Raw genomic sequence first — 72,089 nt, 5'->3', positions numbered from 1 at the left:
GACTAAACATCATCTGCGTGGGTTTTCTTGTGGTTCACCCGTTTCTTCCTGCTTTCTCTATTCCACAATTTGATTCATTCTTGTCATCACAGTCTCCCCTAACCTCGTTGCATGATCGTGGACATAAAATAAATATATCAGCTTTTATAGTCTCCCATTCTTCCTGTCCTGCCAAAGGGACTTCTATCTGAAACCTTTCAGAACGATATTTTACATGTCCCATGTACGTGTGTACCAATTTCCTAGACACAAGACGGGTTATGACTCAGCGTGCGCCATTGAGGTTTTATCTTATAACAACTCTATATGAGCAAAAGCATTCTCAACACATTACCTCAAACGAATGGCTACATTCGCTCCTGCTGCTTGCAGCAAGTTATCTGGAATGCGGTTGATCACGCAGGCTGTTATTGCTATCATTTCATCCAAATAGTTATGAAAGGAAACAATATTCAATTTCTCAAAAGACACAGATTTCCGTAACAGCTGACCAAGAATACTATTGCGGGATTTCGGGCTCTGAGGTCATTGTCCTCATCTGGTTTCATTTGAACATCAAAATCTTTTAACCTTGTTACAACTCTTTGTAATTACAATGAATCAAAATAATAATGAAGAAAGCTCGGAAACTGATAATACTTACTGTAAGTATAAATTAACCCAGATAAGGTATTACTCTAAACTTCCAAAACACAGTATCAGTTCTTATGTCACATTTAGTTCTGACGCTTACATTGTACAGGTGAAGAATTTAGTTCACTGGTGTCATTAATACCTTTTCATTTGTAATTATTGAATATTTCTCGTTCGTGTCATTGTGCTCACATTTTCACTGAGCTATTACCACACCCATAGCTTTCACACAAATCTCACATAAATTAATGTTCTAATTTACGTACTCCTTTAACACTCACTATTTCATGCACATAATGTCTTTAGAAGGCATTGGGAAACAAATGCTTTTGTTATTGTCACTTGGTACAATTTTTGCTGCTTCGTGGTTTCCAACGCACACTGTTGATGGTACTTCACTTTTGTACTGTTGCACTTGCGAGTATACACATAACGAATGGGACGTGCTGTGCCTGATTTTGATTTTAAAGCAAGTACTGCAAAGTTGAAGTTTCTACCGATTCTTTTCTTGGCAACGATCTTCAGATACACTCATCTAGAAAATCGTACGATAATGTGGTTTTCAGGAAGTGTCACACGAAGCAAACGGGAAATTAACCACACACAGGTGGCAGATAAACTCCTGATGGTAACGCACTGAAAATAATATGAGCAAAGGCATATAATGGGCGATAAGAACGAAAGTACATAGGCTCGTGATAATGTACTTGAATTGTTCCCCTAGGGACTAGACAGTTATTCGCTTTGTGCAGTATTAAAACTTAGTTTGGTACAGTCTTTTTTCGAGGATACCATTTGGGGTATTCCCATTTATAAGAAAACTGAGAATAGGGCTCAGTAAAAACTAGTCGCTACTGCAGCCACTACCACCAAAAAAAAAGCATCTAATCCAGGTTCGTCGTCATGAGGGTATATGCGAATGCAACCATAAGCATATCATATTGCACGGCAGTAAACCATAACTAACTATCATTTTATGTTAGTCATGGATAATGATGAATCCAGAATAAAATGCAATGATGAATCCAGACAACATACACTAGAATGACTAATATACATTTTTTTCTTGTTGGTACACAAATATATAAGGTAAACGCATCTGAATTCGACAGGTACCCGAATTCGACATACCTGTGCTTAAATGTTGTGAAATAAACGTGAAGGGGTCATCCCTGCAATCGTGCATAGAAGTGGGTTACAGTAGGTGGGAGCGTCATTTCTCGTGTCAAAAGCGCGGTTACAGTAGATGAGTAATACGCATGGAGAAAATAAGTACATTGTTGTGTGTGTGACACATTCTTTGAGAAAAAAACACATAATCTTAAGGAAATCATAAGACAGCAAGTTATTTTCGTAAGACTTTTATTAAAGTTAGGTTTGTTTCAAGCAAATAGTGGTACTTTAATGTTGTAAAGGAGTTTCAATCAATGCGTTTTGTTTTCTTCTGTGAGGACAAAAGTTGTGATGTAACATGGGGAGCCTTTATTTGTAACGACAACCGGATTTCGACAAGGTTGTCGAATTCATGCTCAGTAGTGCAAATATAATTTTAACTAAATATCTAAACGCACAAGTATGTTCAAAGTCTTTCATAAAGATATTTGTTGCATAATTCTCCGATACTTGTAATCTCAGTTCGAGATGGGATGTCGAAATCAGGTTCCAGCATTTCGAATTGAGGATCATCGAACCAACTACTGAGTTCAGAAAATTGAAGTTATGTTCTTTAGTCCGTCTGATAATTTCTGCATAATAATAAAACAGTATTTGAAGCTTAGAAGTGATTTCTATTACTAATAATGCCGACTTAATGTTTTACATAGATATAATTGAAGGTGTCGAATTCAGGTACCGCAACTGTCGAAACCAGGGGAAGTGTGTCAAATTCGGGTTCCATTGACGAGTTCCAGTTTCATAAAAGCTTTTAACATTAACATTCGAGCCTTGAAGTGACTTTTAGTATTAGTAGGGACTGTACAGTTCAAGGAAAAAAATGGTCGAACACCGACCAATATTATGGCCACAATAGGCGATTGATTTTTTTTTTAAAAAGTCCTTAACCTGTCGAAATCCGATGTATTTACCTAAATTGGGAACATTTCATCACAACTAAATAGGCCATTAAAATTATAAAATAATACTCCTTTGTTTATTTAAAATGTACAAAATTCTAAGCTAGTTAAAATTCCAATTTATAAATGTCGCACTCCAAACATTGAAAGTAGTTAATTTTTAAAAAGTGGCTTTTCTTTGTTCTTTTTAAATAATATAATCATTTCGAGGTACAAAAGGTAATTAAATTTTGAATTAAAAATTCGCACCCAAAAATTTTGAAATAACCTTTCTTTGTTTATTGGAATGGTATATTTTGAATGGTGCAAAAAGATACAAAATTCTAAGCTAGTCAAAATTTAAATTTTAAAAATGTCGCACTACAAAAATTGGTCTAAATATTTTTAAAAAGTCTCTCCTTCTTATTTAACTGGTACAAATGATACAAAAAGTACAAAATTTTGAGCTAATTAAATTTTGAGTTAGAAAATCGCACCAGAAAAATTGGTCTACAAATTTTAAAATGGTCCTTTGTTGTTTATTTAAATAATACGATTTTTATTGATTGGTACAAAAGTATACAAATTTGAAAATGTTGCACAACAACTAAATTTTTAAAAATAATTCTCCTCCGTTTATTTTAATTGTACAAATTTTCTTGATGGTACATAAAGGTATAAAATTTAATAGTGTCGTTCTACAGATAATTGAAGTGGCTTAAATTTTAAAATGACACTCCTTCGTTTATTAAATAGTAAAAATTTTTGGAAGTAAGAAAAGGTAAAAATAAAATTCCAAGCTAGTTAAATTCGCACCACAAAATTGATATTTTTCTGGTTGGTACAGAAACAGAAAATAGAACAAAGTTCTAAACTAGTTAAACTTTAAATTTGAAAATATTCACTAGAACTAAATGGGCCCATATTAAAACATCATCCAATTACAGGACGTTGGGGAACATAAGTCGCATTCGTTTCGCAGTCACTGCTTTTATAAAATGGCCTACTATGTGGGATCTTTGACCTCTGACCTGTATAAAGCGTATCCAAAAGAGGCATTTTAGAATAAATTGTGTAAGGATTAAAAAAGGAGCTATAGTCTTTTATAATGATTATATAATTTCTGGAGCGTTAAATAGTGGCCGTTAGAAGAGTCAGATTTCTTATGTAATTTTTGCTATAATGAAAAAGTGAGTTGCACAAACGCACTTTATGTGACCCCGCTCTACGGTTCTGCTATGTTAAATAGAATTAGACAAAAGTGCCGTTTTCTTATAAGGGTTGCGCTTGTTTCACATAAACTAATTGCTGTCTTTTTACTAAAAACTGGAACTATAATTTTAATATGTTGTACCGTTTACGAGTTACATATGAATAAAATATTACAATTTTTATAAAAGGGCGTGTCCCACATGAACTATAAGACCTAGATAAAAATAAAAATGTTATAAAATTGTTATTAAGTGCGTATTCTACACAAACTATAAGACCTAGGTAAAAACATATTATATTCGTAATCAGCATGTTCGAAAACCTCTGTATACCGAGTTTCATAAAAATCGGTTTAAAGGGCACATAGCCTAATAATCGTAATTAGCATGTTCAGAAAACCTGCGTAAAATAAGTGTTGTGAGAAAAACAGCGTCTCATAGCCGTCATATCATTTTCTCTCTTTTTTGCTATGTTAAATAGATGTTGCAGAAAATGCTATAAAAAAGAACGAGTCACAACCTTACTTGTGTAATCTCTGCTATATTATATAACAGTTAGAAAAAAGGAATTGTAGAGAAGAATAGGGTACGGTAAATACATCATCTCTACTATAATAAATATGGTTGAGAAAAGGTGTCATAGATTTTTATTCAGTTGTAAATTGTGTTCGCAATCTTTGCTATGTTAAAGAGGTTCAAAGATTGTCATAGTCTTTTATTAGGTTGCTGTGTAATTTCTGTTATATTAGATAGGGGTTAAAATATGTGTTCGTAGTCTACTGCTATACCATAGTCTAGACTCTATGTAATCTCTTGTGTTCAATAAGGATTGCTAAAATGTAGTCATGGCCTTTCGTGTGTAAGCTCTACTATGGAGTTGGAATATGTGTTTGTGCTCTTTTTAAAAGCCTAGATTAAGTATGTTTTCTGCTGTTGTCTTAAATAGTGGTTAAAAACAGTGCTTGTAGCATTTTGTAATAGAGGTTGAAAACAGGTCAGTCTTTTATAATCTCTGCTACGTTAAATAGGGGTTGAAAAAAGTTACACCTCCATAATTCTCTACTATGCGTTCGTAGTCTTATATATTCTCAGTTATATTACAACAATACTTGTAGCCTTTCTTGTGTAAGCTCTATTATGTGTAAATTTTGCTATGTTACATAAGGGTTAAAAAAGGTATCATACTCTTTTATCAGCTCTGTTATGTTACATAGGGGTTCAAAAATGGTACCATAAAAAAGTACACTCCCATTATTCTCTGCTGTGTTCATAGTCTCTACTATGTTAAATAGGGGTAAAAATCAAAGCTTTTAGCCTGTCTTGTTTAATCTTTGGTATGTGATATAATGGGCGAAAAAAGGACATTTGGCTACAGGCATATAATTTGAAGTACTCACCAACTACATCTATAAAATATCTTCTACCGCAGGATTCTGAAACATGTATTTTTTGATATAGCACACACTAGTTGCTAAGTGAAGTCTTGACCCGACTACGGTAGGTCCCATAGTTTTCAAAGTTCATTTTTCTATGATTTCGGCAGCCTGTAACTACGAAAGGAAGCATTTGTGCACCCAGGTTGGTTTATACTTTTTGTCTTATCTTGGTGTCAGGAATCACCTCCCAAACGTTGTCGGTGTTATTTTGAAAACCCTATATATATATACGTACGAAAATCATTAGTAATAAGTGAGAGCGTTCAGTGGATTAATATTTATATTATTGGAAACTATCCCAATAAACATTCATGTCACCAGGTACAAGGTATAGTTAATATTTTCTATCAAGGTTATTGACATTCTGAAACTTATCAATTACGTATACGTCATTTCATGTATGTTGCTTAAAACATTTACCAATGCACGAGAGAAATATGTCTTATCTTCTTTGTACCAAAATTGTATAAATTTATTTTTTATATTATACAGATGGAAAACTATTCAATGGTGAAATTCCGACTACTCAGGTTGATTCTGAATCGCTTGATATTCAATTGTATAGCTTTCTGAATGAAGAGAAAAAAGATTTTCTAAATTTTCTAATATAAAGGTAACCAAGAAAGTTCTGTCTCTTTATGTGGAAGCCTGTGTTCAATTACTACTCACACCGTGAGTTGAATGCAAATTGTGGAATAGTGAAGATCAGTTGTTGGTGTAGGTATATCTAACATACTGCCTGGTCAGGGATGCACACAGAGGGGGGCTATGACGCAAAGTGCGTCATTGAAATATTTGGGGGGGTTAAAAATCTATATAAATATGTTTGAGGGGGTGTAAAAATTAATCGAAAAGAAGATATTTTCATGGAAGAACACCTACGGATAGACAATTGGGGGGTACGTCATGGACATAAGGGGGTGGGCATCACTGTGTCGGGTTGTGGATTTTCGGTTACACCTTGAGCTTGCGTAATTACAGAGTAAACAACAACAGAGTCATAAGGGCTCGTATGTTGTATGAGTTCAAACTGGAATCCAACGCCGCTGCAGCGAGGCGGAAGATATGCTAGGCCTTTGGTGAGAGTGTCCTGACTACGCGGAGATAGAAGTGGTTATTTAACTAGTTTAAGGATGGTGACGAAGCACTCGAAGACGCACCACGTACCGAAAGACCAATACATGCACCAAATTAAAATCTTCAGGCAGTGGCCGAATATGTGAGGGACTGAAACCACAATTAAGTGTGAGTGGAGAAACCATTTGGCAGCGCCTCCATCAACTTGGGAAGCACTACAAGTTGGGTCGATGGGTCCCACATGATTTGCCTCCGGGCCAGAAGGCAACGCGAGCAGAACCTGTGTTTCTTTGCTCCTTCGTCTGAGGAAGGAGACATTTCTGGACAGGGTGTTGACATGTGATGAGAAATGGGTTCTGTACGAAGCTCCACGGCTCCGTTATCATTAGTTAGCATCCTATGAACCGTTTATAAAATAGCTGAAAACAGCGCTGCGCCAGAAGAAGATTCTGCTGTGTGTTTGGTGGACTGCTCACGGCATCGTGCATTGGGAACTGTTACCAGCTGGTCAGAACATCAATGCAACTGGGTACTGTCAACAGTTGAGCCGTGTTCAAGAAAAACTCAAAACTCTGCAGCCAGCACTTCTGAATCGCAAAGGTCCTCCTGTTACAGGACAACGCTAAGCCCCACGTGGTTAGGATGACCCAGAACACTATTGCATTCGCCATGCTCCCCAGTCATTGCGCCGTCCAATTATCACCTATTCCATTCCTTGGACAATCACCTTATAGGACACAGGTTCAAATCCCTAGTAGAGTTGCGAAAAGGACTTGATACTGAAACAAAGACGTCGTGATTGGGAAGAGACACTCTAGGTTTTCGCCATGTTGAAACACAAATATATCAGTTTGAGAAACAGAATAAGCCAATTTATAAATCTAATATTCTTCATGCACTTCTTTAATAGTTGTCAGTATCGGACTTCCGAAGAGAAAGTTAATTGAATTTATTGACCGCGCCTACAGCGACAACTTCCAGTCAACTTCCTTTCAGTTTTAATTTAAAATAGAAAGAAATTGAAAAGAGATATAGAAAGTCAAGAGAAAGGTAAACGAGGTGGAGGGAGAAGAAGAAGGAGAATAGAAAGGAGAAAGAGGAGTTAGAAAATTTTCTGATGGAAATATATTATGTTGAAGCTGGTGAAATACTAGAGGGAAAGGTTATGGGACAGGAATATTGGATAGTCTATGGTTGAAACAAAAGAAGGTAAAATAGGGGAAAAGAGAGAGAGAGAGGAAAATATAAACAAAGAAATAGATAATTATCGAATTATAGTAAGGGAGCTCAAATAGATACTAAAGTTACTTCATATCCTCATTTTATTACTCGAGAATCGATTCTAAACTGTTCGTGATGAGACACGTGTTCCTTCATCCAACTCTGACCTGAATCCAAGCAACTACTCAAATCGGAGTTACCTCAATCCAGCCCAGATGATAAGAGGTACTAATTTAATCATTTATTTGTTGTTTCTGAACATTAAACAACTTTCATCCAGTAACTGATTTTTACATGGTGAAGATCGAACACATGTTTGAGTTAGCCAAGAAAAAAAGTTAAATGATACACATATCTTCCATAAATCGGAGTTCTTGAAGTTTTCTTAAAAAAAAAAAAAAAAAAAAAAAAAGAAACTGTTATTATCTCCAGCTTATTCCGTTGTTTCAGCTTGCCTCTCCGAGTCGATTCGGATTATTTATTGACTAGTTACATTCATGACCTCGGTCATGACTCAGATATACACATATTCCATTAGTACACATACATAATAAAGATGATTACTTCATATTAAACCTTAGAATTCACCACTGAAACTAGCGTTATCATCCATTCGCACACACACGTATCGGACAATGTATTGGTACAGGTAAACAGATTAAAACTTACTTGAAAGAAAACTATCAGCTAGCTACAGTTTTGTAACATTTGTTACACATACTAAGGATAAAACACAAGGAAAAAACATTACATGCAAATACTTACACACACACACACACACACACACACACACACACACACACACACACACACACACACACACACACATACATACATATATATATATAAATTTTATTAGTCAACATTCCAAGGTAAAGAAAGAACAAAAATTAATTATAGATTGAACATTTGTAATGCTAAATCGTATCTCGTATGTTAAGAAGTTTAAAAGGGAAAAATGGGGAAATTGTTAAACGAATCCTTATCTCGTCGTTTTAGATAATGTTTTATCGAACGTGTCAATATTTCACCCATTTGGTGTCCATGCACGTAGTGTTCTTTATTCTAATATACACATATTGTGATGCTTATTTATTCTTAACTTCTTAACTAACACATATTTAGTTTATATATATACATATACATATATATATATATATATATATATATATATATATATATATATATATATATATATATATATATATATATATATATACTGTATATATGAAATGAAATGAAATGAAATCTTTGAGTTTTACGTCCCACGGTTATGCCGGTTAGGCTGAAGGAGAAGGTGATTATGAGAAATGAATGAAATGGTGGAATGAAGAAAGTGGGAAGAAACGGGAGAACTCCGAGAAAACCCGCGCACACGGTGTTTGTCCACCACAAAGTTCACTTGGCGAGAGCAGGGTTTGAACCCGGAACTCCATGCCCCAGAGCTGAACGCTTTACCACCGCGGCCCCATATATATAACTAACTCTATGGCCTATGTAACCCGGAGGTTCAATGCCGCGTTCACAAAAGCTCTCCACTGACTTCTATCCTTAGCTAACTGCATCCAGTTTCTACTTTGTATTCCAATCTTTGAGAGATCCATCCTAATATTGTCCTCCCTAGGTCTTCCTAATGGTCGTTTTCCGATTGTTCTTCCAGTCAAGACTTTGAAAGCGTTTCTACTTTCTTCCATCCTGGCTACATGACCCGCCCATCTTAGCCTCCTAGACTTGATGACCCTAACAATATTTGGTAAACCGTATAAATCATGTAGTTCGTCGTTATGAAGTTTCCGCCATTCCCTATTCCAGTTCTTCTTCGGTCCGAATATTCTTCTCATGATCTTGTTCTCAAATACTTTCAGTGTATGTTCTTCCCTCAGAGTAAGTGATCATGTTTCGCAACCATACAGAACAATGGGCATGATTATCCTTTTGTATATTTTAAGCTATCTATAGCTAAGCTATTCACCGAATTAGCCATATATCTATATCCGTCTATAACAGAAGAAAATACTTGAATTTCGATAATCCTAAAAAGGAGAAGGTGATAGTTAGGACCAGGTGGCCCTGTACCAAAACTAATCCGTTCTCTTAATTATATAACCATTATTGATGACCCCGAAGGGACATATTAAGGAATATTAAGGAAGATCAGATCACCTTCCTGAAGAGAAAGGAACCTTCACTAAATTAATCAGCCCATACTATATTCGGAAGCTAGGTAAAATTAGGATAATGGTAGGAGTCCTCACAAATGCTTACTCTGACATTTTAATGTTTAGTTTAACTAATGCAAAAATCACGTACACCGCCAAGTTTAAAAAAAAAATACTAATCACAAAAGTTATATATGGACAGGCTACCGCAAACTGAAATGTGGACAGAAAAGGAAAATTTTGAAATCATTTCATTTCTCCAAATATTGAGTTGCACTACTCACAAGACCAGAAAATCAAAATTCATTATCCCTGTTGACCTGTCTGGATATTATTTTACTGTCCAATGTGGCGATCATAGCAAGAAATTCCATATTTCTATTTTTTGACTAATTTCACTGGGAGATTCTTAAAATGTCAGGACGCCACAAGTTTCGAAATTGTTTCTGTAGTTTGCTGTTGAATTTATTGGATTTTGATGAGTTGTTGCAGACAGTGTTGATAACAGGACTACGAAAACCAGACAAAGAACAAGGTAGAGATGCGCCAGAAAACTGATGATTCAAAATCAGGAAATTCGCTTCAGAAAATACAAAACGAATGAAAAATATTAAAAACTGGATCAACCCGGATTTTAACAAGATATGGTATCTCATCGGGACGAAGGATGTTTAAAGTGTCCTACCAAATATTGGATTGGTGAAAAAATTCAGAAAATTGTACAAAGTTGCTAACCTATGAATTACATCGAAATAAGAATGTATTTTTATAATCATCCAAATTAGATGCCCATATACGAAAATTTACGAAGAAAAATAATATATAAATAAAAGAAATTATTTCTCGAAAATCTATTTTCCTTAATTACTCTGAAACTTCAGAATTAATTTTATTTGAGCGAAAAATAAAACGAATTTAGTATTTAAACTGAAAAAATATACAGTAAAACCTGATAACACACAACATTGTTACACAATTCGGGTGAAAATTATTCGGACCAAAAACATTTATACCACTCAGCTGTAACTGAAGGTTGCAATATCTTCTTCGCTTCATGGTCCACCAAGTTCTACCGCGATGAAATCCATGTCTTTCCGGAACTTGGAAGCATGTCGTTGATGCTGATGGATACTATTTTTGATCTTCCAGGTATGTCTTCCGTGACATATCGATGTTCGAAGGTGGTGGGTGAAAAAGCGACAGCACTTTCTTGGTTACATTCATAAATTGAGGCACCCAATCACACGAGCTTTAACCAACAGAGATACACAAGCAGACACTCAATTTCGTTGCACACAACACGGTCTATTAACTAGGAAACAACCGCAATATGCAGACACGACCAAATCGGAGTAATGAGGTCATCCTGTAAAGTGGATCTGAAAAGGTGTGGGGAGGGTAGGTAGCGGCATGACGCCAAGCCGTTTCCCCTGTCTGTCTTTGCTCATTGTATTTTTTTAAAACTGGGGGGACGCCGTACATATGTTTTCGGTGTGCGGGAAGGGCCTCCCCCCGCATTCCCTTGCACTTTTACCCCTGTCCTGTATGATTAAAAAATATGAACTAAAATTGGTGTTTAAGAGAAAGGATGAGCCAAAAGAAAAGGTTCGTGGACGGGTTCGAGACAGAGCAATGTCAGTTGATTTTAATCCGTGACAAAGACAAAATTGGAATAACCATCCTACATCCTAAGTCTGTGATGAGAACAAACTTCCTTTGACATGGTTATAGTGCATATATTCGGCAAGGTCTGACTCTCACCTTTGTTGTTGTTTCCTGCACAAACTTGCAATTTCTTTCATGCAAACATGTATCTACTGCATTACCTCAAATCCAGAGCAACAAGTTGGAATGCCAACTAATCTAATATTCAATTTATTACTCATCATAATCAAGAATTAATCTGCATGTCGTATACTCATTTATATTATTTCCTTTAGAAACCTGAGTTAGCTGACAGCTCTAAAAAAAAACTAGGAATAATTAACCAAAACTGAGCCAAGCACCAATACAAATCAGGATCTTAGGAAAACAGTGAAAAGAAATCCATGAGAAACTTGATAATCACATCCTTATAGTGAGACAGGATAGTCCTTTGCTTAGTAAAGCAGCTCATAGCTTGTTCAAATGCTGACAGTTAGCTTTGTCGTAATTTTCTTGCTCGGTGGAAGAAATTCAAAATGGTCTCAGAAGCAGATCTCACCAAATACTTTTTGTATGTGGAGTTCTTCTTGTTATACTGTTCCAACCGCAAGTCCATTACGCACCCAATGACGTTAACACCCAATGTTCCAGTAATTAATCCATTTTTCTTTTTTCGTTATCATTCTTTCCAAATTATTTTCTGACACAGGTCAATAAGAAAATGTTCACACGCTGTTTATTCTACTGTAGTGGCAACATACAGGCTTTCTCATTATTTCAATTTGATCATGTTCATATCCAAGTCCTTGGAGATAGTGTTAAATGGTTGAATATGTTAAATGAAATACACTGACTCATTGTTTCAATCTTTGCCATGCATTATTTTCAACAGTTGCTGGGAGAAGGTCTTGTTGAGTTCAACAAATGTGGTTTTGCCGTGGAAGTTGGTAGTATTTTGGCTTGGTTTTAGATGAAGTAACGGCCCTACATATGACATGTGCCGTTGTATTTGACATCAGTACAGTAATCGTAGATCCCCAGTCATCTTATTCCTGAAGTCATAGTGCTGTCTCAGATGGGCTTCACATCATGTATGTTCTGTCTTTTGTCTCTATTGACGTGATTCATTGGTTCTTATGTCTACAAAACTATCAGAGGGCTTATTTCGTACCTACTTCAGTAAGGAATAGAAGTTCTATGTCTTCATGGATTTGATATATTATTCTGTCGAGTGATCTCTCTGGATGGTTTGTTCCGTATCCCCGTAGATGGCATTAGTGAGCTTCGGTTGCGTGCTGCCAAGCTGGATGCACATAAAGTACAAGAAGCTGGATGCAGACTGATACACATTTATTATTGTTGGTGTTTGAACAGTCTCTCACAGTGCTAGTAGAATGGCAACTTTGGTGTAATTCGTTATTCTCCATCACGTTGCCCCGACCTTCCAAAACTACGTTATTTGAGGCGGTTAGTATCAATATCCACCAAATCCATTTTCCCCCGAAATTGAGTTATATATCGCTTATTATATGTTTGATCTAAAGGAATTCCATGGAAACAGAATTTTGTTTAAAAGCTTAATATTTCATACTAAAACACTAGTTGAAATATGGGACTTTCTACGCGTGTATGTGGAGCTTCACTTGACGTTTTGCGAGATTACTCGAAACTAAGCGAAATGGATGAGGCGAATTTTGATACTATGCACATCAATTATGGGATGGTATAGCACATTACAAAAGCAGGTATAAAAATGTTCATATTTACGCACACATCGAAGAAAGAAACAGGAGCATGAGGATTAGAAAACGAAACAGGAAAAGTTCAATACACAACTGCGAAAATTTGACATCTAATATTGAAGAGGGTTAATGCGAGAATAAAAATGGGCGTAAAACGACAATAAATACTAAAGTTTTCTTGGGATAACACAAGATTGCTTACTTAGGAATAACCAAAAGTCACTTCTTGTTTAGGAAGGAATATGGCTATCTTTAGTTAACTTTGGAAAGATCTTGTCAACAATATGCTTTAAGAAGTTGAATGTCTTTTTTTTTTCGGATGATTCCAACGCTCTCAAATGAGGCTTCTTTTATTCCACGTAAGGGAGGTTATAATTCTTTTCCTTGGCAATTGAATATATTGTGTCTCTAGTATTTTCGAAGGTTTTCTTGAAGTAAATCCCGCATTCGAACGTCAGTTAATTATAAACTCCACGAAAAAATTGACAAATTGTACGACTGAAGAACCATCACTAATACATTAATACACGATAGTATCTTTTGCCAGATGAAGTGATGGAAGATATGAGAAAATCAGTGGCTTAATGTAATTGACCTTAACAACTTTTAAAGCTGTGGAAGCTAGTAAAACAACAACATATATTACGTCTGCAAATGGAATTTACATAACACATAACAAGAATAGTGTGACAAGCAGGCAAAACAGAGGAACTGTTATACAGTAAGACGACAGAAACAAAAATTATAAGCTCAATATCTAAAGTATTTAGCAAGAAAACAAGCACGTGATTGGTGGTGTAATGTTTAAAGCTCTATCCTACCAATCAACTGATCCATCTTCGAATTTTCGTGAAGTGCCTTTTTTCTTTTCGTTGAAGGAACAGCCATTACTTGTAGTATTATAGTTTTATATATGGTGTCAGTCTGTTAGATATTTTAAATTCTTGTCTAAAGTAATAATATAAGGCTGCAAGTATGATTCTACCTACGTAGATCAAAAGTAACGATGTTCTAGATTTCTTTCCGTTAATAAAATATAAAAATAAGCTTAGATCCGAAACTAAATATACAAGTAATTGAAATGAATGTAGCAGATTGGTGCAATATAACCTGAGGGCAGAAGAGTAAACCACTAGCCAGAAGAGCAAAGCAATATAACCTGAGGCGCTTTCAAGTAACTGTTTTATCTCTATCTTAATTGTGAACTGAACACAAATTTTTAAAACACAATACTATCAATGAAATACGGGTCGTGTGAAAACATAAAGAGAAGAGGAACCAAACAATATTAGTATATTTTGTTATTATTATTAGATGCATTATTATTAGTATGTTGAAAAAAAGAAATCATGTCCACTATTAAATGAGAATATGATTTTTAATACTATATTTAGCATTTGGTCAAGTCGGGTTTCTATAATTCATTAACGCATATATCATAAGAGGCAGGGCCGCCCACAGGGGGATGTATGGCGCAAGCTGCGCCATTGAGAAAAATTTTGGGGATGATTTTACTCTACTTTCGAACTCGCAATTTTACTGTCGGAATAGCATTACAACACGATTTTGAGAAGCTAATTTTCAAAAATTTCCCGGGGTGAACCCCCGTACCCCCTGCTTCGATACCCGATGAATGAAGTACCGCGCAAGTAGCCGTATGAAAGAAAAAGTTGATTCGTTTTAAGAGAGAAGGGCCGCCCACAGGAGGGATGAATGGCGCAAGTTGTGTCATCGAGAAAAAAATTGGGGGGAATAAAAAATTGGGGAAGAATTTTACTCTTATGTCGAATAAGTAATTTTGCTGTCGTCAGAATAACATTGGAACACGATGCGATTTTTTTAAATCTCGTGAATGAATCCCCCTACCCCCTGCTTAGAAACTCTATGAATGAAGTACCGCGCAAGTTGCTATATGAAAGGATGGGCTGGTCGGTGTATCGCTTTGTGTAGATAATTTACCCATTTTCTGCTGGGAGCATTTATTTATTTCTTATTTATACCATGTACGACACTTAATAAGTAATGCTGTTCAATTGCTACATGCTATATAATAAATGAATTAATTATAATATTTTGTATAGTTTTCTGTTTGTGCGGCGGTAAACTGAAAACCAGTTCAAAAGTGGCATCACTGTATACAATATAGACTTCCGTGACAGGTCGTTCCAGTAGTACTCTATATATTCAGCTACATGTATTGTACTGAATGAAGCCAGTTAGGCAGTTTTTCGCAGATCCTGGAAAATGTAATCACACATTCACACACATAGAAAATTATAGAAAATATGATCATTCATCATACATCAAGTAGTAACAGAATATTGTTACGTATTATGTGTCGTCCATAATAAATAAATAAATAAATAAATAAATAAATATAAACGTAACCGAACAATATATCGGTTAAAATAGCCTGGCACTGCGGTTCTCTCATATAATTTTATACTGCGTGAAATGACATCAATAAAACGACCTGAGCACGCACTCTGTGTAGTATTTATGACTTAAAGTGGAGAGAGAATGTTTCAGCAGACGTGTTGTTTGCTTTGTTTGTTGTAATCTAGAATTTTGATTGATTTAATTATGCCTCGAAAACTAAAAAGATTGTTGAAATATAAATGTTTAGAGGTCATGTGTAATACGGTGCATCGACAGGACAAATGGGCAGAACATTGCAAAAAGAGACACGCTTACAAGTTTAAAAATAATATACACATAAAGTACAAAGTTATAGCAGTAAAAGAAGGTGATAAGCCATGGACACCCTACATGGAATCTAATGAAGTGACATCATCAAGTTCTACGAAATCAACTAAAGAAAGGTAAATAATTTTTAAAATATTTTCTCATATCCATTATGGGCTTGTGTATAGCCCGCTCCCCGCAGTTCATTTGGTATTTCACTGGTCGAAGCATGTATATCGTTGTGATTTTTGCTTAAAATAACTGTATTTCAATATTGCCAAAGCAAACAAACCTAACTTAAACTAACCTGAAGTCCGAAATAGCAAGTGACCTTTGCTTTCTCGTCTGCTAGGAGCAGGCTATCCTCAATCCCAATTAAGATTTAAAATGGCAGGCGTTACGAAAACTAGTTCCCCATATAGTAACCTAAAATTTCTCTAATTTTCAAGTACAAGGGCCAAATTGTTACTAAATACAAACCACTACATAGTAAATTTATTTAGTTTACTAATTACAGTATAAAGCAAACAAGCCTAATTTTACCTAACCTGAAGTCTGTAATATGTATGGGGGACCAGCTAACGTAAGGCTTCCCTTTAAAATTTGAAATTGTGATATCTTTTTGCTTTCAGTTACAATAGCAAATTCATCTTTTTCTTCCGATCTTTGTTAACAAATAGCTATAAAGAAGCTCACGGCGATGAGTGATGTATAGTTTTCACAACAGACACACGGTAAGATACCCACGTCATAAGTAAGGCTACGTAAGGTATGTAAAAGCTTTGGATGAATTGTTTTCACTCCGCTTTTCAAACGACAGTCCTGCTCCGAGCTGTAATGCACTCAATTCGTTGGATAAAGCGAAGTGACAAATCACTATAGACGTACCGCGAAGGGCATTTGTCTAAGTTCCATGGTTTATGTCTTGGTTTAGACCATTTTGACAATGAAGCTTGCTTGACAGTAATCGAAGGAGAATATAAAAACCCTTACCCCTCGAAGCAAGATTTTACTAAGTGCCGAACACTCGAAAAAATTACTGTAACTGTAACCCTGACTAAAATTCTTAAATACAAGGGCAAAAATGTTAGTATCATTTCTAGTTTGACTAACTTTAATAACATTTTTGCCCTTGTACGTAAGATTCTTTGTCAGAGTTACAGTCACTTTTTTGAGTGTTTGGCACTTAGTAAAATCTTTTCCCCCTCGGTACCAAATTCTCCTTTTCTTATTGGCAGGTAGGCTCCATAAAAGACAATTTCAAAACGACTTTGCAAAGATGGTGAAAATTCGTGTATAAACCGTACGAATTGGACAAGCTCCTGAATAAGTGCAGATGGGCAGACCTTAGCGATTGGAGAATTTAGCAAATCATCTGATGAGCAATCGCAACCCCTTGGTCGCAACACAAATGCACGTTAATCTATTAGCTTTACATTATGTGGATGTATTAGTGCTGCGACCGGGTGGTTATGATTATTCACCAGATGTTCTCCCGGTCCTAGCGGTTAGATTATCACCGTTCAAAGCTAGTAGTCCATGGCTCCGTTTTCTTGAGAATAGCGAAAACAGACCTTTCTCGACTTGAACATTCATAATGAGCACATTATGGGCGTATTCCGAGTTCTACTAGTAGCTCTACCGGTAGATGCAAGGGCCAAATGTTAGATGGTAATATGGTCTCTGCAGTAAGTATCACTTTTACACTGCAGTAAGTGTACTTTAATGCAATACTAAACGAAAATGAGAAAGCTTTGTTGAAATCAGCTTGTACAGCCTTTATAATTAAAGGAAGTGTACAGAATTTTAACGCATTTTTTTTTTAATGTTTGTGGAGAGGTTAAAAATAACGTACATATCTATTTTACTTACCATTTTTCATTTACAAAAGATGAATATTTACAGCTCAGGTGTTTATCTCTTTTCAGATTACCGGTTATTGAAGAAGAATACATTCGAGCTTCTACATCTGCGTCCAGTTCAAACACTAATGAAAACCGCAATGAAATTACGCACGGCGAAGAAGTCAGATTAAGTTATGAGCCTGACAATAAAACAACAAACGATGTTGAATTAACGTATGTATCATATTCTCCCGACGCAGGAATTGAATTTTCCGTCAACGACCCTGACCTGCCACCAGAAGAAGGCCCCATTCTTCAAAATGAACCGGAAAAAATAACCAAGCCTTCCCTCTCAACGCAAACTTCAACATGCTTGGATGATTCAAAAGATCCAGCTTTCTATGCAAATAAAAAGCTTTGACCAGAACTTATTAATCATGCTTTAAAATTAGAATTCCAAAATCTAAACTCTATGGATTTTCCAACTTCGTGTGGAAAGAAATTCAATCCAAAAGTTAAGATAGCTATTCTACCAAACGGAACCTCACAAGAACGGAAATGGCTTGTTTATAGTAAGCACTATGATGCTGTCTTTTGCTTGCAATGCCTGTTATTTTTTTTACCAACAGAAAGAAGTATATGGGACACTACAGGTTATAGGGGATGGACAGACCACAGAGGAGATAGAGATATAGAACTCCATGAAAAATCCAAAAACCACACATCTTCGCAAATTGCAAGGCTTCAGTGGATCTGTAAACAAAGGGTTGACCAAGGTCTGACTGAACAAGGTGACAAATTGGTAAATCACAATCGTAATGTTCTATCTGTCATTATAGATTACTGCCGTTACCTATTGGAGGAGATGTTGCCCTTTAGAAATAAAGATTCACTGAACGGAAAACTTGTAAATCTTTTCAAAGTGCTTGCCAAGTATAACCCGGACGCAAGAGTTTATTTGGATAAGCTTAAGAAATCAAAAGAAAGCAAAACAAAACTTGGATCTAATTTCCTTAGTTACAGAAACATATTTGATTTAATAAACATTATGAATGAAATGGTTGTTTCAAAAATCGTGAAGCGTGTTAATGAAACCAACACATACTGCGTAATTCTTGACTCTACACAAGATGTAAACAAAAAGGAATGTACCACCCTGTTAGTTCGAAATGTCGAACACAGAGATGGGCATGGAGAAATGAAAGAAAATGTGAAGCCAGAGGAGCGACTTGTTAAAGTGTTTACCAATGGAGACACAACTCGAACACTTGTCTCTGAGCTGTTTAATACTCTGCGAACAATTGGAATTGATACAAATGGTATGGTTGGTCAGAGTATGGATGGCACAGGAAATATGTCTGGTAAGTTTAATGGACTTAAGTCATTTGTCCTAAAGCTTACTACATTTGGTGTAGTTCACATAGGTTTGCATTGGTCGTTGAGAAGTCTATGGATATTTGTCCTCAAGTACGACACATGTTCTCAATTCTACAAGAGCTCTATGTGTTTATGTCTGGCCACAAAAATCATCACACCTTCATTGATAAATTGAAAAAAGGTCCATGTAAGGCTAGAAGAATGCGACTGAAAAGAATCAACACGACTAGATGATGGAGCAAAAGTGATGCTCTTAAAACAATCATCAGTTGCTACGATGAACTAATAGAAGCTTTAGAGGACATATCCGAAGACTCAGAAACAGATTCAGCAAAAGGACTTCTAAAATCAATATCCGATTATGATACCGTTGCAACCATGCTGATCGTTTAAGATCAGAAATTTTTAAAGTTCTGTCGCCAGTGACTGTTTGCTTACAGTCAAAAAAATATTGGCTATGGAATAGTTCCGACAGTTGTTTCTGAGACTATAGCCAAACTGGAGGCAAGGAGAAACGACGGAGCTTGGAGCAACATTGCGGATTGCATTAGTCAGTTTAGAGTTCAACATAACCTAAAGCAAACTTCCAATAGAAGAATTCGCAAAAGGAAAAGATTCATAGACGAACTTGCTATTGATGAAACACCTAGTGACCCAATAGCCAAACTGAGAACAGAAGTGTACTTTCAACTACTTGACTCTTTGACTCAACAGCTGCAGGATCGCTTTCCTGAAAGCTCTCTGAATATTGTTTCACAAATGGCATACTTTTCCCATGAAGTGTTACTCAGTGTTGCTGAAAGTATTGATGGTACTCTAAGCCCGGTTCTTGTCAGTGATTTGTGTGAGTATTATGGCATCGAGTGTGAAGAACTTTGTGAAGAAGTTAATGTATTTAGTAAATTGTACAAAGTAAGCTACCCGAACATTGATTTGGCCGATGTACTTTGCTCGAGTGACGGGAGTCAGAGTGAAAATAATGAAGACGACTTCCAAGATTCTTGTGAGGATAAATCTGATGGTGTAAGTAATGACGACAAAATGGCCAAACAAAGATCACTGGATCAGTGGGTGAAGAAAGGATTCATTAGGCCTTACAGGTGTTTGTTGAATATGTCTGGTTTTCCATACCTAACAATATTGTACCAGATACTTCTGTCATTACCAGCAACGAGTTGCTCAGCAGAGAGGATTATGAGTAAAGTAAAGATTGTAAAAAATAGACTAAGAAGCAGCATGGGAGATGTATGGCTCTCCGACATGTTTGTCCTTTCTTCCGAAAAAGACATTTTAGAATGCATTCCCAACAGCGATATTATAGACAAATTTGCTTTGTCGAGTAAGCAAAGAAAAAACTTATTACTCTATAAAGGACATCAAGGGTAGGTTAATGTCACCACCACGACCAGTAATAATTTAATCCAACAAAATCATTCCTGTAAAAAAAAAAGTATGAGCGGCCTTTAAAAGAAGTGAAATCACAAAAATGAGCGCCAAGTTCTGGCGAACAACAGTTACAAACACTCAAGGAATCACTTCCAAATTTAGGTTTGAAACTTGCCTATGTTGTCTGTTGAAAATTATAAAGTAGTTTGACATAATTGTGAGCTAGTGGTAACCATACAGACAACAGCCAAGTTTCAAATTTAAATTTGAAGTGAGCCAGTGAGTGTTTGTAACTGTTGTCCACCATAACTTGGCGCCTATTTTTGTGATTTCAATTTTTTTTAAGGCTACTCGTACTTGGCTCTTTTACAGGAATCTTTTTTGTTGGATATCACTTCTTTTTGTAGGCTAATTTCGAGGATAACATTTTCTTTTGGTATCAAACTCAATAACTTGTAACTTGCGTCTTACTTTTCATGTACAAGGGAATTATATCAACATTTTGTGAAGAAAAAAATAAATACTACTAATTGTAAAAAAAAAAAAAAAAAAAGAATACCTGTGCCATACACAATGTGTAGAAGTTTTTATACCCTTCAATATCCTTATAGAACATATTTAGTATTGTACATTACCAAGACTACTAATAAAAGTAATGCCATTTTTATAATTACTACTGACCCTACTACTACTACAAGCATTCTATAATACTACTACAGGAAATAAAAACAACAACAAAAATAACAATTACTAGTACTATAAAAACTACTGCTACACTGGGCAATTGTTTTTAGAGGACTTGAGTTTTAAGGAGGGAAGAGATTATTAGTTTTCGGGGGGGAGTGCGCCATCAACTTTGGGGGGAAGGGCACCCCTGATAAAAGGAAGAGATGAACATAAACTCCTTATTTTCAAATATGTGACCCCATCTTCAGTTGTCCTTCAGTGTCCAGCAGGTCAACTTTCTTTTTCGACTTTTTCTAATTTGAAACTGGTACAAACGAAAATTTTTACGGTAGAATGGCAGACACTAACGAACGATTCGTACAGAAAAATCTTCAGATTTCTAGAAATTTATCAGTGGTCCTGCTATGTTCACGTGAACTTAGCAAGGCCACTTAATTTTTCGATTTTCTCGAATTTGAAGCCTGTACAAACGAAAATGTTTATGGTACAAATCGGTACAAACGCAGTACAAACGTATAGGACACAAATATTTGTAGTTTTCCAAAGTGGTTATGCTAAGTTCACACACGTGTCCAACTGCAGGTTTCTTGACGCCACTAGCCTTCTGTAATGTAATCAAATTCATTCCTTTTCACATTGCAAATCATTTCCTTAAGTCGCAGGAGTTGTCTTGTCCAAAGACTATTCAACGTTTAGTGTAGGCAAGAGAAGTGCGGCGTGAAATCCAAGCCTACCAACATGGTGCTTCCAAAGCTGATGGCCTTCTCAACAATACAATATGTAGTATAATATTTCAATTTATTGAAAAATAGGTTTAAAATCCTAAATATAACTTTTCTACGAAAAATGCAAGAATATATATTTTTGCAACATTATGTGTTAAAGAAATGTTGATATAAAGAAGGAAAATAAGTTTTTATCTTTATTTTATTACTCATCATTCGATACAACTATCCCAATCTTTTTTCCAAATATTGACAAATTGAATTGGTAACACGGCTGCAGTCATGTTCCATTAGTATTCCATACTTAAGTTAACTTTGATTACCATGTTCTATATTCTTATGATGAAATAATTAATTCTTTATATGGGTACTTGTACCTGTAAAAAAATAAAAGACATTAAATATAGAATATCAAATAAATATAGGCATTAAGATTTTATCATTGAAATGTAACATATGAACAACATGTTTTAAATTTTCACTAAATTTAATCATAATGATTCAGTTATAATCTGGTACAGAAATTTAGTTTCTGTCGGTCCGTCAAATTTTACTGGGGAAAAATTACTAATTCTTGGTGGAAAGCTAAATTGTGGGCCTGGAATTCATCTCTTGTCGGGACACTTGTTACATAATAAATTATTATACTTCGGTTCCAGATTAGTTTTAAATTCCGGGCAGACGACAAATTATTACGACGAAATATTAACATGTAACAAATTATGGCATTTACTTCGAAGTTGGTCCACCGGCTGGTTTTCGACGAAACGCGTAACATCTACGAAAATTTAAATATCATCATTTTTTTGGATTGCTTTAGGAGGATATAATAGAGTAGGGTGGAGTAGAGTAAGATGGGGATAAGTATGTTAGTGTAGGTTCGAGTTAGCTTAGGGTTAGGGAAGTTTGAACACATTTTGTTAAAATTATTAGAGTATAATTTCTCGGCTCTGCGTAAGGATACCAACTGGAGAGTCTCTGTACATCTGCAACCATGTTCAGAATACAAATGCTGGTTATTTTCCCACAATCTAACTATGTGGTAACCTTGCGCGAAGTAGTTCCCTCCGCTTGCCAAATAGTTCCAAGTTTATAACCACTTATATGTGCTTACATACTTATATATACTTGTAAACACTTATATAAAAGAAAATTCAATGAAAACAAAGATACAAACTACAAGGAGAGTGTACGGTTCGCGAGTTATACAATGTTACAAAAAGTTTAAGTCCAACTTAGAAACAAACTCATGCGCCGTGTGTTTATGCATTCAGAAACACGGTTATCGATTGACTACTTATTTCTAGTATTCAATCCAACTCACCTTATTCTACACTTCTTCTTGTCTAAAGCAGTGTGGGACGTAATATAGTCTATCCATCCAGACTGAAAAAATAGGAACCAAGTTTACAAGGTATATAACTCTAAAACCATCTCTTCCATTCGTTTGTTCTGAATAAAACCTGAATAAAAAATTGTCGTAAAATGTTTCCATAGCTCCATAAACGCATTTATTTGCATTCTTTGCCTTCTTCAAATGCTACAAGGTAGGAAGATGCTCTTTTTGAAATCTATGGAAATTGTCAACCGCGGCAGTAGGTTTTCTGCTTCCCAAAGTCTGTAATGTGGGCGCAGAGCTCTGAAAAACTAGTGACACAGATGAGTGTTATTCACTTCTTTTCAGTAATTGTAAGCAAATGTTCCAGCGGAGTCATTTGGGCAGAACAGGAGGGTATAATTCCCCCTTCCTTGAGCTTGATAAATACATATTGTTTGCTTGCATGTATAGTAATTCACTAATAAAAAGTGAAACTATTACGTCGGCGGAGAATTTCCGCCTCCCCGCCGTCCCCCGGGCAAAATCTAAAATGACGTTGCTTGTAACAATAAACCTATATAGTTACGATAGCACATTGCTAGAGCGCTTACATTTGGTTTCAAGAGTCGAAGGTTTCAAATATTTTCGAAAGTTTGATCTAAAGCTATATGTGTTCATGGATGACATTGAGAGAAAGAGAGAGAGAGATTCAAGTATGGAGACAGAAAGGGATGATTGACGTATACAAGTTTCGAATTGGAGAAAAAATAATCGGACAGCATCCGTATTGTGGACAAAATTGTGATTATGTAAAACAGGAGGAAAAGTTCCGAATTGTTAGGACCACATTAGGCAGTTGTAGAATTAAGATAGATAACTCTTTTCAGAGTATCAGACGATTGCGAAGGGAGAGAAAGATCTTAAGATCTGGAGAATTGCTTAAGGCAAACTGCTACGGAATGAAGCCCTCCCAGGTTTAACTTATTTACAGTTGTTTTGGAAATGGTATAGTGAATACCAGATATTTTATTGAAATAGGTTCGAATCATACTTTTGTTTCATAAAATATGTTTTGGATGTGGTGAACCTATCCCATGCTCATTTATACATCCATGTTCATATCGTGTCGCGTAAAATAGGAAAGATTTATCTTCAAATGGGCCCCCTCTAATGTCGGAAAGCTTAAATGGGAAAGTATATACCCTTGGCCGATTACAAACATTTTCGAGGCGAGATAGGTTCAAGTTTTGTCTCGTGCGAAACCGTATATGAAATGGTAAATGGAAAAATAAAGTGTGACCCTCTACTTGCAACATTTAATTTGAGTCCCATTCGCACAAGATGGAATACAAGAATCTTGAACGTTTCTAAACGTTGATAGAGTGGCCTGGTTGTGATTGGGAAAAAGAAGAAGTAAGTGAGTGATAACCCTTCTAATTTGTTGCCAACTTGAATTTCGATTGGTTAATTCAGTAAATAAATTCAACTTACACGTAATTCAACTTTATTTACGTACACACATGAAGTAATATCTATACATTTGTGAATAACACATATTCAGTTTATAGAATTATTTGTTTATTCATTTTTCAATTCATAATTTAAGGAAGCCAAGTTTTACCATTGATTTTAATGTAACTACATCATTCATTTTCTTACTTCATTTGTTATCTCGTCAATTCGCTAGCTCTTAAATCACCATTATATTATAGCATGTTGGGCGCACACATTGCCAGTTATGTTAGTAAAATTTAAAGAAACTTAAAATTTCTTGAATTTGAAAAGATTTCGGTTATAGCCACTTCCGTATCGAGACCACAAGATGCAACACTATTCAGGATCATATACAACACTATTACATATATAATAACTGTGTAATGGAGATACAAAGGTACAACTGTACTGGAAGATTTCAGGTTTATGGATTTGAGGATAAACTTGATGGTAGCTTAGTGTTAGGCCAGCCTGCCTTACTTACATGCCACATGCAATTAGTAAGACGACAGGAGATGTTAATATATACATATATAAGTCAACCACATTACAAGGTTAAGGATGATGTTTAACATGGGGAGGTATATTCTTAATTTACGCTTTACATTTGTCGAATTTTATGAAATCATATCAACCAACTTAACCGTTCGGAGTAGGTAACAAAACCCTTTATACATATTTATCCAAGTATTTCAACATTATTCTTTTCTTTAATATCACATTTACATTCACTACACATCTATAATTCAATATACACATATTTATTCATTATTTAACCTTTCAAATTAATTACCCAGCTCAATAAAATTCTTAGGTTACAACACTACATACAACAAAATAAATTTGACTACACGACGAATAAATAACCGCGTAATATTATAAACATTTATATCCTTAACGATTTCAAATACTGGACATTCAAGGTATGAGGCAGGTACGTAAACTGAACTACGATATAAAATTTTATTCTTACGGTTTGAAATCCGGATGATAAAATTTCAAACTTTTAACAAACACTCATGGGCCCAAATATCTACACGAAAAATCCATCTCTAAGGCACTTTATAGAAACAAAAATGGAGACAATGTTTAACAGTAGACTTCACTCAGAAAAATGGTAAAGGAGACGGAAGCAAAGTTAGATTGTAAACTGGACGATCGCTCGTGAGTGCAGTGGGTGCGATGGAAACTGTCCCTTGATATCTGACGAAAATGAGTACCTATACGAATTGTATCTCGCAATATCTCAATTGGATATTCAGGTTCAAATAAGGTATGTTAAATGGTTAAGAATTATCAAGTTAAAACTGGGGAGAGGGAAGGTTGAAAAGAAAGAAATTCTAGAGAAGAAAATAGAACGATAGTGTAACATACTGTTACAGTCTTTATTATGGAAAATTTTACTGTGAAGGATTTTAATTTTTGGCGTATACTGTACTAGAAAAATTTTTCATAAATATATTTCGGTCTATATATTGTAATTATTCATTTATAGTTATACGAGGGCTATCCAGAAAGTAGATTACGTTTTGGAATAAAAAATCAACAAAGTATAGGAAACAAATTTTATTATATACAGATGAAAGCCACACACAAATACTACTTTTCGACATAGTCACCATTCAAATTAAGGCATTTATCGTAGCGATGTACAAGCTTGGAAATTCCTTCGTCGAAAAATTCGGCCGCCTGCGACTTCAACCACTTCGTTACCTCTTCTTGCAGCTGTTCGTCGTCATCAAAACGCTGCATAGCCAGCCACTTCTTCATTGCTGGGAATAGGTGGAAGTCGCTCGGTGCCAAGTCGGGACTGTACGGCGGATGAGGAAACAACTCCCACTGAAAAGATTCAAGAACTTCACGCGTGACATTTGCCGTGTGGGGCCGGGCGTTGTCGTGAATCAACAAGATCTTAGAGCTCAACATTCCTCTGCGCTTGTTTTGAATTGCTCTTCTGAGGTTTTGCAGAGTTTGGCAATACCTTTGAGCGTTTATTGTAGTGCCTCTTTCCAGGAAGTCCACCAAAATCACACCTTTTCTGTCCCAAAAAACAGTCGCCATCATCTTCCTTGCCGACATTGTTTGCATGCATTTCTTGGGTTTTTGGGGAGAACCTGTGTGCCCCCACTGCATTGATTGCAATTTCGTTTCACAGTTCACGTGTTTCACCCATGTTTCGTCACCAGTAACGATGCGATCGAGTAAAGAGTCACCATCCTTATTGTAGGCGTCCAAAAAGTGCAACGCTGCAGCCATTCGCTGATTTTTGTGGTCCTCTGTCAAGATTTTTGGAATCCATCTTGCACAAAACTTGTGGTAACCAAGCTTTTCGCTGATGATTTCGTGCAACAAACTTCGCGAAATTTGTGGAAAACTCAAAGAAAGTTCCGTTATTGTGAACTTTCGATTTTCACGGACTTTAACATCGACTTTTTCGACAAGTTCGGCAGTCACTTTGCTGGGTCTCCCACTTCGATCTTCGTCGTGAACATTGGTTCGGCCATTTTTAAATCTTATGACCCACTGTCGCACTCCACCTTCAGTGATAATGTTGTCCCCATACACTTCACACAGCTGCCGATAGATTTCTATCGGTTTACAGTTTTTTGCTGTCAGAAACCTTATTACTGCACGCACCTCCCAGCTCGCGGGATTTTCAATTAACGCAGACATTTCAAACCGTCACAGTATCTTAACGGAGCACAGCACGAACCTCTCACTAGCACGGCTAGATGCCGACTGAGCTGCGCAACGCTCTGACCCCAAGATGGCCGCGCTAGCCCCGCCCCTAGCGGACACAGACGAAAACGTAATCTACTTTCTGGATAGCCCTCGTACTTGAAATTAATCGTGAAGTTTATTATGAAACAGTAGAAATCATATTTTGGGGAGATAATATCTTTATTCATATATTATTCGGTGATAACTTGAGAGCTCTGGGCATTTCAAATGAACTAATATGGAAACCATTATTTTACTATTACATGAAAATATAGGCCCGCTATTGGGTAAAGATTTTTGGTATTACCCACCAATCTAAATTTTGTAGAATAATTTAGACCCTCTTCACCCCCGTTTGACATGCCATGATCCTCCTAAAAATCCAGTTATATCCAGATTTTACCACTCTGCTATTCCTTTGATATTTTCCGCCCAAACTCTTCACCCTGATTTGCGTTCTTCTGACGCTAGAGCGTGCAAACCCGCCTTTTATTATTATTCCGCCTGAAGGCGTTTGGGAAGGAAGGACTATGCAGCTTGGCTTTTCGATTTTCCAATTTGGACTCGTAAATATATATATAAAAGGTAAAGAATAAGTTAGTTACATAGCTCAATTTATTCAGCAATGACAGGAGCGTTCATATATTGAAGATCTAGGACAGAAAATTCGTAAAAAACAGTAAAAATATAGTGTCAGTTTTTCAAGGACGATGTGACCTTGCCTATTCGTAGTCATGGACAGGAGCATTTATATTGAGTGATCCTTCATAGTTTGAAGACAGTTTAAATTGCAGTGTTTTCCCAAGTCCCTCCATAAATTTCCCGAAATTTCCTACATGTTAGAGTTGCGGGGGGCCTAGCCATAAATAGTTAGTTTATATATAAATATCCTACGTTGTATAGATTCTTTTTTTTTTTTATCAACATGGCGGTAGTATTGTTTATAGTAGTTAGGTTGGTTTCACAGATGGCTGAGTATACATAGACAGGGGCTCCTGCTTTCTCCCGGAGTGAGTATCAGTTTCTAGGAAAATGGGTTAAAATCAGCAGTTCCCAGGGGTTCTCTTCCCTTCAGGAGGTGGGCCCCCGACATTTTTGTTCTCTCATATCAGTAACAATGTAGTTCTACTCTTCCCCGACGTACAGAACTATGAGTTAATTTAAAATAGAGCCACTCAGGTCCTAATTTAGCTTATTCCTACTTTCAACATTCAGAGCCGGTTTAAAACGAGTAAAAGGTGGATATAATGTGTGATTCATATGTCACTAAATCGGGTAGTGACGCCGTCGATGGTTGAGCGCGAAAAGGGCGTAACTGTCGAATTTTAAAATTTGGAGGTAATGCTATGAGGACATGTATAATGGATTCAATTTTCTTGTGCCAAGACGCCTTAATGAAAATCTCTATCCTTGGAACGTTATTCGAAAATGATATAAAGGTATAACTGAGTTATTAGCATTTGGTTCTGTGCCAGAGAGGCACATATCACTTAAGCCTCTAAACTAATAAAATTGCAGTTACGCCTTTTTGGCGCTCAGTATTAGTATATGTATTGTAGTTTTAAGTATTGTGTAGTGTTGATAGTAGTATGTAGATATGTGTTGTGAATATGTGCGTATGTGGACAGTGTACCGTTTATTAGTAAATTGTGTTATTCTGGTCCGTCAGAATAAGTGATTGGAAAATTTAATAACAAATTATTCGGTTTAGTACAAGAGAAACTTAAAGTGCACGAATTATCAATGTGTCTTCAGCGCTATAGTGTTCAAACTCGGTACTAATCGTTGTTTTCATCTTCCTAGCTACGAAATCTCTTAGTGATCTAGGTTTGTCTAAATTGAAGTTCATTTTGCATTAAACATCAAAACCGTATTATTCCTAGCAGATAGAAACATATCGGTAGCTAGTTCGGTTACAGATGTGACATTGTTGAAAATTACAGTGTTCTGCGTAGGCAAATAACGTAAATCCAAACTAAAATAAACTTCACCTATTTTCTTAAACAGAAGGCACTCATATAAATTTAATTCTCGTGCCAGCCGTAACGTTATTCATTTTTTTTCTGTTCGCTGCAGTAGAATGAAATTCATTGTTGACATTTCAGCAAGTCGTAGTTAGATAAGAAATATCGTTGAAAATATCGCTTTTCCTTGGAAAAATATACAAGTTTTTGGGCTGTGAAGTGAGATGTACCATATAATGTTTTGAGGTGGAAGGTTATGAGTCGTGTGAGTTTGCGTGTGCTAATCAACATTGCGATAATTTTAGCGTAGTGATATATAATTCGTGAATATGAATATGACTGCTTCGAACAGTCCGTGTGATATTATAAGTATCGGATGCCCAGAAATGAAGCTCCGGTATAGTGTGTTATAAATAAATGTAATGGATATATATATATATATATATATATATATATATATATATATATATATATATATATATATATATATATATATGTATGTATGTATGTATGTATGTATGTATGTATGTATGTATGTATATTATAGTGAATATAGACGTATAAGAGGGCATCTCTAAATATAGTTGTGATATATTTATGGCCACGAAAGAATATTGAGTGCATTATTATTATTATTATTATTATTATTATTATTATTATTATTATTATTATTATTATTATTATTATTTCGAATGTTGATTTTCACAAAATCACGAACACGAAGAGGTGTGTGTAATTAGATGGATGGATTTGCACCTTACAGTTCGGGGGTTTGTTTACATATATACTAAGAACGTGGTCTGACAGGGGGAATAGCATTATATGGCGAACACTTAAATCATTTTACGATAAATTAGAAAACAGAATAACTATTCGAAAATATGGTCTGTTAAATTACATGTATTTGACCCAATGTTATCCGGCAACTCTGAATTTTTTTGCGTGATCCGACTAACCCGATTTGTTCATAGCGCTACCCATGATGTTTTACACATCATCACCTTCCCACTCACAATGAAAACGCACACATCACAAAATATTTCACAACCCATTGCGCTACAGTTAGAATGGCGAAGTGGTGGTTTGTGTGTTTGTTGAATTTTTTTTATTATTTCGTTTTACAATAGCTAGAGAAGAGAAACAGCGGCGCGCCAAAGGAAATAAGCTAAAACACTAAATACTACGAAGATTACATAGCAGGCACATGCCTATCATGTTCCGTCAGGTACATGGTAATGGGTCCATTATATGCCTTATGTACCTCTCACTAGCGATGATTCCATTCCGGGAACAATACCTGGGGAAAACCTATATATCGTCTGAAAGCTCCTACCATGAGAAGTAAGAAACCGTTTTCAAATCACGGGCAAACCTGCAACTTGACCCTGTAAGGGGTCAATTTGTTGGTGTTTGTGACTCTATGAATGACATATTCGACAAAAGTAAAAAATGAATGTTACGCTGCATCATGTGTAAGTGCCTGAGTCTGTCATGTTCCCTTTTGGTTCGGGCAAGAGTTTGATAATATCACTTTGCACCCCGACACATCCACAAGGTCAGTGTTGCCAACGAATTGTAAATACAATGTTACAGATGGTTTCTATACTGCTTTATGCATATCCATAAAACTTAGCACAAACGTTATTCGTCACTAAAGAAAATATCGTGTAGACGTATTCCTCTCCGAAGGACCCCGGTTTGTAAGTGTTGCCATCTAAGTGTACAAATGAGAATTTGTAAAACAGGTGTCCCACGATGAAATGTTTGTACAGCAAGCTGGGCAGAAACATCACACGACACTGTAGTAAAAATACGTTGAGTGTGACCGTTTCGGAACCATTCTGGATTGTCAGTGTTGCCAACAAGGGTAAACATCACAATGTTGAAAATGACGTGCGGGCCATTGAACGAATATGTAACAAATGTGACAGAAGCAACAATTGACAATGGAAAACATAGTGTGAGTTGCCCCCGTCTCCCAAGCACCCCAGTGTTGCAGTATTGCCAACCAATGTCAACGTTCAAGATTTTATTATGAAGTCTACAGCATTGGCGGACATAATTATACTGTGACCCATACTAGGCTTCCAGTATGTTAGTGTGAACCCACAAGCACCCATGTTGTCAGTTATGTCCGCCAATGTGGTACACTGCATGCAAAAATCTTGAATGTTCGCATTGGTTGGCAACATTACCACACTGGGGTACTTGGGAGAAGGAGACACTCACTCTGTTTTCCTTTGTCCAATGCTGCTTCTGTCACATTTGTTATATATTCGTTCAATGGTACGCACGTCATTTTAAACATTGTGATGTTAACGCTTATTGCAACAATGACAAACTAGAATGGTTGGGAGACGGTCACACTCAACGTCTTTTTGCTCTAGTCATGTTTCTACCAAGCTTGGTGTACAAACGTTTGATCGTAGGGAACTTGTTTTACAAATTCTTATTTTTACACTTGGTTGGCAACACTGACAAACCGGGGTCCTTCGGAGAGGAATACGTCCACAATACATTTTCTCTAGTGAAGAATGATATTTATGCCACGTTTTATTGATATACATCCGGTGGTACAGAAACATCGGCTACGTTGTATTTAAAATTCGTTGGCAACAATCACCAAAAGGGTACGTCGGGGTGCAAAGTGATATTATCAAACTCCTGCCTAAATTACATTCTAGTAATGAGCCAAAAAGGAACATGATAGGCTCAGCACTTCCGCGTGATGCGTCGTAACATTCATTTTTACTTCTGTCGAATATGCCATTAATAGGGTCACAAATACTAACAAACTGTCCCGGTTTGCCCGTGATTTGATAATGGTTTCGCACTTCTCATGCAGGAGTTTTCAGACGATATATGGGTTTTCCCTACGTACTTGGCCCAGGTATGGAATCATCCCTAGCGAGAGAGCGAGATCACATGGACGACAAGTGATAGTCACAGTCTATGTCCGCCCCTAGGCACATGTCTGACATGTACCTGGGGAACGTGCCTAGTATCTTCTAGGTATGTTCCCCATGCCGCAAGCGTCAAAGAACCACAAAATTACTCCCCCAAAATATGTTAAATCGCCTATATGCGTAATGTGTTTACCTTAAGATGAGTCTAAAAAAAAATTAAACTAGTAAAAAACTAGTTGATTCCCTGGGGTGTTAGGCGTAGTTTCACAATAAACTTACATGCTCATGTTGCAGACTGCTGCGGACTGTACCTAAAGGACGTACCTAGAATATGATACATATATGTTCCAAGTGACGATATAAAAACAAATGACTGTTAGAGTGCGAAAGTGAGCCAGGTATATAAATGCTATATTTGTGGTGCATAGTTGCAAACATCAATCAGATGTAACAAGTACTTAAAACTGTAGGTAGCTGGAGTATATGCCTAGCACATGAATATCATATGTTCCAAGTGTCAGGAACCTAAAAAGTAGCTGGGGCACCTAAATGGCACATGCCTAGCACATCTTGTGCTGTTAGCGAAGTGGTCCAATTTAAACACATGACAATCGTCAGGTTTACAGCCAGATATATTTTTCAACATGCAGAAATACCTGGCTAACTACATGCGTAGCCTAATATATATCCAAGTGCAAGAGAAATCTGTGTCCAGAATGAGGTTTTCACAAAGACAAGTTCTTTATGGAAATCTCATTACTCACCGTATCCGATCAACGCAATTGGAAACCCCGGAAACTCCTGGAAGGGTGGCGTAGTTTCTTAATTTAGAATGTCTAATAATAAAAGAAATTATCCAACCCCTCAGAAACTGAGAAGAGTTCAGATTAAAGTACGGAAAACTAGTATAAAAGTCAATGAGACAAATAAAATCCTAACTGGAATTTGCCAAAATTAAAAAAAAATAAATGAAATAAATTTAGTACTAGCAAGTTGTTTGTCACATTCTTACTAGTCGCTCCCAGTCCGCAAGATTTGCTACATCTTGAGGTTTCGATTAATTTCGATTACTACATAGTTTATAACTAAGGAAAGTGATATATATATATAGGGGGAAAACATCAACACCCTTGTGCGGAATAATGGGACTCTACGGTAATAGATCTACTATTTTGATTACACTTATCCATTCTTTCACCTTCATAAACAGTGATAAGCTCAACTTGTAAGGTAATGTGGAAAGAAAAAATCTCAAATGAACCAAGTACTATCACGAGTATAAAGGCTGAATGGGTATACTTAAAGTGTACTAATTATGGAAACAGCTATAGTGTTCTGTAGTTACTTTTAGACTATCCGGAACCATTTGCTACATAAACACCATTCACATCCTCAGACCACATAAGCAGTTAGTATGTACGATTACGATTAAGTGTTAAGCCACTAAGTGAAAACATAGTCGGTCATTTTCACACGACGCATTTCCTCGTACGAAATTCTAACGTAGGGGTCAGTGCTCGAAACATCTATCATTATATATAAACAATCAATATCTTGTGCAAAAAATACAACTGGACTCACATATTTCTAGCTGTCCTATCATTTACTCACACTCAGTATAATATACATAATATTATTACTATTGTTATTACTTATTTATATTCATTAACATTTTATATTGTAAACTCATTCTTAAACACCCTGTTCTTTAATTATACCCAAGACTGTTCAAAGCAGTCTTTAAAATCTACAAGCCACTACAGAAATTATCGTCAACTGACCGATACGTGGGAACTCGCATGAACCAAGACTCGATTCTTTCAATGCAAGCCACACTACATTCACACTTCACAGCTTAAAAGTCATATATACGCAAGGACAATTCAATATTATTGACTGTACTCTTTAATAAATGTGTTTATATTCTGAAAACAACAATAAGAATAATCACTGAAATGGAAGAAAGCAAAAAATTGAAATAACGATCTGGCGATGGAATTGAGTCATATATGTTGGTTTATGTGTAAGCACGAACGTGAAGTTCATTTTCGTTAATTATTTAATTACGAAACTACATAATGTTTTGTACTTTTCAATATAGTTAATATGCAACGTATTTCATTAATTTGCCCACTCATATTGACCGAAGCTGCGACATATTTCTAAATAATCAGAAAAATGAGGTCATTTTAAGATGAACTGTTTTCTTAAATCTTGGGGCAACAAAACACTAACGGCGGGTAATTGTTTATATGACGTGAGGTGGCGCTGTAGTATAAAATAAGTTTTGTACTACTGAACACGCTTTGTACTATATTCATAGCAAGCTACGCGTTGTATATTATGAGATAACAATTCAGAATCACTATAGATTTGCATTACGGACAAATTTACTTATTATGTTAAGTAGGAAGAGATGAGTAGTTACGAATCAACAATACACTGTCCTTAAATAAATTAATAACATTTCCATACATATCAATATATACATGTTTCATCACAAACGAAGCAAAAATACACATACTAATACATATCATTACACATAATTAACTACTACAGGTATATGGTAAACAATCCACTAAATATCACCACATTCTGAATCGGCTCTGATACTGAAAAGGAAAGGGAATAGTCAGAGCCCGATGTTTTCAATTAGGCCTATAAGATTATTGTTAATGAACCCGAAGGGACATATCGAAACTATTAAGGGGAAAGGAACCTTTACGAAATTATTCATCCCATTCTAAATTGGAAGCTGCGGTCAATTTAAGAGTAAATGGAAGTCCCTGTTAGAGTTTACACTGACATAGTGAAATTTAACGCCACTAAAAAGAGCCTACATACACAGACATGTTTAAAAAATCACATGAACTACATACACAGAACTATACTTAGACAGGCTATCGCACCCTAATTGAATTTGGGAGGGCAAAAGGGATATCCTAAACGTTTTTAAATCATTAAATCTTAATTTGGAGAGCTTACAACAGCAGAAAACCAATTCACTATTCCTTCACTCCTGGCCACAGTACTTATAGTTATAAACATGGCGTCTCAGAGCTGAATTCTATATTTTATAATTTTTAATTAGTTTCCCTGTAGTATTTTAACAGTTCACGACTCCATTCAGCTTTTAAGGTGTTAATTTATTAATTACAACTATTTTACCTGCTTACATCATAAAAAATCCGATTCCTTTTATGAATTTCACTCCATCACTTGGATCTAAGATGTTGCTCCGCTAACTGCTACCAGAAAAAGACGAACTAAATCGCGCCAGAATACTCAGGTGGAATATAGTTCTCAAATCATAACACGAGATTCTCGCGGCGGAAAATATAAAGCGAATAAAAATTGTAACTCCTTAAATAGAGACAAAAAAAAAGTTTGAAAACTTCTTACGCATTTTGCTTGTCCAATAATAATCTAGTTATTTTTTCTCTGTAGTGACTTATTTCTCTTGATTTGTTGTGTTATACAATGTACTAGTCAACATTCATGTGAAATAGAAAGTTAAAAGAAAAATGGTAGAGTGCTTATCTCTGGTGCTAGAGGTCCTTGGTTCGATCCCTAGGCAAATAAATTTATGGTGGACAACATCGTATGCGTGGATTTTCTCGTTTCCTCCCACTTTGTCACTCTTCCAATTGTACAATCATTATTCACTTGCTTTTATAGCGAACATGCAGCCAGAATGGGCAAAATTATAAGTTTATTTTTAAAACACCTTTTATTATTAAGAAATTAATATTTCTTGTTTGGAACTGTGAGCATCCTTTGCGATTTTAGAATAGACTGTTATTCCGGAAATAGGGACACGGATGTCACAGTAACACACTTTCACCGACTTAAAATAAAAACTCATATGAGTAAACTAGGATACTCATCTATATATAAGCTCAAATTTAGAAAGTTTACTGGTCCAATTCAACACGAGTGAATAGAGTGTCAACGCCGTCGCTCTGTGCGCCGAAAGAAAGGACCCGACGCCAATACTTCGGTGATGTAGCATCTAGCACCAGAAGTCCAAGTAGGTGATCCGGCCTACGTCCAAGTGTCCAGAAACGTCTCTGCCTGAGACAACTTCCAGGGAAGACTTCCCAGACCCAGACCAGCTCCGCCGAGGACAGCCGCCAGCCAAGTTCGAACCCTGGACCAGAAGGTTCCAAGCCGAGTAGCGAGGCCCAGCGAGTCTACGAGGCGATGCCACAAGAAAAGAAGAGGAAAAGTTTCCCGGCGGGTTTGAACCAAGGACCTCAACAACCGAATACAAGTGCATAGTGCGTCGTATGAGTTCCAATAACAACAGTGTCAATAGTTAGCCCAGTTCATTGGACAGCATCCAGCCGAGAGATACGTGAGTAAGCAAAACCATATTTTGATTTATTTCTCAAAGAGGTTCATTTGAGAAGAAAGGAAGCTAATACTCTATTCCTACACATAGGCTTGCATTGGCATGTTTTAATTCATTTGTCTCAATTTGGTCAGCCTTCAGCTAACGAGACACCCGGTCATAAACCGAGACCCTTCAGGTCAATGTGTAGACCGGTCTAGTTAAAAATTTAAATTATCCCCTTTTAGAACTCCGGATCTTTCATCCCATTCATTCATCTTTTCATCGTCATCTATTTTGTAATAAAATATAAAATCCAATTTCCAATCTTTCATTGACGTAACATATTATCTCTAACCACCTAACCGTGTAGTACCCTAGTACCGTTGTACTTTAATCATAGTCTCCCTTAGCCTAAAGAACATAACTGTGGGACGTTAAACTCAAAGCTTTCATTTCGTTTTTTCTCATTCTTTTCCGACTGAATTCAACACATTTCCATCTATCATAGATATGTTTATCCCTGAAAGAATTTTCCGATTTATTTTGTGTAAAATTAAATTGATAGTATTGCTAGGTAAGTGTTGATTTTTTCCGTTATCCTTGTTATATGTTTGACTATAAAATAGCGTACATATTGTATCTGATATTAAACACATAAATGAAAAAATAATAATTAACATTGATGAAGTCACTTAAAGGAAGTCACCTGCTTCTACTTACCACGACACCAGAAGTAATAGAAACCATAATTTACCTTTTCTTACGTAAAGCATGCACGTATTTCGGTACAATATCCATATTCTGTTATTCTGACGTAGCCTTTTTTGCACACACATCGATTCATTGCAATAGGTTTGCACATCTTAGAAGGACGTGGTACATGGTATAGAAGATCTCCGCATGTCGTGTCACATTTTGGATCTCCAGCTAGAGCCACTTCTTCATTTCTTCCACAATCTATAAATGACAGAGAAACTATGATTTATGGAGAACAAAAATAATGTAGGAGTTTTTTAAAGGAAATTACTACAGGATCTGGATCACTAAACTGTTTTCTTACTTGTTAGAAACGTAATCATAACTTATAACATAATTCTGTCACCCTGAAAGGTATCCTCTTCAAAATGAGGAGCTCCAAGTGTCACGCACGATGGTTGCTAACTATCGATGCCCACGAAATGAGATACGCTGTATGGATTGATTGATTGATTGATTTTGAGTTTATGTCCCGTTCAGCAGCGAGGCTATATGAGACGTGGACCTACTGATTAACGTGGAATCAGAACCACATGAGCTCCCGCCGGGAATCGAACCCGGGTCTCCCGCGCCAAAGGCGCGTACGCTAACCGCTGAGCCAAGGAGGAGCTCATACGCTGTATGGAATTCGAGGCGAGAAAAGAGACAGCCAACCTGACAAGTCTAGCCTCGTTTTGAATTTCTCGATTTTTTTTAAGTATTTTAAATTATTTTGTTGAAAATTAGTCTGAACAACTTCTCGCAAACGAATACTAAATTTTATTACTTCAAGAGAGGGTTATACCACCAAATAGAATATCAAGCTCGAAGCAAAACAATATTGTGATAGTACTTCATAAGTTCTGTAATGGACAACTTTTACTAATTTATACAGTCTGTAACAAATAGTTATAATCATGCAATTAACCTGATAGAAAAGTAACTAGTCACAGTTGAAACTTACATCAGAAGCCATTTTAAACAGTTTAAACTATCTGTTTGGGATTAACACTGATTAACATGAATGAACATTGTATGAATAAATACGGGGCTGGATTAAGAGGGATCTCCATGTGGACAGGAGTCTCCACTCTGATCAAAATCTCAACTAGTTATCTAAAGAGAATCATGGAGATACAATCATCATCATAAAATAAAATATGACAGAAAATATGAAACATATTCCCTTAACTTTCCTACTGTACTTTTACAGAAATGTATTAGATAAACTCAGCAGGAGCCACATACTTTTTCTAGTCCCCCGGCCTCCAGATGGGTTAATCTAGCCCTGAATAAATAATATTCCATTTATATGTATACTAATATAGAAACGAAAAAAAAAATACATAAGAAGTTTTCTTTTTTACATAATTTACCCCAACTAATATTTAAAGAAAAACTATTTTGCAAAAACTTATTTGAAGTTGGAACTGACAACTGAATTCCTAGTTTAAGCTTTCTTTACTATGCAATGTTACGACAGTCGAAGCAAGGACTTTGCTTTCGATTGACTAGGAATACAAATCTCACTTTCAGTATTTTAAAACTTTGAAAGGAAATAATTGGATGTTCTTGAAAAATGAAAAAGAAATCTTACGTCCCACGTTTATGCAAGCTAGGCTAAAGGAGATAGTGATGATGAGAAGTGAATGAAACGGTCGAATGAAAAAGTGGGAGGAAAGGTGAGAATCCCGACAAAACCCACGCACACGGTGTGTGTCTACCACACAGTTCACTTGGTGCGAGCTGGGATCGAATAAGGGCCCCAAGCACCAGAGGTGAAAGGTCTACCACAGCCACCCTGGGTCACAAAGCAAAATATATGAGATTATTTTTTTACTGTGAGTAATCGGCAAAAGGTTTTCACAGAGTAACAAACTATGCACGTTTTGTTCACTTAGAAAGGGCTTTAAACCAATAGGTTATTCCTTAGATTGAGTGTTAAAATTATTTCAGCACTGAGACTGTATGAGACGTGAACCTACAGCTTAACGTGAGATTGGAATTACATGGCTCCACTGGGAATTGAACTTTTGTCTCCCACACCAACGGCACGTATCTAATTATACAACTACAAGGGAGCTCCCTACAGCTTAATCAAGGATTCGAATTGGGTGAGCTCATACCAGGCATCGAACCTGGGTCTCCTGCAACAAACGCGCAAACTCTCCTTTCCGCTGAGTGAACTGGAAACTTTTTATACGAATGCTAAAAAAGGTTGAGCTGAAAGGAGAAACTAGGATATGAACCAATAAATAAGGGAATAGATGAATCTTATTGTTTGTTAAAAGACACTTTTCAACGAAGACTCTATTTTTGGCATAAATTTCTTTAACACTCTACCCCCCTATGCCTTTCAATCAGTGATATCATAAAAAAATCCTTATAAAAGAGATTCAAACTTGTCAGCCGTTTTCCGGATCTAGAAAGCTACTGATTGGACACTAATTTCAGTCATCTTTTACACTTTATTTCTCACTTCAGTCCCAATGCGTGTTGAACTTGGGCATAAATGGGATCGGAAGAGTCAGTGTTCATCAGGGGAACTCGAAAACTAAAATTCAACATTTCTATCTGACGTTTTCGATTGTTTTTACAGGTCACTCCTTTTCACCTCACCCTAGCGGGTCTTGATAGTGTTCTTTCTTTTTCAGATCGTAAGTCATATGTGTATCACGTTTTGTTGTAATTGCTCCAGACGTTCCAGAGTCATGTTGGAACATACATACATACAACATTTTATATCTTTCTGCTTTTCCGATCGTTCATTGATAAGTATACATGCCTGAAGACCGCAGCGTTCAAGTATAAAGGTAGAATTTTAGTTTAATTTAATTTAATTTAATTTAATTTTATTTTATTTTATTTTATTTTATTTTATTTTTGATCAAAAGATCCAATATATTTCAGACAAACATTTTCTTGTAGGCCTTATATCTGAAGAACTACATACAGTGTAGCCAAACCCAAACTATCACTTAACTTAGTATAATGTGTTTATTCCGTAAAACATACGAAAACTCAATTTAGGGGGCGTTCAAAAATGTTGTGGTCCCTGATTCAAAAACTAATTTTTGGCCAAGATCGCAACCTTTTGACCCATTTCTTTGGATCATTCCTAAAATCCTTGTTAAATAACATTCTAAAAGATTGATTTTTCTGTTGTTCCCCAAGAAATGTGGTAATTAACTATAAAATCAAATCAAATAACGACTTTCTAGAAAACAAATCTAATAATTTTATTTAAAATTTCAATTAACTCTAATCAGGACGACATTTTTACTTTCACATTCTCCTTTACCACATTAATGAAAGCAACTACACAATGTATAAGCATTGATCTTAATTAGATCTGCGAATGTACGATAATCCCGTATCTTTCGAATGAAGAATTTGAAAAAAAAAAAAAAGAGAAGAAACGTGGTCTTATAGTCAGCGGCACAAATCTGTCTTCAACATTAGGGAGACGTGTAAGGCCGTTTGCTTTCTTTTTTTTTTTTTAAGTGATGTTCAAATATTTGTGAAGTTGAAAACCAATGAATGAATGAAGTAGTGGAATGAGGAAAGTGGGAGAAAACGAAAGAACCCTGAGAAAACCCAAGCACACGGTGTTCGTCCAACACGAAGTTCACTTGGCAGGAGCTGGGATCGAATCCGAGATCCCACGCACCAGAGGTGAACACTCCACCACTGAGCCACCGCGCAGAATCTGAAGAGAAAATCAATGACATGTTAGAAAACTTGATAAGAGCTGTGAAGAATATGGGATGAAAATAAATGTTAGAAAGACAAAAGTCATGACGATTGGAACGAAGGGCTTGGTGTCAAATATAGAAGTAGGAAGGGAGAAAAAGAAAAGGTGACTAGTTTTCGATACCTGGATAGCATTATTAGTAATGATATGAAATGTGAAGTGAAATAAAAGGAAAGATAGGAATGGCGAAAGAAGCCTTAGGAGGAAGAAAATATTATTTTTTAGGACCTTGAATAACGAGTTGAGAAAAAGACCATAAAATTCTTCGTATGGAGTATTGTACTGTATGTGTCGGAAACATGGACATTAGGCAAAAATGATGAAAAAGAACTGGAAGCCTTCGAAATGTGGGTGTGGAGAAGAATCAAGAGAATTAGCTGAGTCAATGTTAGATATGGTGGTAAAAGAAGAACAATTTTAAATATTATTAAGAAGAGGAAAATAAACTGGTTGGGACATTGGCTAAGAGGGAACCGTATCATGAAGTACGTGCTAGAGGGTATGGTGCTAGAAAAGAGAAGGAAGGGGCGAAGGAGATTACAATTAATGGACGATATCAAAACAGAAAAATCGTACGTGAGGAGATTAGCGGAAGACCGTGCAGCATGGAAGCTTCTCAGTTGAAGCAAGTGACCTGCCAATAATGGCAGAATACCTATGAAGATGATTATGCAAATATTGTCCACTTTACAGAAAACTAAATGTTAATTCAAAATCCTAATATCTATATTGATATGACTCATGACTCATAAAGTACAAAGTTCAAAGTTAAGTCGCAATATGGCCCAAATGAGCTTATGAAAAATATTTTCATTTTGTTAACTCAATACTATCGTCAGTAACATGGTATTTTTTTTCTTAATTCCTTCTTCGCCATGATCTATACTACAATGTCAAATTTAGACAATAGTGATAAAAGCAACCTTGAAGATTTTGAGACAGAATAATTACACAGAGTTTCAGTCGCTCAATTTTTGTTCGCCACTGAAATTTTCTGAAAAATCATGGACAGCATATGTACCGTATGAATTGAACCAAATTCATGCGAGCGGGACCAAGGATAGCATAGTAGTAAACCTTGATAAGCTTAGTAGACATATCAAATATTACATTGTACAGGTTCTTCGTTCTCGACTTACGAGCCATTGAATGTGGAATGACTACTTATCACTTAAAAATGTGAACATTTATATTAGTTTTATACGAGGGGAGTCAAAAAGGTCATGGAATTCTGTTATAGCTCTTAATTACCACAATATAAGTATACACTAACTTAATCGCCATCATAGTTGGCATCTTCGGAACACACACACACACACACTCGTTGCATCGCTCTTGCGATTGGTGAAAACACCGACAAAACGCCTTTTTTGGTACCTTCCGAAGTTCATCCGTCGTCGCATTGGTTTTGAACGAAAAAGGACCATTTTTAGCTTTGGGAAGAGCCAAATACCCGATGGTGATAAATTGTTTTGAATGCTATGAAACTCTCTGAATCAAATAATCCCAATTTCCGCATGAACTTGATGTTTGCGCGTTGCTCCACCAACTGATCCAAGGATGTTATAAATAGAGGATCTGCCCATATGTATCTTCATCCTTTTAAATCGATGAAGCCAAAAAAACAACCGAGCATCGACACGTCTGATTGGCTACTCTCGTTTCTACCATCGTGTGATTGGCTACTTTCTTTTCCGTCATGATTGTTGGCTCAAAACATTGTAATCCTATTGGGCGGAGTGGGCAGAGTAGGGGTGGCAGAACTGTGACGTATGGCTTCAAGATTTTGTTGTAAGGGCAGATCCTCTATTTTATAAGATCCTTGAACTGATCACTACACTTTCCTCCATTTAGCTACACTTTTCGTACACTGCCTCTTAAAGACGTGTTCATAACTTGTCAAATTCACAATGAGAACCAATGGTGCCAGATCTAGCATAATGATGCTAGATCTAGCATAATTTGCTTGTCTTTAGCATCTAGAATCTTGCTTTTAGCATCCTGCCTAAATCTAGCATAATTTCAGCAAGTTTATCAAAGAGCCGCAAAACCTGGAGATGAGAAAGAAGTTAGTCTTGGGAAGAAAAAAAAAACCGGCAGAAATGTATCCTCTCCCATTGATTCATACAGTCGGTAAACCATACAGGCAATCTTATTATTCGAAGCAAGTTTGAAACCGAAGATCATCCCTTCACCGATGCCTTTAGAGAAGGGGGGGTAAAAACAATTTAGTGTTTCTGAAAATGAGTTAGAAAACGAGTTTCTTAAGTGACAACCTTAGACTGTTAATGAAATTGATGCATCACAAGAAAACTAGCTATTGTCAAAAAAGAAACAAAATCAGAAAGTACAAAAAAAAAAAAAACCTCTAGTTTCCAGAAGTTTTAATGTTTATGTTGGAACTTCAATCTTTTTAAAAAAAATAGGAACAAAAAAAGGAAAAAAATAGAAAGCCTTTCTACATCCTAAGTTGTTATTTTTAATATTAGAGATTAAAAAAAAACTGAATTAGTAATTATAAGAATCTAGCATAATTTCGATCAGGTTTTGGAATAATTCCTAGCTGTGAGTCTGGCAACGCTGATTAGAACCTACAGCACAAGATTCATTGTGGTTGCGTCACAAATGCTAAAAACTAGAACAACATTCCAGGAACTTTGTGACTTCTGCTCGTATTATGGTTATTATACTTACAGTTGTTGCGTCTCTTATCTTTTCTTGTATTTTTACCCCTAAGTAAGAATAACAAAAACCAGTAAAGCTTACCTAAATCTAGTGGTGGCCGTAATTGTGGCCAAGGATTTCCAAGAACGAATATCAAGCAGCAGGAAGCGAACAGAAGACTTAAAATTTCAATCTTCATCATTTTGACTCTGATCAGCTATTCTTTAGTTTACAGTAATTTTATACTGTTTTTCGAGAGCGAAATATCCTAAAATATACAACATAAAAATTAATTTCCATTAAGTTAAAATGTAGAATTATTCGTTATATTTTAATGATTAAGTTCAAATACTTATTGATAATGACTAATTAACTCTCGACCATTACAAATTTAAGATAATCTTTGCCATTATGAATATCATTAAACTGATGCATAAAAAATGTTGAGTTAATGAACAAAGGACGATAAAAATGCAAAGGAGGAAAATATTACTATGTAATCCATATCATTTGTTTCTTAAAGATATACAGTTCTTTCTTCAGAGAGAAAATAAAGATATCGTTTCGTAGTTAATTCTTGCTACGTCCTTCATAAATGAACTCAAATTTAAAATTACTTATATTACTACTATTACATCACGTATACTGTTATAAAGGTAATTATTCACGCGAAATGTTTACTAATATTCATTGTTAATAATCTAATTCTTTTCAAATCTTTTTACACATGCGTATGTATAAGTAGATGGATGTATATATATGTGTGTGTACGTTCCAGCATAACTTTAGTATGTATGGTGCAATTTTAACAAAACTTGAAACACAGAGCTTACGTTTTACCAACATTTATCGCGAGCTTGTTAAATAAAAACATTCGAATAACCTTGTTTGATTTTATATATATATATATATATATATTTAGATAGATATTAGGGTGTCCCTTATTTTGGGTAATTTCGCGTTGCGATACGCACACACCCCAAATGTATTCTATGTAACCATAAACACGCATAAAATAGCAACTCCCTACGAGAACGTTAACCGGTGCCGACTTGACGACAGTCTTGAAATGAACGTTTCCACATTATAATATAATTTAGAAATTCCAACCGTGATAACTGAGAAACTAAAAGAGACAGAGAAACGAAACTTTGTATCCTACCTTCTTATATATATATATATATATATATATATATATATATATATATATATATATAGCGGCGGATCCAAGGGGGCTATAGTAGCTATAGCCCCTCCTCAGACAATAACTGAATAAAATGGGCTTCAAGCCTGCATTACACTGGATCAAGCTGAAAACTATGGTTTAGCCCCACCCTTGATCATATCCTGGATCTGCCACTATGTATATATATATATATATATATATATATATATATATATATATATATATATATATATAGATAGATAGATAGATAGATAGATAGATAGAGATAGATAGAGAGAGAGAGAGAGAGAGAGAGAGAGGCTGGTAGGAAACTTCGGGGGGTGATTCCCGACACTGAAACAAGAAAAAAAAGTCCTTTTGCACTTTTCTCTAGGACACAGTTTTGGAGCTACGTGATGCCGAAAACATGGCAAAATACACTTTAGAGCGCTATATCTTCTCTATTTCGAATGATAGAGACAAGGCGGCATGGTCACCTCAAAGGAACGAAACCTGCTCTATTCAAAGATGGGTTTGTCACAATCCTGAAATCAGTGCACAAGGGATTCCCCAAAGGAGCGTAGGGACTCCCGGAGAAACTGTCAGGTAAAGATACGTCAAAATAGGCGTGAACGGATAGGTTACACACCTAGTAACCATAATTAGTTGTAACGATGTCGAGATCTCAAACAGAGACGAAATGGTGGATACGTCATATTCGCTAAGTGTGGTTGCATAAGGTCTTCGCCAGAGCGAAAATTAAACTACCGCTAATTTTATAGTTTTTCTGTAATGTGTTGAAAATAAATACAAATATTGGGAAACCAAAAATATAGTGCGCTAGATATTATGATTATGCATGTGATACCGTCATCACAACTCACTTATCTGCTTTCCATTTGCAACTGCCGAAAGATTTAGCATTTTTTGCGGGTTTTGTAAATAGCGGCACACCCAAAGAAGATAGGTGTGTTGTGATAACGGTTTCACATACAGAACATTATCTAGTGCACTGTGTTTTTTGTTTTTCCAATAATTTATTTGTTTTCAAGATATTATTGAAAAAAAATTAAATTGGCGGGAGTTTCATTTCGCTGTGGTGAAGATCCATAACCACCAGGTACTTATGGTAACCAACAATGCAGTGGTATTAATCATTCCTGCCAGGGATACTATGTTATTTTCATGACATAAGCCGGGGATAAGCTTTTACGTGAAGGCGATTTCCCCTGCATCCCCTCGTTTATTCGAACACTGCCGACAGCAAAACATTGACTATTTTCGGGAAAATTGCATGGTCAAAGAGTTCTATAGCTACCATAAGGCTAAACCACACTACATACGTACTTCGTTGATTTGCTTCGAGAGGATCCCCAAGTTGCCAATCCAGGTCATTCCGATGCACAAGGAGTTAGCACTGAAGAAACAATAAGTGCACAACAAACAAACAATACATCACCATTGAGCAGACCTACCTTGTCTGTCAAAGTCATCCGGGAAGTTGAAGTGGGCAACTACTACATTGTGTGTTGTGAATCACGTTCATAGTGTAGTGTGTTGTGACAATGGCCCATTACACCAATCAGGAACAGGCCGAGATGATTTTTGTGTATGGAGAAGCACATAGAAATGGTAGGGAGGCAGCCCGATTATACAACGATCGATATCCCAATAGACGCCAACCGCATCATACAACATTTGTAACACTGTTCCGTCGTTTGTGTGAGACCGGAACGTTTCACCTGCCATCTATGACACGGGAAGACCACGTGAGGAACGCACTGTACATGCCGAAGAACGTATTTTACATGTGCTCGGTGACCCGAGTGTAAGTTCCAGGGAGAGCTTGCCCGTCAGCATTATGTCAGTCATGAGAGGGTATTGTCGATCCTTCATGCCAACAATTTCTACCCCTATGATTTGCAACGGGTACAAGGTCTATCTTCAGGGGATTTTCCTCCCGGGCTGGACTTTTGTATTCAGTTTCTCCATTTGGTGGCAACAACTGTCGGTTTCCTCTAATTCATTTTGTTCACAGATGAAGCCCAATTTGGAAGTAATGGTATCCAGAATTTTCATAATAGTCATCTGTGGTCTGTGGATAATCCACATGGAATGGTACAGGCCCGCCACCAGCACGTTTCGTATCAACTTTTGGGCAAGGATTTTAGGTGACCACCTCATTGGACCAGTTGTTCTTCCACAACGACTCACTGGGCTTATCTATTTGAACTTCTTGCGAGAGATACTTCCTACACTTCTGGAGGATGTGCCGTTGGTCTTACGTCAACGTATGTGGTATATGCACGATGGTGCCCCGGCGCATTTCTGTCGCCCCGTTCGTGATTATTTGAACACTGTTTTCTCGAGCAAGTGGTTCGGCCGTGGCGGTCATATGTCATGACCTGTCCGGTCGCCGGATTTAAACCCTCTGGATTTCTATTTATGGGGGCATCTCAAAACTGTTGTTTATGCTACTCCGGTATCTGATATCCAAACGTTGGAACAACGCGTCCGAACCGTTTCTGACGCTTTGCGGGAAGAACCAGACACGTTTTGACGTGTGCGCCGGTCTGTGTTCAGAGTGGTGGACGTCATTTTGAGCATCTTCTTTAGTGTTGCCACAGGTAAGACTGTTGTAAGACTTCTGAAACATTTAGTGTCATTCTTTGTGATACTTATTCATCACGGACACCAGTACGAGCTGTAGTGTATCATCCTTGAAAATGCAGTCCATGTTTGCCTGTACGAATGCTTACTTTTGTCCATATCTTCCATGCCTCAGTTGCCTACTCGGTAGGGCCTACAGCGATTCTCGGCCCTGCAATGTCTGCGTACTCTGTTTGATGCGAAACCGCTACACCAACACCCATGTCCGGCGGTGTTCCCTTGAATTGGTCCCCGACGGTGCAATGGGGAATCCCCACTTTTCCAGCTCTCATTCCGCAGTTTGTACGTAAGCCATACGTAACACGTCATAGTACATACGTCTGTTTCACTTTTTACTGCCCCTACCATGTCTGCTTTGCGGAATCCCCTTCTTCCTGTATCGACTCCCATTGAGCAGTTCCATCTGCTCCATTTTGTTTGCATCATCAGTTCCCTTGAGTATGATATTCTTTCTCATTTTGTGGACCGACGTCACTATCTCAATTCGTTCGGGAGATATTCTACTTTACCCACAGTGTGTGTGTGATCTTATGCTCGGTTCCTGCTGGAACACGCCGCCTCTTTTGACTTCTGTTCATGACTTGTTTCCTTATTTCCAGTTGTGGAGTCACCTCCTGAAGTGTATTCACCCACACTTCATATCCCAACTTCATTGTTGGTCACTATCAGTATCCAGTGGTTATGCAACCACACGTACCTAATATGACGCGTCCATCAATTCGTCTCTGTTTCAGATTTCGACATAGTTACAACTAATTATAGTTACCAGGTGGGAAACCTATCCATTCACTCCTATTTTGACGTATCTTTACCTGACAGTTTCTCCGGGAGTCCCTACGCTCCTTTGGCAAATCCCTTGTGCACTGATTTCAGGATTGTGACATACCCATCTTTGAATAGAGCAGGTCTCATTCCTTTCAGGGGACCATGCCGCCTTGCCTGTATCATTCGAAATAGAGGATATAGCGCTCTAAAGTGTATTTTGCCACGTTTTCGGCACCATGTAGCTCCGAAACCATGTGTCCTAGAGAAAAGTGCAAAAAGGCTTTTTTTTTCTTGTTTCGGTGTCAGGAATCACCTCCCGAATTATGTCGGTAGAGTTTCCTACCACCCTGAGGCTCATCTGGAAAGTAACTTTCAATGCGTTCCATAGCTAGAAACAATATGTTGCGCGAAGCGACTATGAGCACTTGAGGTCCTAGCATGGTGCAATCGACAGGAAAAATTGCTGTCAATAACATCGTGGCATCGTGGCAGTGGTTGGAGATGGATGTTCCTCTTCCAGCTCCCGCTGCATGTGAACATTAACATTTTTGCAACGATACCACGATGAGAGAAATTTTTCTGGCCCTGTTCATCACAGGGAACGAAAAGTGGATTGCTTACAGGACTGCACATTTTGACATCCTCCTACAAATTGTCTACACCAACAACATGCCATCTGCTTGCTCATGACGTTAGGCCTATAGATCTGGCACAGATGACAATCGGCGGTATGCCCTGTGCATTGAAAAATTATCACTGCTCACACTTCACAAGCTGCGGGACCTGGAACGTACATCTATATAGGAACGTCCATCTTCAACTATTGCCACGACGCTACTCAGAGCACCAGGGAAGTTCCACTGACGTATGTACCATGCTAGGACTTCACTCTCCCTCGCGTGTACGCAGTCGCTTCGCGCAACATATAATTTCCTAGCTATGGGATGCGTGGGGAAGTTACTTTCTGGTGCGCCTCGTATACATATATATATATATCCTTGTAAGCATATTATTGAATGAACAACTACATTTATTTCATCGGTGAGTGTCAAATTTAACAGTCCTTGCCCATACTTACCACTCTTCTTTTTTTCAAACTACCATAACTTCATCTGTCTGGTGGTCTATGTCGCATGGAATAGGTATTTCTTTCCCATCACCAACATTAGCACTGCAATCGTTGACTTTGGTGCCCCTACGAACTTCTCTTCCCAGGGTTCCGTGATGCCTCTCATTTCTCCACAGATGATCGAGTGCCCTTTTGCCCTTTTCATTATTTTATCCGTTCTGGCTGAATACCCTGGAAGAATTCTCTGATGAACAGTAAGATCTTGTAATATGATGCGCATAGTGGAGCTCCAAGTTCCATTGACCAACACCTCGTGAGTATTTTGTGTTGAGTATTTTTACCCATAATGCTTTATTCATTTTGAAGGAATGCTGCTGCTGTAGATGGCTTTGAGATAGACTAGGCTGATAGACTAGAGTAAATTTTAACTAAGTTCTTGGTTTTTAAGAAAGAGTGACGTTTGTAGAAATATTTTGGTTGAGGATGGCGCTGTGTGCTAGAACAAATTATTAATGTGGTGAAGCCATTCTCGAAACTAACTTTTGTTCACCAATTTTTCAGCTTTGTGGTATTTAATGTTTAGAATTTTCTTGGCAGATGGCTCTTTTCTTTTAGTAATTCCATTAGTTTGCGGATAATATGGTTAAACTTGCAGTAATTTAATGTTCCTCTCCTTCCAGTACGAGATAAAAGAATCAACTCTAAATGGTGGACCGTTGTCGGATAACTATTGTCTTTGGGAAACCAAAGTAGGAAAACACTTACTTTGTCAAGTTTGAACTGAATTTCCCTGCTTTTTTTTCGAATTCACCATCCAAACTTTTACTCACTTGGAGTAAGCACCAACTAATAGTAACGTGGTAACGCTGAAAATATAAAAGTGTTCGAAATGAATTCGTTCCCAAGGTTTAATCTCAGACTTCCAACATTTGTAGTCGGTTCTTGGGCAGAAATTAGACATAGCTTGATATAAAGTATATTCCTGATACAATTGTGTATCTCCTATACTAATTTCGACCACCATACCTCACTTAAGACTACATTTTTCATCATGCAATTCCTAAATGGTTCATATTAGGGATGGCCAGAACCGGATCCTGGTGGAACCGGTTTTCGGGTCTGAACGGATCCGGTTCTAGAAGATCCGGTTCCAGAACCGGTTTTTCGGATCCAGGTCTAGAACCGGTTCTTCGGATCCAGGTCTGGAACCGGTTCTTCGGATCCAGGTCTGGAACCGGTTCTTCGGATCCAGGTCTGGAACCGGTTCTGAAAACAGAACCGGTTTCTCGCGGAACCGGTTCCGCTGGAACCGAAACTTTGTGACCATCCCTACGCTAAACCCGAGCTGCTGGCAAGCTGTGAACAGTATGCTAGATGAAATGGTGGAAGCGACAGGCAGGCGCCCAGGCGGCGGCAGCTTGTCTCATTTGGCTAAATAAACTGGGTAACTGGCAAACTCATTGGTTAAGCAGGCAAACTGGCCAACTCATTTGGCTAAACACCCACTGGTGGACCAAAATTGTTTTTCTGGGGGCACAAACGGGTCTGGGCGGGGAAGGCACAAGCGCATGGTCCTCTTTGCATTATTTTTGAAGGTGAACTTTATGCCTCCTTTACGGGTCTTTGGGGGCTTTCGGATCCAGGTCTGGAACCGGTTCCTAAGATCCGGTTCTGGAACCGGGTTTTCAGAACCAGATGTGGAACCGGTTCCTAAGATCCGGTTCTGGAACCGGGTTTTCAGATCCAGATCTGGAACCGGCTCTTAAGATCCGGTTCTGGAACCGGGTTTTCGGATCCAGGTCTGGAACCGGTTCCTAATATCCGGTTCTGGAACCGGGTTTTCGGATCCAGGTCCGGAACCGGTTCCAGAACCGGTTCTGAAAACCGGATCTCCGAGAACCGGTTCCTCGCGGAACCGGTTCCGCCGGAACCGGAACTTTGTGGCCATCCCTAGTTCATATGTAATTTAGTTAAATACTGTGATCTCACTTTGTGAGGAAGAACAGTACAACCGTTTAATACTAAAAATTTCCCTTTTAATCCAAAAGTATATTTCTATTTAAAGAAGCCTTTATTTTTCTTAGTATCAACGAGGTATTTATTTAGGCCAATCGTCTTTTGTCCAGCGAATTACAGTTTGTAGCCAACTATCATTGGCGATTTCGGTAAGTATTTCATTTTTCGAAAGAATAAAAATATTTATTTGAGGTATGTAATTTTGAGACACTGTTTCATCTTCTGTGACTTCCGATGCAGGAAACCGAGAAAGGAAATCTGCTACCTTTACTTGCTATGTTTACAATAGCTGAAACCCTTAATTTCCTAATACAATCAACCATCTTTGCAGCCTTGAGGACGCTCTTGTGGGAGGCGAATTTATTCCAAATACCCAATGGACAGGATGTGAGTCCATAACTAATTTAAAATGCCGTCCATAAAGGAATTTGCGGAACTTACAGATGGGGAACACAACAGCTAATGCTTCTCTCTCAAATTGGGAATGTTTTTTTCCGCTCTAGATAAGGTTGCTGAAGCGTATTCAATAGTGTGCAGATTTCCAGTTATTTGATTACAGAGCATTGGTCCAAGCTACGGTAAAATTCACTACTCCAATCAATTTCCGAGAAAATTGTACATGAATTTGATATTTTACTTGCACCTATTCCCATTTGAAAAAAAAGTTGAATCCAATATGGCGGCTGGGGTGGATAACATGTGTCAGAGAAGCAGTACTTGTTCCAAAGGTTTTGCACATGCCCACATTTATGTTCAGTCACACCTAAAGAAACTAGAAGCAATTCTGTGTCCGAGCGTTATAGTAGTGTATGATTAAATTTCGGATATATGAAGGCCCATAAATATGCAAATTACCGGTATGGGCAACTAAAATTAGCAATACACATTGGACCACGGAAAACTTTGCATTTGAATCAATTTTACACGAACCCCCAGGGAACAATTCGCGTATGTACCTTGTTAGACTCATCTAAATAAAGCCCTAATTAAAGTGAAAATCTGACTTATACTTTGTTGAATTGCAGTTAACAGGCCTTTATTTCGATATAAACACTGTCTCAATATCAGCAAAAACAGAGAAATAACAGTAAAGTGTTTAAAATATCCCGACAAGAATGTTCGTTTCCTTTTCATTTATAACTTGGCAACACTAGCTCTGAGTCCAACAAAAAGAACTGAGACACTACATTACATTTCAAAGATTTAATGTGAGCATTGTATTCTTTTCTCCAAAGTACGTCAGAAAAAATCTGTATTCTCACATGTAGTGAAAAATGCAAGGTGATGTTCATTTACACTTATTCCACTTGGAGTACAGGTGCAATCTGTACCTTGTTTGAGTTGCAGTCAAGCGGGTTTTCTTTTAATACTGTATTCTTGGAATAACATAGCAAAAATAATTGATAGAAAGATATTTTGGAAGTTTTCCTTAAACATATTCATTAGGTTATTACTTTGGAGTTGGGCAGCCATGTTTCTGTGACACCTAAAAAATTAGGACATATCCTTTTCTGTTACAAATGTATCCTGTATATTTTGCGATAGCTTTAACGTGAGAAAAAAGTCTTTATATAGAAGTCCTAAATGACTGACTGACTGGTTGATCAATGCCTAGCCAAACCGCTTACGGTAGAAACTTGAAGTTTAGGCAGTGCATTGAATTGTGACGTAAAGTACCTCCAACGAAGAATTTTTGAAAATTTGAAAAGAGGCGGGGTAAACAGAGGTGGAAATTATTAGAGGAAAGTCTCCTATATTGTAGTGGCTCCTAAATTGTACCCGTGTGGTTTATCCTAAACGATCTGCATGGTGGTGCCGCCACGTGGCTGTTTTTTTTAACAATGTACCAAACGTCGTCATTGTAGGAGCCGTAAATTGTTCGCAATACGTCAATTTTTTTCTCTGTTTTCACTGTTATTTTGTAAAGGAAAATGTAAGGTGATACGAAACACAAGGTATGTATAAGTACTATATTATACATAATTAAGAATTCCCTACTTAGTTGTCAATAATACAGTATGTTTATTCGACTTCCAAACGAAGCTATGCATCACTGTCGGAAGTCTTAATATACAGAACGGCTTTGTCCTTCCATCTGTTGACAGGTATCAGAGCGGGAAGAGATATAGGGATTTTGCAATCGATTCAGTGTCCTAAGGAAAGGTTCCATTTATTCCGTTAACATTCTATTTGAACCGGAAGTGGTTCGAATTAGTCACATCCGGTATAACATTTATCACCATAAAATGAAAACGGTAACAGATAACGAGAAGCGGTTTTCTTCAAACAATTCAGCTAATCAAGGTAACATACTGTGACTGTTACAAACACTCTACCGAAACCGGAAATGTTTCAAATTTAATATACTTTTGGTTTCAATTCTGATTTCCAAAAAAAAAAAAAAAAAAAAAACCGTAAACGGTAAAAGATATGGAAATCCAGTTTTCTTTCAACCGGATTCAGCTTCCAACCATTGTTTCTGCCTTCTTCATTGAACCTGCATCCAATCCGGAAGTGGTTAAAATGAACCATTTCCGGTTTCAACATTTATCGACATGGAACAAAATGGTATAGGTAGCAACAAACGATTTCCTGCAAATGATTGAGGGTCGGAAGAGAACATAATATCTTAACCCACAACACTTTACCAAAACCGAAAGTGATTAAGAATACCACTGCCGATTTCAATTCTGATCTTTTATAGAGCAAAATCGGTAAGTGATATCGAGATGCGGTTTTTTGTAATTTTTTTTTAGGCTACCAAGAATAGATTCCATCTCTTCCGTTAACCCTCTATTGAAATCGGAAGTAGTTTAAATTAAACATTTCCTCTTTTATATTTATATTAGATAGCGACAAGTGATTTTCTGGTCTCAAGAAAACATACTACAACAACTTGGAAACTCTACCTAAATTGGTAGTCGTTATTTATTACTACTTTCGGTTCCAATACTGATTTACTCAGAACAAAAAAAAGGTAAGAGATATCTATATACAATTTTTTGGGAATCCATTCAGCTTCCCAATAGTAGGTTCTATTTCCCAGTTCATATAGGTGAAAATGTTCCAAAGTACTTTACAGAACATCCCCTTGCAAGGAAGCATCGACTTACCAGTCATCCTGTATATATATCAGAGAAAGAAAAGGATTTGCAGGAAGCAGTTTCAAACCTGAACGACCAATTGGAAGAAACATGCAAAATGAAGATAAATAAGAAAATAACCAAAGTGATAACATTGCACAAAAGCAGAACAGGAAGGAGCAATCGGATGACTGAGGGAGAGAAAATCGAAGACGTTAAGACGTTTCCCTATTTAAGAAGCCTAATATCCTCATAAAAAATGAAGAAGAAGTAAGTTTCAGAATAGCACAGGCTAAATAAGCATTCAATACGGAAAGAGGGCTTCTAACATCAAGAAATGTGTCGTTGAACATTCGAAAACGATTTATCAAGACTAGCGTTTAGCGTGGCGCTTTCCGAATCAGAGACGTGGACATTGAGAAAAGCTGAAATATCCAAGCTGGAAGCATTTGAATTGTGGTGTTGGCGCAGAATGCTGCGGATATCATGGACCGAAAGGAAAAGGAATGAAGCCGTACTAAAGGAAGCTAATGAAGGAGGACAAAGAGAAACAACATGCTCGGTCATCTTATTCGGCATTCTGATTGGATCACCGTGTTGATAGAGGGAAAGGCAGAAAGAAAACCAGAAAGAGGAAGACCAAGGATAGAATATCTAGATGCAGTTACGAAGAAGAGACCTGGCCAAAGTATAAAACAACTCTCCCAAAGGAAAGAGAAAAGTTTTAAAATTTTCATATTGTCCACTAACCGATGGTTGAGAAGAGAAAGAATATTTATATATATCCAGTTTATCCAGTGTAAAGCAGGATTAAAGCCCATTTTATCCAGTGTATACCTGAGCGTCAAGGGGGGGCTATAGCCCCTATAGCCCCCCTTAGATCCGCCACTGTATATATACGCAATTTAGAGGGGCTGATTGTGACACTGACCACTACCTGGTAGCAGCGATAATACGAGAGAGGTTATTATTGAATAAAGGTAATATTCATTGTCCGAAAACGGAAGGATTCAATTTAAAGAAATTAGAAGAGAACCAGGTAAGAGAAGAATACCAGATTGAAGTTTCGAATAGCTTCTCGGCTTTAGAAGATTCGGAGTGCACTAGTGTTGAGGATACTTGGATTGAAATTAGAGATAGCATTAAAATTTCAGCAAAAGAAAAATTGGGACATGCGGAAATACGTAGGAACAAACCATGGTTCGACCAGGAATGCATAAAACTAGCGGAGAAGAGAAAACAGGCAAAATTACGCTGGCTACAAAATCCGAATGAAATAACTGCACAAAATTTCGCAGATATCAGGCGGGAAACTTCCAAAACCTTTAGAACAAAGAAACGTGATTTTCTGAAAGCTAAAATTAAGGAACTTGAAGATAATAGTAAAAATAAAAACATCCGGGATATATATAAGAGAATCAACGAATTTAAGGGCTATCAACCTCGTGCTTATATATTAAAGAAATCTGACGGTACAGTTCTCGCTGACACGGATAGCATCTTAAATAGATGGAAAGATTTCTTTGACGGTTTGCTTAAGACGCAACCAAAAACTAGTGTGCGTGGAGAAAAGGTGACACACACCGCAGAACCGTATATTCCAGAACCCAACCGAATAGAAGTAGAAACCGCTATAAAGAAATTAAAAAAAAAAAAAAAAACACAAATCTCCGGGGGTTTGGGTACAAAACCTCGCGGCCAGAACCTCGCGGCGACAACCTCGTGGACCAAAACCTCGCCTGGCCAAAATCTCGCCTCCAAAAACCTCGCGGCCCAAAATCTCGCCAGGCCGAAACCTCGCCTGGCCAAAACCTCGCCGCCCAAAACCTCGCGGGACAAAATCTCGCCGGCCCGAAACCCCGCCTGGCCAAAACCTCGCCGCCCAAAACGTCGCGGGCCAAAATCTCGCGGGGCCAAAACCTCGCCTGGCCAAAACCTCGCCACCCAAAATCTCGCGGGCCAAAATCTCGCCGGGCCAAAACCTCGCGCCCCAAAATATCGCCATATCCAAAATCTCGCCTGACCAAAATGTAAATGTTCCAACAGATGATAAGGATGACGGTATAAAAGACGCTGTTTCAGAAGAAGTATCACGGGTATTTGACCAAGTCCCTCGATACCATATGAAAATTCTATTTCTGTATTAGAGGATTTCAATGTGAAGGTAGGGCGACAGGATGTTTTTAAACTGGTTATAGGGAAAGAAAGTCTGCATAAGGAAAGTAATGACAACTAACGAGGTTAGTTTCGTGAACTTTGGAACATCCAAAAACTTAAAATTTTAACAAAAATCTAATAATATTTATGAAAATATGAAACAATATATGAGTTTTTACGACGTCCCTTGATTATGTCCTATAGGTTAAAGGAGACGTAGATGACCAGGATGAAGGAAATGATCGAATAAAGAAAGTGGGAGGAAACGGGAATAACCCAAGAAAGCCCACGCACAAGATGTTTTGTATCTTATTATTATTATTATTATTATTATTATTATTATTATTATTATTATTTGTAATGTGGAATTGCATAATAGGAAACACATTGGGTAAATTTTAAAGAAAAGTTTCATTCGCGGCGAGGTTTTGGCACGGCGAGATTTTGGGCGGCGAGGTTTTGGCCCGGCGAGATTTTGTCCCGCGAGGTTTTGGGCGGCGAGGTTTTGGCCACGCGAGGTTTTGGGCGGCGAGGTTTTGGCCACGCGAGGTTTTGGCACGGCGAGGTTTTGTCCCGCGAGGTTTTGGGCGGCGAGGTTTTGGCCACGCGAGGTTTTGGCCCGGCGAGATTTTGTCCCGCGAGGTTTTGGGCGGCGAGGTTTTGGCCACGCGAGGTTTTGGCCCGGCGAGATTTTGTCCCGCGAGGTTTTGGCCGGCGAGATTTTGGGCGGCGATGTTTCGGCCGCGAGATTTTGTCCGTATACCATCTCCGGGTGTAGATGAAATTCCGGCTGAGTTAATTTTGGCTGGAGGCGAAAAATTGTGGAACAAGATACACAAACTTATTCTCCTTATCTGGAACAAGGAAGAATTGCCACAAGAGTAGAAAGAATCAATCATTGTTCCAATTCACAAGAAAGGCGACAAAACTGACTGTAATAATTATCGAGGCATTTCTCTTCTGTCAACATCCTATAAAATCCTTTCAAATATTCTGTTAGCAAGACTGACCCCATACGCAGATGAAATTATTGGAGATTATCAGTGCGAATTTAGACGAAATCGATCAACTATCGACCAAATATTTACCATTCGCCAAATACTCGAAAAAAAAGTGGGAATACCATACCCCGGTACATCAACTATTTATTGATTTTAGAAAGGCGTACGAGTCGGTTAGGAGAGAAACATTATACAACGTTCTTACAGAACTTGGAATACCGAGAAAGCTAATTAGATTAATTAAGATATGTTTAAATAAATCCCAAAGTAAAGTCCGGGTAGGAAAATTTTTGTCCACGAGCTTTCACGTCCAAAATGGCCTGAAACAAGGAGAGGCGTTGTCGCCATTATTATTTAACTTCGTTCTGGAATACGCTATAAGGAAAATCAAAGATAGCAACCAGGGCCTACACTTGAACGGTATTCACCAGATTATGGCATATGCTGATGATGTAAATTTAATAGGGGATGATAGGAGAACAATAGAAAGTATTGCAGAGATCTTATTAAACGCTTGCAGGGACATGGGTTTAGAAGTAAATGCAGAGAAAACTAAATACATGGAAGTGCGTCGGGACCGGAATACAGCAAATTATGGATGCGTTAGAATATTAAATAATACTTTTGATAAAGTGGATAGTTTCAAATATCTAGGATCAATATTAACAGAGGAAAATCATATTCACGAAGAAATTAAATGTCGACTAAAAGCAAGGAATTCGTGTTACTATTCGGTTCAAAATCTCTTGTGTCGAGGAATTTGAAGCTTAAAATATACAAAACGATAATTATGCTTGTTGTTCTGTATGGCTGCGAAACATGGTCACTTACTCTGAGGGAAGAACATAGACTGAAAGTATTTGAGAACAAGATCCTGAGACGAATATTCGGACCCAAGAGGAACGGGAGTGGGGAATGGCGGAAACTTCATAACGAAGAACTATATAATTTATATGGTCTACCCAACATTGTTAGGGTCATAAAGTTTAGGAGGCTTAGGTGGGCGGGTCATGTAGCTAGAATGGAAGAAAGTAGAAACGCTTTCAAAGTCTTGACTGGAAGACCAATCGGAAAACGACAATTAGGAACACCTACTATCCATTTCATAAAGATAGGCCCCTGACTTCGCGGTGCTCCCGTGACGTCCAGTCAAAACTTATACTGCATTGTCGTACCTCGTTGGAATTGTTGGAATGTTGTCTTTCCAATACTTAAGACATACAAATTTTCCTTGTACTGTATAGTGAGAAAAAAATAGAAATTAATGAAAAAGTGCGTATTTTTTCGTACTTTTTTGGTAAATCAATGTTTATAGGACTATATCTCGGAAACGAGATAACATGAAATAATTTCCTGTGCACGATATGTAGATGCATATATTACCTGCAAGTTCTGAAAATTTCATTACTCAACACCTAGTAATTTTCTTGTTATTCAGTAAAAAGTGAGACATCATTATCTCTGAATTGCTGCGGTGTATTAACAATCTGAAAAAACTTTTAGAAAGATCTTAAAGTAGCTTTTTCAACCAAACTATTTTGACTTGTTTTAAAGGATAAACAATCACAAATATGACATTATGATTTTCTCTGCTTTGCGCCCTTCGCTATCGCAGTTTATACGGAGTGCTACGTTGCCACATTTTCCTGGCGCGTATACACTCTCAGCCGGACGGGTATTTAAACTTGTCACGCACACTGTCCGGCACTTTTTAGAGATATTTTTAAAATGTAATGTCTCCACAGATTTTAAACGAACTTCTTAGAAATTAACAGGATATACAGTAAATGTACCAAGTGTTCAAAATTAGAAAAGCGAACTCTTATCTTGTTTGGATTTGCATGTGATGGTCCTCGAAAATTTGTTGCTTTTTGTCAGTTTTTCACTTACTGCACGCAGTACAAAATACACTTGTACAGATACAAAAACACGCACAAAGTTTATTATATGATACAACCTTAGTTGATATGTAATATTGAGTTTACACTTCACAGAAAATCTGTTCTCAGATCTAAGAGCTCCAAGCTACATTAGAATCTGCCTTTGAATAGGAATGACGCGCTTTTTTTTTCGGCGCAGTTTCAGGTTTACTTGAAACAGAGTTACTATCTTGTTCACTCCCGGATACGCCACTGAGCACAGAATAATCAATGTCCTTACTATTAATTACTAACTCATAACCGTCTGAGTCGGAGTCATTTATCAGTTCTGCAATTTCATTATCGCTAAACATTTTGCCTTTTCTTTTTGTAATACTGCCGCTCGTGAAGGAATATCCATTTTTTTCAATCAAAAAGCACAAGATATACTCATGAAGATATAAATGCCCATTCGTCCGTCTCATTGCAATGAACCCATATGATGTAAGTGTGTGTGTAAGTTTTTGACGCCTACGAACCGAAGGGAAGTGTTGAAGACTTAATCAGTGCGACGTGATTAGACGCAAATACAGCCCTCGTCACCTACTCATTGCATTGTTTTCTTTCGTTGAAAGAAAACAAAGGACTCATTCTGTGTTACATTCGGCAGGGGAATTGATCGCAGAACTTGGGTGAACATATGATTGCCAAGGCTACAGTACAATTCTTTTTAACCTTTAAGCTGGAGAGTGTGTATACTGATAGATCTTGAGGTAGAAATGGAGCCATTGTTTATAAATATTAGGGAAGATAGCAGGAGCAGCGATGAGTCAACAAAGCCATGACGAAAGTGAATGAAGTAAATAGATTAAGAGATGGGTTTTTGGATGTGTTACTTCAACGTTTTATTTCGATTACATTGAGATGTGTACACTCATGTCCAAAATTATTGGCGCATATCTATAACTGTCTTCTTGTAAGAATATAATTTGATAATGATTTTGCAAGGTACCGGTACTTTTAATACTGATACTATATGTAAAGTCGGGACTAATACTGATACTATATGTAAAGTATATGTATATTTGTGGTAAATTTCATAGGAAAAGAATACGAAAATTAGCATGAGTAAAACAAAATGTTGCTAAATGGATAAGAAAATTTTAGTTTCGTTTTATTGTTCTTATTTACTGCTCTTTTGACATGAAATTTGCCACATAGCCTACATGTCTTTGCCGATTATACACATACTAACATTATAAGGAACCAGGCGAATTCGTTATCAAACAATAACATATTTATAGACATGCGACAATAATTTTGGACATGAGTGTACATGCATTAATATTTTTATGATATTGTGAAAGGTTATGATAAATACTTTTTCCTATTACGTTCTTATGAAGTAGGCTTCGCGCTACAAGCTTCCTAAACGCGACAACACTGCACGACAGCGTTGCCGCACTTTCATTTACTGTATGCTGTTTCTTCATATAAGCGCGGGGAATTTAAAGATTGGGCGGCAACATGGCTCACCGCTTAACGCAGAGAATATGTTGAAGTAAACATTTTTTTAAAAAAAAATAAATACTCTACCAACTAAACCCTTTTTTGTTAATAGTTCCAAATATTTGGAACACTAGAGTTCCAAATATTTGGAACACTAGAGTTCCAAATTTTCGAACAGTGTTTTGTACGTTTCTCTACCTACCATGGTAAAGAAGATCTTAGCGTCGTACATTTGTTTTAATTACGTAAAAAGTATCAAGTGATGAAAATTGAACTTTTCACAACTTACAGTTAACGGATGCATCTACATATTGTACACAGGAAATTATTTCATGTGATCTCTTTTTTGAGATATAGCTCTATAAACATTGATCTACCAAAAATGTGCGAAAAAATACACACTTTTTCATTAATTTTTATTTTTTTCTGACTACATAGTACAAAGAAAATTTTTATGTCTTAAGTATTGAAAAGACAACATTCCAGCAATTCCAACGAGGTACGACAATGAAATATAAGTTTTGACTGGACGTCACGGCAGCACCACGAAGTCAGGGGCCTATCTTTATGAAATGGATAGTAGACGCAGATGGAAGGACAATATTAAGATGGATCTCGCAGAGATTGGAATACAAAGTAGAAACTGGATGCAGTTAGCCAAGGATAGAAGTCAGTGGAGAGCTTTTGTGAAGGCGGCATTGAACCTCAGGGTTCCATAGGCCATAGAGTTATATATATATATATATATATATATATATATATATATATATATATATATATAGAGAGAGAGAGAGAGAGAGAGAGAGAGAGAGAGAGAGAGAGAGAGAGAGTCAAAATAAGTGTTATAAGCCAATATCTCGCGAACTATACATTAAATAAAAAATATTAAGGGTCAATGTACAATAGACAGAGGCCTAAAAAATGAGTCAAACACGAGGTTCCCCAGCCTCCATTTTGGGAGAGGGGGTGTACGTGAGATTTTCAAATGGGAACATAGGTCGAGTGATACTTCGTTCGAAAGAGCTTGGAAAATGGAACAGTTTTGGTAACAAACAATTTTTTATATGTGGCACCGTTTTCAAGAAGGCCCCCGAAACGGTCCTGTATCAGATAAAATTTCCAGTACTTATAAATCAGAAACGGCTGAGTAGAAAAAGATGAAACAAAAAATGAAAAAGGAAACCGCCATAGGCAACGTGGAATGATGTTGTCGCGGTGAAATACCAAACAGCTTAGTACAAAATTAGAACATCGTGTTTGACCCATTTTTTGCGCCTGTCTGTATTGTACATTGACTCTTAACATATTTCTTATCTGATTCATAGTTCACCGGATATTGGCTTGTAACACTCAGTTGGAACACTGCGCTTTGTATCTGAATGTGGAACCATTTTTAGCTGCCATTTTGAAAAGTCTTGCCCGAAATCAAAACAAATTTTGTACTAAGCTGTTTGGTTTTCCACGATCTATCAAGCAAGGTATCACTCGACCAATATTCCCATTCGAAATGTTCAAGTTTTTCCCGGGGCCCCATGATGAGTGCCCTGGAGACACCACGACAACACCATTGTCTATGGCGTTTTCCTTTTTCATTTTTTGTTTCATCTTTTTCTACTCAGCCGTTTCTGATTTATATAAGTACTGGAAATTTGATTGGATACAGGACCATTTTTGGGTGCCATCTTGAAAACGGTGCCCCATATAAAAAATTGTTTCCTACAAAAATTATTCCATTTTCCAAGGTCCTTCGAACGAGGCATCACTCGACCTATGTTGTCACTTGGAAATTTCACGTACACCACCTCCCCCCAAAATGGGGGGCTGGGGAAACCTCGTGTTTGACTCATTTTTAGGCCCCTCTCTATTGTACATTGACTTAATATTTTTCCTATTTGATGTGTAGTTCGCGAGATATTGGCTTGTAACACTTATTTTAACTTACCCTATATATACTTAAGCAGCTTCTGAAAAATATATTGTCTCTCACCATTTATTAAACGTATTTTTCCTTGAGCAAAGTAGGAAGGAGGAAAAATGGTGGAAAAGAAGGAAAGGAAAGAATTTAAAGGAGATTCTGAAAAATTTCAAATACATAATTAAGCTTGGAGAATCCATTTTTAGAGGCTCATCGAAATTTACCAGAAAACTTCTAATTTAATGAATTTGTGAAGAGTACGCTGGCGAATCTATACTTGTTGATAAGTTTTGTCCATCGTGTAAGTACCTTTGCTCTTTTTCAAGCAACGAGGGATCGGCTTTCTCCAAGGGTGTCACACGACAATCGGCTGCAGCAAGTTCTGATCCATTAATATTTGTTCAAGAGCCTCTCGAGTCACTCAAACGACTTGTTAGGCTTTTATCCCCAAAGCCTGGCCTCTCCAAACTTCAATTAAGCCTAACGAAAACGCAGCGTCTTTCAAAGCGTCTTCAATCAGATGGAAGAACAGATAATCTTTTATGCGATCTGAAAATTAGTCAAAGATTGGTGCACAAACACTGCATCTCTACACCATTTGCTATTGAAATATTTTTCCTCTTCAACCAGAGGACCATAAAATAATCATGGAATCTCAGAGTTCTAAGAGAGAAAGAGAGAGATCCCTGACATGAGAGAACTTTCCTCTTTGTGTAATATTTTTCTAATGCACTATTATTAGATAAGGACGAAACTAGCTTCGTTTTCTTTAATCATACAAACATCAACTTCGTATTCAGATTCTGCAGACTGCTATTCTATGAGGTTGATGGCTATAATTATTTTCATCGCATCCCAAAAACATATCCACAATAGGAAATCATCACCGTTGGTTCTCTATTATCATTGACACTTCATTCCTTCAAATTGATACGAGGGTTGCACTTAAAGTTTCGGGAAAATGATAAAACGACAAAGATTCCGAGTTACATAAGGTTTTGCATTTGGAGTGAATAAAGATGACAGTTTATAACTACAATAAAATCTAAAATTACATTGTTCCCAGTACGTGATTCTCGAAACTTTCAGTGCAGCCCTCGTAATAACAATAATAATAATTCGGGTTGCATACGAGGCAATAGTTAAGGGTGTTTCATGTTCAAAAGGTGCCGTTAAAGTGAATTCTTGTTCCTGATCCTATATCTGCTTCTATGGCAAGAACTTTGTCTTATCTCAACGAAAACTCTGTCTCGTTTCGTAGCAACTCTTAGTAAACATAGTACCATAAGGTTTCACATTTATTTTTATCAGTATTTCGAACATAGACATCAATTAAAGCGTTTTCTTTTCTTTCCATCGTATTTTCTATTACTTTGATCAGGATGCAGTTCCTTCTGGAGTAATGTCCCAACCAGTCCCCCTTCTTGTTTCCAATTAAGTATAGGGGCACGGTGGCTCAGTGGTAGAGCGCTTACCTCTGGTTTGTGGGTTCCCTGGTTCAATCCCCGACCAAGTAAGTTTGTGGTGGTCAACATCGTATCCGTGCGTATTCCCGATGTACTTCCACATTCTCATTCCACCAATTCTTCCATTATCATTCATCTGTCTCCCTTAACTTAACGGACATAATTATAGGACGATAAATTGAAAGATTTAATTTCATTTTCATTTCCAATTAAGTACAGCATCGTTCTTTACTTCCTGGCTATTCACATGTTTTGATTTTCTTTTTCTAAAGCTTCAACCTAGCTAATGTTTTCAATTCTTCTCCATATCTACATTTCGGAACTTGCTATTCATTTTTGTCTCCTTTCGGTAATCTCCATCTTTTCTGATCCCTAGAAACGAAATACAGTGAAACTTGCGTATAATGGACACTGAGGAGACATGATTATTGTCCGTAAATACGTAGGATGTGACCTTACAGAGATTCATACAAAGTTAGATTAATCAAAGCTCATATGGTATATATTTTTCAGTTTAAAGTGTCACGATTTTGCCTCTTAGGCTAAGGGAGACAGCGATTTAGAGAAGTTAATGATAATTGAGCAATTGATGGAATGAGAAAATGGGGGGAAACTGAAGGACCCCGAGAAAACCCACGGACACGATGTTCTCACCACAAACTTACTTCATGAGGAATCGAACCAAGGACCCCATGCACCAGAGGTAAGCCGTCTATCATTCAGCTCCCCTTACGCAGTATTCAGTAAACCTATTAGTTGATATCTACTAATAACGTGAATAACGTTATAACTATAACGAATAGCTATAACGTGAATATAGATTAGTATCGAAATGCTGTACTCAAATGTTGTAATTACAAAGGAGTGATGGCAAAATCCCCTTCTGTAAAGAAACACAAGTATCTCTGGAAGGTGTATTTATGTACTACAAGCCATTTACTACAAAATATGATGGTTGTGGGATCATGTTCTCCTTATAAGTAATGTCTTTCTTTAAAAGTCATTGACTCTATTAAGTAACCAAATAAAGAACAAACAATTATTAAATACTGTGGAATGGGTATACTTTGCATCAAACAGGAACAATTTATAACAATATAGCCTTAATGCCGGCCAAAGGATATACCATTTTATTTACTATAGGAACATTTTCAAAACGGTGCGAGGCTGCGCTAACCTAGTGTTAACAATTGTCAACACGTCTGTTGAGTATTAGCAACGCGGCATTGGTTGTGTGTACGAATACGAAGTACAGTTAATTTAGAAATGATCAATGACGTTGCCAAGTGTACGGTGTTATGGAGAGTTTCACAATGTAGTAGAAAAGGAAGAGAAAATTAATATCGTCAAAAATGCAATCCACGATCACAATTGTCACGTATAGAAGTATTTTTTGAAACTTGGAACCAATAGGTAGCGTCCTCCACGTACAAAGTGTAATGTAGTACTACTAAAGTGATTGCTGTAGATCAGGGGTAAAAGTGGGGGGGAAAGCAGGAGGACGTCATACCCTCACTTCCAAAAAATATCTATGGCGTTCCCCTACTTCCTAAAAAAAGTACAATGAACAAAGATATGCATGGGAGACGGCGTGACGTCAAGCGTCCCCCTACCTTTACAGATCCACTTTTACCCCTGTTGTAAATGAGAAAATATAAAATTAAAAGGGGCCTATTTTAAACTATTGAAAAAGTTATTTGACATACCGTGCATATGGTGTGTGTTTAGCGTCACTATAGTCCAAAAAATAACTCATTCTGTGTTACTAACATCACATTGACATTACAGAGTTGGCGTGGATCAATGAAAACTTGACCCACGACCCACTGACCCACCACCCACCGTGACCCACTGTGACCCACCATGACCCACCACCCACGGTCGATGACCCACTCTGACCCACCACCCACCGTGTCCCACTCTGACCCACTACCCACCATGAACCACTCTCATCCACTTTGACCTACTCTGACTCACCAAAATCCATCGTCATCAACTCTGAACACGATCCACGGCCTCTTCTGAACTGACTAAAGAGTTTACACTTGTAATAAAACAAGACTGTGAAATTGTCACTAATCGGAGTTTGAATTTCTAGTCAATCGCTCAAGCATCACTATTACAATAACGGTGGATCTGACCTTTACGATATAAAATGGTAAAGTGTTTGCCAGTGAGGAAATTGAAACAGTTCGAGGTGGGGGGAAATTAGTGTGTGCCTAAAATATACTTGTACTAAGAGAGTATTCTTGCAAGTGTTAATTTCTGAACGCATTCCACAAGAAACTTCTATTCGCAGGAAAATATCCCTGTACAATATGGAAAAGAATATGGTTTCTCAGTTCACAGTATTTTTCTCACAAAAGACTTGAAAAATCGGTTGTTCATAGGGTATAAAGGTGCTCGGGTACCCTCTGTGAGAGCATCTCCATAAAGTATGCTCATAATTGTAATTTGTGTAATCACTAAAACACCACGTTAATTTTAAGTTACAAATATGCATAATTGCAATTATTATGAATATTCATTCAAAGTAGTTTACCTAAAGCAAAGAAGAGACTTATTAAAAATTAGATAGAAAGTTGAATAACACAAATAAGCCATTAGTAATACAAGTATACATTTTCCGTAACTCGTAATTTTCCACCTTAAAACAAATCTGAAATCGGATTTATTTCCTGTGGGTAACTTTTTGGCGGTAAATCATCCGCAGTGGAATGATGTCCATCCTTCAGCCAAGAAATAACTAGCTCGTCTACTTTGAGCTTGTCTAGCGGTGGGCCATTAACATTATAGAGCAACAAGTTAGACAATATTTGAGCACTTAGTCTATTTGTAATATCAGTCATCTGTAAATTCATAAGGGGAAATCCCCGTTCGTACTGTGTCGTGGAAATTTATAATACTTCTACCCGATTTCTGCAACTTCTCACTGACAATCTACTTGTTAGACTTAAGTCTGATAACGATTTTTCTTGGTCAGGTTTGAAATACTTAGCAAGAAGTATCATCTCTCTATCACCATACAACATCTTTTCCATATCGACCATGTCAGTTGGCAATGTCGACCAATGTAGAACAGAAACTTCATCTACCACGCCTTTGATAGGGAATCTTGTGAACAAATTATCAATTAAAGCCTGATAAACTGATGATTTCTTATTTGTTTATAAATTTAATTTTTGTAATTACACATGAAGGTTTGATACCATTACCAAGTTCCCTCCCCCGTCTAGAAAGCGAAAGAGAACGAGGTTCCTGGAAAGTGTTCAGAGGTGAATGGGAATTTCCCTCCTTCTTCCCCTTCAATTACCACACTGCTGTTTGCCATGTGCCAAATTACGATGAATTTCAATTAAATTATCATAGTATAATTATTTCCTTGTTGAATTATCAATACTTTTCAGTGGAAAAAAGGATGAAATTCCAAATCAAAGTAAGTAGACCAACGTAAAGGGAAGAAAGTTTTCCATACAATTAGGCGTACAATCCAAACTTCAAATTTCCGTGTAATTAAGCTCACAGTACAAATTTTATGCCTATTTTTCTCACAACTTTATGGGTTGATTGCGCTGTACTGTAAGCGCTCCATAAAATAAACATAAGCTTCAGCAATTATTATAGCAGAAAGCAATGGATATATGAAGCCAAACACTGTATTTTTGGTTTCTGAATGTTTTTCTTAACTAACATCGATCGTTTTCGATCATTTTTACAAACCAACTCACTACCAATTTTCCATATGTAGAAAGTGCCCTTCCCCCCACATAAAGAAGAATTTTTAAAAATGCTAGGACACATACTGTTTATTTTCAACAAAGAGTTAATACACTTAATTTCAGCTCCGTAAGTTTAATGGCTTGCGAGATACTAATTTTTTTCGCAAAAATTCGGATCCTCACCACCTCCTTAGGATATTATGCATTATAATAAAAGCAATATAACATCCCAATTTGGATTAAGGCCTAACTATATACCAAAAGTAATTTCATTTGACTTTGCAATTTGACCGTGATGACCAGGCACACATAGTTACATTCATTTTTTATATAATAATTTATATATTACAGAGATTCAAAATGTATTTTTTCCAGTAGTTAGCTCTAAAAACTCACAGGTCTCGAAAGCCAAGTTGTAGTATAAGTCCTATTGCTATTATTACTATTAAAAATATCAAAAGTGCCTGAAGTTCTTTTTTCACTTGGTTAGATATACTCACCTCAGGTAAGTAGACAGAAACAAGTGGAAAAGGAAGGGAAATGAAGGTCTTGAAAGTAAAACGGAGACAAATTTACCAGGCTTCAGAAGATACTGTCTACAATGCAGTGAGCAGAGAGGGTCGGTAGATCATACTGAGTCGGTGGGTCGCAGTGGGTCATGGTGGGTGGTGGGTCGCAGTGGGTCACGGTGGGTGGTGGGTCACAGTGGGTCACATGCTGTTGACCCACGACCCACTGACCCACTCAGAAAACTTGACCCACTTGACTCACTGACCCACCGACCCACTGACCCACTCCATCTCTGCCGTATAAATCAGGCTTAATGCCCTGAAAAATGCTCACTATGTACAAGAAAAATAAATAATTAAAAACACAAGCACCCATAATTTGCTTGAGTGAGAAGGGCTATGCCACAAACAGATAGCTTTGAGGTAAATGAAGATTTATTAGACTAAGTATAACATGCATAACAAATGGGTATTGTTATTGGGCAATGGCTTATTTGCCTTCAAATATCAAGAGGGTAATTGGAAAAAATTGTTAGCAGCACCAACAGGAACTGTATCTACATCAAAATTTCAGGTTGTGTGGCATAGCCCCTTTTCACTCTCAGGAACTCAATTGTAAAACTTAATACAAAAGAAAAATAAATACAAAATCTGACTCCAGTCCTTAACACATGCTTTCACATTCAGTAATTAAGTGTAAAAATAATGATATGACATTTCTTGTTTCATGTCCCACGATTATGTCTTTTAGATTCAAGGAACGGATAATCAATGAACATTATTATAAAATAATTAAGAATGATAAGTGGGAAGGAAATGGAAAACCTCGAAACAACCCACGGGTACAACGTTGTGTATTACAAACTCACATAGCCTGGGATTGAACCAGGGATGCATCGCACCGCAGGGAGGGCTCCAGCACTATTATTTTAATTAGTCCCAATTAGAAAATTTGTCTCCAGATCTACTTAATCTCTATTCTACTTAATTTAATGAGACACGGAACATAAACACAGAAACTTTGGGGACGGTTAAAAATCAGCGCATGTCCCACATAATGACTCGAACCCCCAATGGGTCTTGCCAAATACCTCAGAACACTCGAGGAGGGCTCTACCAGTGACGGATCTAGGAGGTAAAACTGGCGGACAGCCAGAACCCAGACTATGATAGGTATATCGTGAATTTACTATAAACTTTCAGAAATACCTAAACAACGGCTGAAATTATTTTTGTCACTCAAAAACTGGGCAGTCTAGGCCCACCGGCCCCCGGCTAGATTCTCCACTGTGCTTTACATGATATTTTATGGAAATTGAGTAGTTCTACTTAGAGAATAGTTATTGTGAACACTATCATAACTTGCATGAATTCGTTCATCTAATTTCAACTCCAAACAATCGCTGTTATGTCTGTGGTTTCCAACAAAACACACGCCCTCTTTCATAAAATGATGAAGTTTTGACAAAAATTTCGCAAACCCAAATACCAGAAATAATATGTGTACTCCATATTGCACCAAAATCGAATGACTTCACGGAAGTTATCCAGGAATATATATAATTTTAATCGGACAACGCCAAGTGATTCTCTATTAGTTCAAGTCATTGAAACTTCACGAGTTAAGTATAATCATTATTTACAAAGCTATCTTTGGTTTCTTCTTTCCCTTTTCCTCCATTTCATTCGTGCCCCCACCCACTACTAAAAGATATTCTCAGAGCATCTATGTAAAATATCTTAATACTTCCTATGTGAAGATTCATCTCTTCATCTGGGGCCGCGATGGCTCAGTGGTAGAGCGTTCACCTCTGGTGCTTAGGGTCCCGGGTTCGATCCCAGCCCCCGCCAAGTGAACGTTGTGGTGGACAAACACCGTGTGCGTGGGTTTCCTCGGGGTTCTCTCGTTTCCTCCCACTTTCTTCACTCCACCATTTCATTCATTACTCATCATCACCGTCGCCTAACCGGCATAATCGTGGGACGTAAAACTCAAAGATTTCATTTCATTTCGTCTCTTCATCTTTCGTACCTTTCTAACGGAAAAAGAATTAAGTATACAACAAAGAAATATAAAATAAACAAATTATTTGTACGGTCTGCATTTAAGTTTATATGACAGGTTACTAATATATTGTTTTGTAACTGCCTAGAAAATACCAAAGCATCCGCAGTATTATCCTTTGTGTCAATAAAGAGGAAAATTGGAATCGGTTTAGAATAAAATATCAATGTTTGAATCAGATTTAGGAGATAAAATAGTGAACATATTGTTGAGATTTAATGAGACACCAGACTTAAGAACAAGTCTGGGAACGTGTATGACTGTGTTCATCTCCCAGCTTTTCAGTTTAAGACCGAAATTGAAACATTGTACTGTATAAACACACTTGTGCTAATTGCTGTTTACATGTGAAAAATCTCAAATCGAGCATTAACTTAACATAGAAGATTGTACTACTCATTATGGTACTCTAAAGTGTATTACAAGAGAAAACTTCACTTAAGTAATATAGTACCTACTTAGATAGTCTACTGATTACTGACACCTTCTCACTGGAGGAATGTTCATGAAGAAGCACACGCAATGGTCCCTGAAGATGTCCACAAGTTGCTATGGTACTTTAGTGAAATGTGTGTTGTTTACTTTTTGTGGTGTCCTTGTCCGAAGAGGAAATTCGTTCTTTTGTGTTTCCTAGACTCGTAACACTTCGCTAATGAGAATCTCGGATTCAATCCCACCTTGTTATAATTGACAAGATTGAAAACTATATGTTGTCAAGATGTTCTAGTACAAGCTCCGAAGCGCCATGCTTAACACATCGTCGTGTCATATATGCTATAGCTATAACTTAGTTGAAAGACAGCGTCCAAAGATAAGGCACCGGTTCCCATCCAATAGAGTAGCCTTGGAACAGCCTCTTCTCCATCTCGAGAACTCTCTTGACAATGAGTTCCACAATGACATTTACTAAGTAATTGTTAGCATTTCAATTCCTATTAAGAAATGTACACATTGAGAATGATCACGCAAAACAAGATTTCATATGATTCAGCTTGTTTAGAACCTTGGTTTATTATAAGTCAAACTAGTGATAGTATAAATATAAATTTAACATTGAACAAAAGTTAATTTCTTTACACTTCTCTTCAATACATTTTATCAGTAATGTTTTCCTTTAACGATGTAAAGGGTATATCTAAAGATCGTTTACAACACTTGCAAGAGGAATCTATTCATAGAATCAAGAAAAATTCTAGAAAACGTTTCCTCGGGAACTCTTATTTTCCAAATCACAATAGGGGCGTCATTTGAGGAGAGTACATGAGACAATTATCCTACTCAGTTTCAGTAATGCATATTTTTTATTGTATAGTAATATATTTGAAATATCCCAGCTGGATGCATTTGAAAT

At 37.1% G+C, this 72,089-nt stretch overlaps 1 long non-coding RNA gene across 2 annotated transcripts; it reads right to left on the bottom strand.

Annotated features, from left to right (window-relative positions):
- Window positions 1-22,153: 22,153 nt before the first annotated feature.
- On the bottom strand, window positions 22,154-71,777 carry LOC145660712 (uncharacterized). 2 transcript variants are annotated; one of them, XR_014126866.1, is made up of 5 exons: window positions 71,197-71,777; window positions 43,873-44,038; window positions 37,372-37,574; window positions 23,203-23,264; window positions 22,154-22,255 (listed from the first exon to the last, which is right to left on the bottom strand). It is a non-coding gene; the product is annotated as an uncharacterized LOC145660712 (long non-coding RNA). The 2 variants fall into 2 exon arrangements; XR_014126867.1 differs by lacking the exon at window positions 23,203-23,264 and having other exon boundaries at window positions 71,197-71,776.
- Between the last annotated feature and the right edge of the window lie 312 nt (window positions 71,778-72,089).

The sequence above is a fragment of the Thermobia domestica genome, chromosome 9 (assembly GCF_964235325.1).
Source record: "Thermobia domestica chromosome 9, izTheDome1.hap1.1, whole genome shotgun sequence".
Lineage (NCBI taxonomy): Eukaryota > Metazoa > Arthropoda > Insecta > Zygentoma > Lepismatidae > Thermobia > Thermobia domestica.
Note: the sequence above shows the minus strand (reverse complement) of the source record. Positions and strands in the feature narration are given on the sequence as shown.